The 60,948-nt window shown below is 38.1% G+C and overlaps 3 protein-coding genes and 1 non-coding gene across 4 annotated transcripts; all 4 read right to left on the reverse strand.

The window, feature by feature from the left end:
- Positions 1–6,141: 6,141 nt before the first annotated feature.
- LOC149097693 (peroxidasin homolog) lies at positions 6,142–14,096 on the reverse strand. The gene is made up of 8 exons (XM_089279989.1): positions 13,993–14,096; positions 13,316–13,361; positions 11,189–11,795; positions 10,300–10,543; positions 9,650–9,834; positions 8,669–8,961; positions 7,492–8,057; positions 6,142–6,970 (listed from the first exon to the last, which is right to left on the reverse strand). Exons 2-8 carry the CDS (start codon positions 13,327–13,329, stop codon positions 6,903–6,905), a joined length of 1,977 nt encoding a protein of 658 aa, XP_089136115.1. The 5' UTR covers positions 13,330–13,361; positions 13,993–14,096; the 3' UTR covers positions 6,142–6,902.
- Positions 14,097–16,271: 2,175 nt separating this feature from the next.
- On the reverse strand, positions 16,272–16,344 carry Trnat-agu (transfer RNA threonine (anticodon AGU)). The gene has a single exon. It is a non-coding gene; the product is annotated as a tRNA-Thr (tRNA).
- Positions 16,345–33,222: 16,878 nt separating this feature from the next.
- LOC149097695 (peroxidasin homolog) lies at positions 33,223–41,240 on the reverse strand. Its single transcript, XM_089279477.1, has 8 exons — positions 41,085–41,240; positions 40,417–40,462; positions 38,270–38,876; positions 37,381–37,624; positions 36,731–36,915; positions 35,750–36,042; positions 34,573–35,138; positions 33,223–34,051 (listed from the first exon to the last, which is right to left on the reverse strand). Exons 2-8 carry the CDS (start codon positions 40,428–40,430, stop codon positions 33,984–33,986), a joined length of 1,977 nt encoding a protein of 658 aa, XP_089135603.1. The 5' UTR covers positions 40,431–40,462; positions 41,085–41,240; the 3' UTR covers positions 33,223–33,983.
- Positions 41,241–48,271: 7,031 nt separating this feature from the next.
- LOC149097696 (peroxidasin homolog) lies at positions 48,272–56,268 on the reverse strand. Its single transcript, XM_089279476.1, has 8 exons — positions 56,147–56,268; positions 55,487–55,525; positions 53,323–53,929; positions 52,435–52,678; positions 51,785–51,969; positions 50,804–51,096; positions 49,627–50,192; positions 48,272–49,102 (listed from the first exon to the last, which is right to left on the reverse strand). The coding sequence occupies exons 2-8, from the start codon at positions 55,498–55,500 to the stop codon at positions 49,035–49,037; spliced, it is 1,977 nt and encodes a 658-aa protein (XP_089135602.1). The 5' UTR covers positions 55,501–55,525; positions 56,147–56,268; the 3' UTR covers positions 48,272–49,034.
- Between the last annotated feature and the right edge of the window lie 4,680 nt (positions 56,269–60,948).

The raw sequence follows: 60,948 nt of genomic DNA on the forward strand, positions 1-60,948 counted from the left end.
ACAGCTACAGGGTATTTTCACTTCCGAAACAATGAAACGGAGGACATGTTAGTGTACCAAAGCAATCCTGTGGGAGTTGAACTCTTTTCCTATGTAATCACTTTCATTGGGTTTATGTTACATAATTGGGGCACAGAAATCTGGACCAGCAAAGTGAGACTAGACATTTCCTCCTTTGATTTATTCAGCAGAAAGCAGCGTTGGTTTTGGTCGAATTAAAAAGAGAAGAGGGCACACAACACGCAGCCAAACTACAGCTTTCTGTTCGTACGAAAAGTCGTACACATTTCGTGAAGAAATGTCTGCAAGGTTTTTAAATGCCATGAACTCAGACTTCGAACTTTAATAAACGACTTATCCGCTACAGTCCACAATAAGCTGCCTCGACACTCGAAAGACCGTAATATTGCATAACACTTGAAAAAAAGGACATGGATAAACATGGAGATGACATCATTCGCCCCTTAAGAGTTTTTTTTTTTTCGTGGGGGGGGGGGGACGGATTGGGGTCCCCAGAAACAACAGTAGAAGACCATCCTATTGCACGATGATGTTACACCATAAACTGCCACTTGGAAGTCCTGCCGCTTATAAGCTACTCCGGTTATAGGCTCGTCTACCCGCAAACAAATTATTACTGTCGATTATAAGCCCCCCCCCCCCCCCCCCCGCCGATATAAGCCCTCCTCTAGTTTTAAATAAAATGATCTCGATTTATTATGATGTTCTAAAGCTTAACCGGTATAAGAAATGCGTATTTTGATCAACACGGTAGCTCCTTGCGAAACAGTTTTTTATTTTTTTTTTTTATTTCACTTATAAGCCCCCTCGGATATAAGCCCCCCCGTTTTTAAGCCCATTGAAAACCCCTTTCGATGTTGTATAAGCCATGCCTTATAAGCCACTGTTAACGGTAATTAAATCAATTATTGCTATAACATTAGTCCAGAAAAATTACTCACTCAGTGACTCTTCCCTGTCTTGCTAGAAACCACCATTGAAGTTCTCATAATCAAAGCTACTAGAATTGTTAAAATCAAACCCTTGATAAAATTAGGCTTGATATCACATTTCTTAAGGTGAAAAAAATTCTATTTATCAATATACTTTTTGCTGAGCATTGTGATCAAAAAGACTTGATGGATTTACCCGAATCACAACTGTTAAGAGTCCACTGAACGCTGCTATGTGTACTTCCAGAGGCTTTTACTTCGCAATAAATAACTCTTGCACGTCTTGCGTGCCTATGTTTGTACGTGCTAGAACTTTAGTAAAACGCCATTTTAGACACTTTCGTGTGACTAACTTCCATCCTCTGATTCAAGAATGTTAAATGTGGATTTGGCGTCACTTGATAGAAATTCAGTCAGTGACTATAGTTATTTACCTGTAAAGTACTGTGTACTTAACACATTCAGTTTTTTGCGTGAGAACTCATCACAGTCGTAACGATCAAAACAGCTCAAAACTTCAACCTTAAAATAAACCTTGTATAGATTATTTGCAAATTAATGATAGTCGTAAAGTTTATGCTGTGTCACAGAACATATAAACTCCTTAAAATCTTTTTGACCACCATGGTAATAGGTATAACAGGAAACATGACCGTTTCAATTATCACGTATTTGGCTTTTCAGCCAAATTCGTGATAATTGAAGGCTTTTAAAAGAATGCCTCTTTGATTTCTTTGTTTGTTTTAAATCGTTTGGTTTCGCGCAGAAATTTGACTAAGACATGTTATTGGTTTTGCGTTTGGTTGTCGGGCTCTTATCGGTGACTCCGACTTTTGAAAGCGTAAACGGCGTGGATGACATCACTTTCAGTGAAGAAGAGATCCTTACAACGCTTTTGGAGTTCCAGGAGAAAGTCTTAATGATAATGAAAAGATCCATCGGTTTAACAGAGCAAGTCACTTTCATCATCCACAAATCAAGGCCGATCTAAAATCTGGACAACAACAGGCGCGTATCTTGGAATGGCTACGAGAGAACTTACTGACCAAATGGGGTAAGAGAGGTAACATGATAATCATTGTCTGCAGAAGCGCCTAGAAGCATACATTTACATTTACACGTTATCTCGGTGAACGAATGAATAAACGAACAGACGAGCGAACGAACCGTGCACGCAAATATTGTGCTGTGCAAATATTGCAGTCAGGTACTTGTTCTCTTTAACGTATTGTAAAGTAAATTCAATCGTAACATATACCGCTTTTTATAAACAAAGTTTATTCGTCAGTAAAACAAACCACAACAAAACCTTATCCGATGAGTCACCAAACAGAGGCGGATAAAAGGGAGGGGTTGAGCGGATTGCAATCCCCACCCCCCTTTGAGTGGCTTTTTATTTTTTTATTCTATAAATAGTAGATGAAAATTGTTTTATACATAGTTATTTTACTGATTGTCAAATTAGGTAAAGATAACGTACATTTCACGACTGCATTGTTATTTTTGTTTTTCTGGTTGAGAAATAAGGTAAACTCCAGATTATAGTTTAAGGAGTACTGAAAACAATTTAGTTCTTCGACAACCTCACACTGATTATCTGAAGAGAAGTTTTTTGTATTGTGGAGGTCAGTTTTGGAACAACTTACCTCTCGAACTAAGACAAGCAACTTCATTAACCTAATTCAAGACTTAACTAAGTCGCCACAGTTTTAACTAAATTTTTTCTACACGGTCTCCTTGAAAAGCAGTTTCTTATTATTTTTTTTGGAAGTTTTAGTTTTTGATTGTAGTTAGCATGAAACATGTAGCTAGTTGATTATCATAAATAAACTGATGGAAATACCGTGTACAATTAAAGTTATCGTACCGTATCGTATCATCGTATCGTAAGGTGCACACCCCCCCCACCCCCCCCCCCCTTCACACACACACACACACACACACAGACACATTTCAGAAATTCCTGGATCCACCCGCCCTGCACCAATATTGCGTAATGATGTAATTAGTGCCGATAAGAGCTGACTTGAAGAGCCCAATCTTTGGGTGAGATCCGCAGTGTATAAAACTGGTCCGTTTGAAAACTTGGTCCGGCGGTGACTAAATTTTTCTTAAAAATAACCTCCAAGCTATGTTCATTGCAGACAACAGTGAGCGTGTTTCCATTACGTTTGTCTGAGTCATGGGGGACGATTTATTTGGGTTAAATTCGTCAAAATGCCATTGCAAAAATTGAAATTCAGTTTACCCTGCATGCTATTTAACTGAACCAATCCGAGCGCGTGTTTGTTATTGTCGCTGTTCGTCCTTCGTTCGTCCTGCGCGCGTTATAATGAATCTTTATTATAACAACTTGCAATGACCAGGGGCTATTAAATTCAGGCCTCTGTTAAGGACGGTGCTTACCAAATACAAAGGTTTTTGCGCCAGATTAGGAACACGCGGAAAACTGGCTTAGATCCGTTCAAGGGCTATTGGAATCCACAAAGAAAAATTGGGGTAGCCACGCATATTTTCGAGACAAGATATTATCAAGGTAAGAGAGTGAATCCCATATAGACCCTCTAGCTAACGTAATCCCTCCTAAGTTATTTTTAGACGTTGTACCCAGTTCTTCCGCGGATATTACTCGCGTGTTGCGTGGATTTTTTCGTGGAGGATCTGTTTATGTATTTTCGTTTCGTTTCAAAGCAAAGGAAAACCTCCAACGCTGTGGGGATGTCTTCTTTGATATTTTTATTACAAGCAAGGGAGCTTTGGCAGTCGGTATGTTTTTTAAATACATTTCGAAACTTTAATAGGAGTTTGAATAAGAGACGGATGTCCCCGGCACAAACAATAACAACTGAATGAACGGCAGAGAAATGTTTAGACAAACGAGTGCAAAGCAAACAAACGCCCAAACACAAGCTAGGCAACCCAACAAACATATCGTCGAAAGTGCAGGAAGACGCTCGCTGCCCAAGTAGCAAAAAGAAGTTTAAGCAGCAAAGGCAACGCCAAAGGCAACGTCGATTAAAAAACGACGTAATATTCAACCTACGAATCTTGCGAGTATTAAGATTCATTCAGTGTACCTATGCTGTCGGAAATATCCCAAACAGAATATGTAAGAACGCGTCAAAATTCGAAACAGGATTTGAAAAATTGGCCGTTGTATAGTTCACGTTCTCTCGAATATGCAGAATGTGGCTATTTCACGTTGTTGTTTTGTGACCTCTTGTAAACAATGGCAAAGAAATGAACAAAGAATTATGACGCACACTTACACAGCCATTGTACTCGTTGCCGTTGCCGTTAAAGTTTGCTTAATTAAACTCCCTAAAACCGAATAAAGGGCCAAATATTGAGCAGCCAAACGAACACAAAACAAACGAAGGCCCGGCCGAACGAAAAGACGGCTGAGAGCGCAGAAAACATCTCTGCTATGAACAGAAATCAAAACATACAATGATGTTCCCACCATTTCGTCTGAGGTAGTTTCGAGAAAGTCGCTTCGGCTGTCCACGCATAGCGCGAGTAACATCCTCGGAAGAACTGAGTATCATGACTAAAAATAACTTGAGAGGGATTACCTTTGGTATAAGGCCTATATGGGGGATGCACTCTCTTAACTTGATAATCTCTTGTTCGAGATAATTAGCCTTGAGTCTCAACAAAAATGCTGACATCAGCATTTTTGTGCAAAATTTCTTCACATTCCTTAGAATTCGCCTTTACATGCAGGAAAGCGAACACATTTATAAAGATCTTAAAACTGCATGGTAAATGGTAACATTTTGGTATGTTTTTAATAACAAAATCGTTGCAACAACGCTTTTAGCGTCTCTGACAACCTTCCTCTGGTTCAGCTAAAATACAGTCTAAATACCTTTGGTTCACAACGAGAAATTAATGACGGTTGAATAGGCTTGCAACTTTTATTTCATAATATAAAATATAGCGGTAACAACGCGTTTTTTAAAGTTATTGAATTTTTTTGAAACCTTTTACGGTGCCCGTTACATTTGTTACATTTTTTTTCCCGTCACCTCCCCAGTAAGTAAAACATTTGCGTATCTCGCACTTACTTTGCGCGCGTACGACGCCATCTACAGGTACATGTTTACAGTTGGATTTCCGTATAATTTTCGACAGATAACAGCTCGTTTTCTGTTAGTGGTTAGCTATATGCTGCTATTCTGGTATTCCTGGTTTAAGTACATTAAACTTGATTTCGTCACAGTAGGAAAATTTTGCTTTCATCAGTCGTATACTTGGTAGCGTAGTTGACTGCCGCAATTAAGAATTTTACGGAACCACGACGGCAACGGCAAAGGGAAAGCCACTGAACAAAAGAATTGAGCAGTACAATGGCTGTGCACGTGCGTTATGATTCTTTGTACATTTCTCTGCCGTCTGCATTTCTCTGCAAGACAGCAACGTGAAATGACCAAATTTTGTGTTGTCTGGAGAACGTGAACCACGACGGCCAATTGTTTTAAATTCTTATTTCAAATTTATCGCTGTGTTTCGGATTTAGTTTTGCGATAGTTTTGACGGTGATAAACAAAGTAAATGACTTTAGAGTATCGCGAGATTCGTAGGTAAAATATAAATTCATTTATCAATCGACGTTGCCCTCGGCGTCGCCGTCGTGGTTTAGTAAACTCCCTAATGTCAACCGCAGCGCGCGCGTGGCGCTTAAAATAAACCATGCCTTGCGTGAAGCGCAGAACGTGTGCGCGCTAACAAAAGTAGGCACCGTTTTTAAGTTATTTGGTAGACGTAGATCAAGACTGAACAATGATTTTTTTTTTAAGTTTCTATTTGGACTGCAACGTTTTCTGACTATCATACTCGATCTCACATCGCCATGCATATAAAACGAAGCATTAATAAGATAATAGTCACTTTGTTCTCATTTTAGATCAGTCGTCTCTGGAGTCATTGAAGTAAACTATTTCTTCCCCTTTGTCGAAAATATTTCTTTTTAAAGGGGATAAAATACCCAAAGGAACGAATCATCTCCTTACACCATGCAGGAATATCAATTGATATTGATAGGAACTTTAGAAGGAGAAACTCGCAATTGACTTCGCTTGGAGGTGGGGGGACGGGCAGGGGGGGCGGGGACAGGGTTGAAGGGGAGTGGGGTATGAATTGCATAGTAGCTCATGCATGTTCAAACATAGAAGAGCTCTCAACATAAAGTTGCTAAAGTTTATTGCCACTTTCATAGAGCTATTTTACATGCTTCGTTATTAGATTAACATTCAAAAACTAAGTATTGAAAATGACAAAAAATTCTTCGGCACCGACTTTCCTTTATAACATAGAGGTTAAAATTACTGAAATTGACTGAACTTGGAGCATGAACATTAAGATAGAACCTACAGTTACTCGAGTTTCACGCTTGAAGCGATTGAATTTGGAGCATATATATAATCACTGAATTAGGAGTGGCTCTAAAGGACGACATTTGTACTCAACTTTTTTCATTGTTGACCAAAGATGTCCGAATGTTCTGACTGTATAAATAGATTTTTCAAGACTGTCTAAGATGACCAGAAACGTCAGAAAGTCTATCCGAGGACGTACGAAGTTTATCGAGTTTTTCAAGAGGCCTGGCATCACATCATATATTTTTTCAAATGGATTGTCCACCATCAACCGATGCTGGAACACATCAACTTTTACCCTTTATGTTATAAACAATTTATCGTGCGTTTCCTAAAAATGGAACGATCGATTGATATTACAATTAATGACTGCTTATACTTATTGACTAACAAGGCAATTTAATCCTTTATCAATTATAATATTGGTTATATAACTAGCTATTCGACGGCCACGTAGGTTGTAACTCAGGCGTGTTACATTCATTATTAACATCAACTACATCGTTTTTGACTAACTAAAACAAAACCTTGCATGGCACAAATTCAAGAATGGATCCCTGGGAATACTTCAAGCAGCGACATTTCCGCCAAAACCACCACTCCGGGAAAGTTTGGGAGCACCGTAATATTTGGGACCTAGCAATCAAGACATAACAAATCAATATTTCACTTAGTACTTGTTCTGCACTGTAAACTATCGCCGGCTTTCCGAGAATTTTAATATTTTATGTTATTGGTGATTGACAGCGCGGAAAGGGAGCAGAAGGAAATATTACAGCTACCCTTTTCTTTTCGCGAGCCTTAAGTCTGTGTCAGCGAGCTCATGTCCCACACATTTCGATTATCGCCCGTTACATCTGGAGGAGGGAAAGAAGAGAGATGCGGGCTATTCTTTTGAATCTTTGAATGTTCTACTTCTAAATTACTGTCGACCATTTATAAGACGCTGCACATTACATCCGAGATTGTAAACGCCTAGGTTTCATAAGACGGTGCAAACTTTGCCACGGTAACTTTTAAGACAAGTCTGATGGAATGTTTACTCTCGGAGTAAGTTGTAGAAACATTTTCAAAATATTGTAAGAAAAAAAAAGGAGTTCTTTACTATCTTAATAGAATGTCCGGAATACAAATAGCAAATAGCAAAAAGTACTTACTCTCTTTAAAAACTTCCAAGTCGACATAAGGCAAATCGCTGCAGGACACATCATCATTTGGAGTATCCCTAAGCCTTCGCATGAAAACCTTGGGCTGAATAGTGAAAACGCCGTCTGAGTTGTCACATATCACTCGAGCTAGATTACAGTTTCTTATCTCGTCCAGTTGTTTTATGGGAAATCCTGTGAGAGGGTCGTCATTCTCATACCAGAAGCGATCACCACGGCGCGTGTTGTTAAACTGTGTGAGAAGCAGACAGGTGGCGGTTCGTCCCAACGCACTGCCTGCTAGAATGTTTTCACTCAATATTCCCGCAAATATATCGATGTCCTCGACAGTTCGGTAAGTACCTTCCAGTCTTACCCGCTGAGCAAATGGTATATCTGTAAGATCATTGAAGTTTGTACCTGTAGCTGCAGGACCACCACAAAGTGTTGAAAACTGGATATACCCTGGTAAGCCATGATCTCGTCCACGCTGCATGTTTATAGCAGCAAGGTCACCACGAAAGCCATCACCTGGTCCTGGTATTATCAGGTTTTCCAACACTGCCAAAGCAATGTTCCTACGAGAAGGAAAAATCACTAAATTATTGTCAAATGCGATTTTTTGGACAATCGTTTTCAACTGTTTGGATAATGTTGTGCATGCAAGTCGGAACTTGCTATTAAGATCATTATATTTAAACAAATCTACTCATGAATTTGGTGTCCTTTCAACAGCTGCTGTTATCAAAATAACTTAATTTACAGTTAAGGCCCTGAAAAATCGATGCACGTTAACGACAGAGAAGGAACATTCTGACAGCGAAGTTACTATACTGACCAAGTTGTAAGATACAAAACTATTCATTAGGAAACTTACACAGGAAGCGCAGAAACAAAGTCAACACCCTCACAAATGAAAAGTTCACGCACACGCGCGCGCATACAAAATTTGTCATGTTATAAGACGCTCATTGACCGAGTGAGGTCAACGTTTAATAGTTTGGAGGAATAGTGTCTTTTAGTCAGAAGATCTCTTTGAGAAGTACTGTATTGCATTTAAATCACCCTCACTTTTAATTTAAGTTACAGTTCAAGGGCTGCTGAAAGACAATCGAGAAATGAAGGTTTTGCTTTGCGATTGTCAATCAGTTTATTTTGTCTTACAAACCAAGGCTGAACAAACACATACCGATCAAAATCGAGGGCTCTTTCCAAAGCCAATCCAAGATATATGCCTGTATAGGGATTGACTCCTAACTCTAGTTCGTAGAGCACTGCTGGGTCAAAAAACGTGACTACAGATTCATTCAGGCGGTTCCCTCCACGAACTCCATCCGCCAATGTAAAGGTTTCCCGAATCAGAGTGTGGCCTATTCTTAAGGCAGCCGTAGAGAATACGTTGAACATTGAAGCCTTTGTGAAAGGATCGTAACCGCCAAAGAGTGTTCCAGGTGCCTCCAACGCAACTCCTGCTTCTTTCCTCTGAAACAGAAAACGGTCGTTTGTTCTTAATATCCATTCACTTGGAGAAAAGCCACGCTTGCATGCAGTAGTTCGTGCGCGGCTTGGGCAAGTCTAGTTTGATCTCAGAATCTCTTAGATTGTACGGTGTACTGCTGATGCTAAATAGGTTTCGCAGGTGTGTACGCCGTTGTTAATATCCATTCACTTGGAGCGTCCCGGATCAAAATAAAATTCAGCAATTGATTCATGCTTTGGCGTGTCTCGCTGAGATATGGTGCAGGGGCGAAGTTTTGCCGAAAGCACGAAACAAGCTTACGAAATGCCCGAAGGAGACCAGTCTAATGCAGTCACGGCTGAGTACTTTTTACATGTTACACTGACTGGAAGTGCATAACTTGCTGATTTACGTATTTTACACATTTTTAAACTTAAATATCTCAGGGACGAATACAGATATTTGCAAACGGTAAACGGCGTTTTTTATCTTTCGTGGAATTCTATGTGATTAAGCTCAAAATTCAAGGGGTAAAATTTGATCATAGTACCACTTTAAGTTTGTGGATCAGTCCTTTTTGTGATCAAGTAACCCTTTGAACGGAACTTCCTTATAATTCAGAAGTTACAAATAAATATATATCTAGGATTTTTTGCCATTGAGAAAAGAAAGGACGAATTGTTACATTATGTTCTTCCATCTGGGTCTTACCAAAGTTAGACTGGGAATGAGTGTTGGCAACCATTCATTATATGTAATGTGTTGCATACAGGCACCAACGATTCGGCGTCCCTCTTGATACAGTTTCTCGTCATCATACCATGGATTTAATAAGTGTAGGATATTGACAATACGGTTGTGTTCACGAGCCCACAGAGCGTGCATTGCCATTAAAGCTGTCAAACAAGAGAACAGAATGGTTATTTAAATAAAGTTAAGTAAAAATTCATTTTTGCATTACTACGCCACCCGATTGGCTTACAAAACTTGCGCCACTTTTTCATTTAATCAGAAGTGAAACCAAAACCAATCGTCACTCGCTCGCTCATGTTTTCCCGCGCGCTTCGCGTCAGCTACATGCATGTACTTCGAGTTTTGATTGGTCCACTATATTGTCTGTGTCATTTGTGATTGGCTAAAATGATAACTTTGATTTTGGTTTTACGTAACTCATCTGCAAACCGCTTCAAGCCAAATTCAAATAAACTAGTTCATTTGTCATTTATGACTTCAAATACAGTGATTGAGAATTTATGTATACCTGCCGGTGAGTACTACAAGGTATTTGTGTTTAATTGTTCAGTTTTATTATGAACCTCAACTTTATCGCTAAGTTCAGTTACGTCTTTTATTTCTCCCACCTTGATTTTCATTCACCCGAGGATCACCAGCTCTGAAACAAGGTTCAGCTGTAACATTTTCGGATCTACAGAAGCCTGCTTCACCGCCCGCAGATTCAGCCGCCGGTAGAACTGGTAATTGATAAATGTCAGGAAAGGCTTCAACCAGAAGTTCTCCCCCTGTGAATTTGCGAAGGCTGTTCGCGTTTTCGAGATCTGAGCCGTACACATTTGATGAATCAAGGTAAGAGGTTATCTCGTTTATCTGTAGTAGAAAAATTTAGTTTATTTAGGTTAGAGACAACTATTCATTTTGCTAAGCACGCTAAACTGTTTATAATCCAAGGAAACTGCAGAATTACATAGAATACAACGATTTCCACTAATCCCTAAGTCTTAACAGGGGAGATAACTAATAACATGGCAAGCTTACCTAAAATGATCTATTTTTTTTCTTTATCAGAACTTTGTTACTACTTACTTTTTGAAGGAAGATATATTCACACAGTAGCTTTATCAAATAGATGATAGTATAGCTATCCCTTTTCACGTTGTCCTTAAAGATAACTAGCTACTGAGTAACATAATATTATTTCAAGTATTATTTAATGCGGTCATTAAAATTTTGCGAGAAGCTAGTGTAGTTAACGTTTGCTGAAGTCTTTCTTTGTCTAGCCACTTTGTTCTATGAATGTTTGTTTTTTTTTCTTATTCGACTCTGTGAAACCAAAGTGGCCTGCATGACATGTGCATTATGTGAAGTCATGATTAAGTAACTGATCTATTAGGCACATATGATAAGAAAGTTGACCATATATGAACTGCGTGTAATTTAGAAAAAGAAACTGACCAATGTGTGATCTCAGAAGATTAGAAACTGTCCTATGTATCATCAAGGATAACAACTGACCTGGTTGCCATTATCGTCCCGTTCTGACCTGGAGAGAGGAGTACATTTTGCGCTTGGATCACTCAATAGATTATTCCCGCTGGTGATGTTGACTCCAAAGCAGTCAGGCTTATCAAACAGGCTGGGACAAGCGTCCTGGCTCCCGCCACAATCGTTCTGTGGGTCCACCCCTACAGTAAACTCAGTTAGCGTGAGGTCATGGTCCAAAAATTGACCCCACGTCATTACCAAGTGGGTAAAATCGGCTTGGGCTCCAACACTGTCAAACACTTTCTTGCTAACTTGTCTTGCGTTTGGAAGGGGAAATGCTTCGCCGGAGGGTGCTTGGAAGGTCGAGAATTGCCGAGGTTGGAAGTCTGGCTCATACGCATCGGGAAGGAGACGACGATGCGGTGTAAAGGTGGCTCCGGTTGTAATGTTGCAGAGATTGTTGCATGTGCCATCAAACGTGCGATACTTGCCGTGTTTAAGACATAATAATCTTTTGGCGAGTGAAACCTCGCAGTTTGTGAGGCTCAGCGTATCCAGCAGTAGTTGCCCAGAAGAAGAAACTTGCGCTTGAGGCGTTTCATACCAGCCAATGACAAGTAGCATTCCAAAGAGAAAGCTGCAATAGAGAAAAGAGAGACAAATTGAAAGTTAAACATCACAGTGTATTTATGGGCTCCATGACAAATTATCATCGGCTCATATAATATATGCCTTTTAAGATTAGTTATATTTTTCTATTATTACTACTACTACTACTACTACTACTACTATTATTATTATTATTATTATTATTATTATGACGTCTTAAATGTTACCATGTCTTATAATATATGACAAAATAACGATAATAAGTGGTAACTATCGTTATTAAAAACTGGATCGTGGAACAATGTAATTCAAGAGTTTTCTTTGGCTTAGCGGCCATCGTGGTATATGAGCAGTAATAACCCGCTCTACAAATATGGGAAGTATACGCGTAAATGTTTGGGGCGTTTTATTTCTTATTTTAGTTTAATTTTTCCACAGTTTAGGGCCATTTAAAAACATCATTCCATCAGCGCTTGTTGGTAACGTGATGATTATAGCCATCTCGACGTTGGTTACACACCTTGTTGGTTATCTACCATCTCATATCAAAGGCTTGGTCGTGGAGTAAGTGTTAATTATATTACCGAAAGGATGGACGGATGGGAGGAAGGAAGACAATAAAGAAGGAAAGACTGAGTAAATAAAAATGTCAATGGATCATAATTCGGTAGATGGACGAACTTAATGTCCCACGGCAACTAAACTTTGACCACCTGTATTTATCCAATTTTGGAATTTTCTTGTCCGTATTACCAAAATGTAACTTTCATACAGTTATTTTGAAAGTTTTACGACTTCATAGTAGCATTTCTGCGTTCCGTGTCTAGTGGTAGGGTCTTTGAACAAAACAAAAAGGTGGCGAATCCAAGATGGGACCTGCATGAATAACATGCCGTAGTAATCATGTCATATGACGTCATCATCTCATACTGCTTTTGCTAAGAAAAAATTGTACGGACGAACGATATATCCCGTAAGTTTTATTATTGTTGAATATTCCTGAAGTAACGGAAGAAAGGGGGAGATGAGGGGAAGGGAGGCGGAGATCCCGGTCGCAGAAAGTCAAAGAAAGTTCGCTTTGAAATTAATGGTGCTTACAGCTCTAGGAGTGACAGTTACTCTGTAAGAGGGGGCTATTTAACTAGTTGCTTTACATTTGTGCTTAGTTTATTGGAGCACTAGTTTTGTGTTTTCTGCGTATAATGTCAACACGCATGTTTGGATTAAGCAAAAGCATCTAAACCTATCGAGGCATAACCGAAAGGACTTTTGTGATATTTCTTCAAACGATGAAAGTATGGGATTTTAGTCCTGTTCTGCATTTTGAGCACTATATACCGACATGGTGACCCATCGTATACTGTATACTCTTTATTTCAAGGCAAAACAACTTCGTATACTATTTTCATTTAAACACACAAGGAACCTTGGGGCATGGAGCTGTGAGATGTTGGCTAGTTCGACTCAAAAACGTCTAAGTTGAACGTTAGCGATACTGCGCGGTATCACCAAGATAACATCGATTTATTCATCGTAACTTAAACATACCTTGTGGTGTACATTTTGCTTTTGGCTAATGGCTCTCACTTTTCACCTGTTGAATCATAGAGAGTATTACATCAATACTGGCAAACTAATTCATAATACCTGCATTCTATATTGCCATGAGTGGGTCACTGAAACAGTATGTGACATTAACCACGCGAAATACAGGCTAAAACCATCGACACAAATTCGGCAAACTGCTAGTTTTAGCCCGAGTTTGCTATGATTTAAGTCTAAATTAAAAAGACTAAGGCACTTTTTCGTTTCATTAACAATCATTTACCCCTGACATTACTCAAAGAAGTAAAAGGAACAAAGTTGTCATTTGTTAGAGCCCCTTAAAGGTGGCCAGAGAAAACAAAATAGCCTTTGCTTGCAAGGGCCACTGTTTGAAGTTAGCGAATTGAGAACTCAAAAACAAGAGCTACAAATGTGCAAGTAAAGTTACAAAGTAAGATAAAACATGAATAAATGAATCAAGGGGAAGATTAAAACTTCCATGAATTCTCATGCCCTTTAAAGGAAACATTCTGGCGAACCAAAAAATATATATATATATGTTTCGCGCTACAAGCCTCTTTAGTCGCACTTATTACTTTTTCCTTGCTTCTACAACAGAAATTTAAACTTTAACATCAGACTAAGAAAATTTATCGTGTATATATGTAATCGTACAATACCTGTTACTTGGAGAGGAGAACTCAAGAGAGAACAGAACGATTCCGTCAAGAAGCTCAGATCTTCAGCGGAGAACGTCGCTTGCTGTGGTGAAATGAGTTGATCGTGTTCCCTTTTATTTGAGACGGTGTGCAAAGTATTGACAGTCCTTAGTCATCAAATAACAAAAGCACTTTACACTTTAAAGCCGATATCTAAAGTTGCCCGTGGTCCGTGCAGAACTATTTTCAGATTTTCACGCAAGCGGGTAACATGTAGCTGAAAGCAATATCACCCTGATTTGTTTGCTTTTTGTGACGGAATCACTTTAATATTCTTTGTATCATGACAAAATGGAAATCGACACAGCAATTATGATATTGCTGAAACCGCAATGCCAATGGTTATGTGGACTTTGAAGTTCTCTAATCAAGAACAAAAGAAAGTGTTTTGTGTTATAACTTAGAATGATGTTATGAGCGCGTGATGAGGGCGTTTGCCACAAAAAGTCAAAACCTCAAAAACCTGTGAAAAGAAAGAATTGTCCGTGCGTTTATTTTTGTATTTATTTGTTGTTATTGGTTTTCTTTTCTTTTCTTTTCTTTTCAAAGCTGGTTCTGACTCGAAGGAGTGAGTTACGTAACAACATCCACTTTGGGTTTAATTTACGCGTGTCTTCGTATGTTGATGTTGTGCGCATGCTTAATCCTGAATCCGGTCGGTGATATCAGTTCAAGTATATATCTCTTTGTACGTAATTGACACATTATGAGAGCAGTTTTGTTTTCAGAAGGCAATATAACAATTCTTTTTATTATTTTTTTTTTCATATAAAAAAATACACTTAACGTAAAAAAAAATAAACAAACATCTGTAGCAAAGTAAATACCATGAAATAAAATCACGGCACTCTGAGGACTACACTAGATAAACAAATCAATTAATTCTAGGCGCTACTGAAGAGAGATTTTAAAAACATGAGAACATTGACACAATGTAGGTACCTTAATTAGCCCTATTGAGACGTTGGTGGTGACAAAATTCCTGGAACAAAATCTTTTGATATAAGGCATTTCCATTTGTCATTAAAGAGCTTAGCAGTTTTGTTTTTTTTATTGCGATGTATCTTTCAGTCATTATGTTTTCTCGAAGTTGTATCTTAAACAGTGCAATAACAAACTAACAGATTAGTTTTTGAAAGCTATGTGGTTGGTCTGTTACGTAACTGAGTTTCCCTTTCGGCACGTGTCACGCGACCAGAATGAACCAGCTAAACTGTTAAGGGTTTTAAGCGGAAACGCAGGTTTGTTTTTGTAGATATTGTCGTATGAACACTCCGATTAAAAGGACATTGCTATAACATCGTTATTCGATCTGGGTTGATTCCAAACTTGCACAGGATGTTCAAACAAGGGGTAAAACCATTCTGCTTATTTCAACTATCGATGTAATTATACGTCATAGAGCGGATTTCAATTGAGTGTGGAAAGTAATTAGACAATTACTTTAGTTTTGGTTTTGTTTTTACTACCGTTTGAGATTGGTTGAATAGTCTAATTGGTAAGTAATTGTTTTGGTTTTACGACACTCATTTGAAAACCGCTCTAGCTCAAATATTCACTGAATCATGTTGACGTCATTAACCCACGTCGGAGACTGATGGACTAACATATGTTGGTGTAGTTCCTCGATCTGTGTACTAGTGCCTACTTGGCAAGATTTTCTTCCTGAAAGTAAAAGCTACCCATGTCTCAAAATAAATTGCCGAAAATCTAAATGGTGGAAGTCAGTTTTTGCGTGTGTATACTAAAGTTTATCGTCGTAGTTTATTTCATCTTTTTTGAAAATTATTATTTCATATTCGGGTTTTAGATATCACTTTTATTATACGTTATTTTCCGTATTTGCATGTAGTAGTAAGACTTTCAAAAGGCCAGAGCGAGAATACCTCAGATTGTTGGGAGTTGGTCCTGAAATGCAAACATATCTTCCACTTTACATTGTTTATTTATTTTTTCAATTAGTAAAGGCACGCCGGTATCCTTCAGCTTTTAGCTTCACTGACATCCCACTATTTGTTCAGGCATGAGTGAATAATGTAAGACGCCGTAATTACACGTATTCTTCTAGAAGCTTGACAGAAATTTATAATGTCACGACATTGTACAAAATGTCGAATAACTTAACGAACAAGCAGGACTTGCTGGGCAATAGTTATCTAGTAAGAAGATATGATTGATCATCGCACACAACTTATGCACACAACTTAAGCAGTCGTGAAATTAAAGCCTGAAAAAAATTCAGGCCTGAACGGGATTCGAACCCATGACCTCTGCGATACTGGTGCAGTGCTCTACCAACTGAGCTATCAAGCCAACAGGGAGCTGGCCACTTTGTGAGTTTGTAATATACCTGTAAAAGGTGAAGAATACAAGTAAATACATGAGAGTTCATATATTTGAACTGCGGAGAATGATCATGATATGAAGATATGATTGATCATCGTAGTTATGCACACAACTTAAGCAGTTGTGAATTGAAACTTGAAAAATTTCCCAACTGCTTAAGTCGTGTGCATCAGCAAGTTTTATTGTATTCATTGCTACGATACGCGCCTGTTGTTGTTCAGGTTTTGAGATCGGCCTTGATTTGTGATTGATGAAAGTGGCTTGCTCTGTTAAATTGATGGATCTTTTTATCATCATTAAGACTTTTTCTTGGACCTCTAAAAGCGTTATAAGAATCTCTTCGTCACTGAAATTGATGTCATCCACGCCGTTTACGCTTTCAAAAGTCGGAATCGCTAATAACAGCCCAACAACCAAACACAAAACCAATAATGTCTCTTAGTCAAATTTCTGCGCCAAACTAAACAATTGAACAAACAAAAAAATCAAAAAGGCTCGTGATATTTGAAACGGTCATGTTTCACTCGATACATATTACAAGAGTGGTGAAAGCAAATTTAAGGAGTTTGTATAATCCGCGACAGCATAAATTTTAGGACAATCATTAAACTACAGATAAAATCTTTAGGTATATTTAGGTAGGATTTTTAAGCCGTTTTGATCGTTACAACTGTAGTGAGTTCTAACAAAAAACTTAATATGATACTTACGCAGTACTTTACAGGTAAATAACTATAATCAACTGAATTTCTATCAAATGAGACCAAGTCCACATTTATTTTACGTCTCCTATCCTTTAGAATTACGCAATGGAGTCGAGAGCTATTCTGATACCGATATTTCTGTTATTTGGACTTGAGTTGTTACAAACATTGCCGATTTTGTGTTGAGATGGTTGTAGTGAGTATTTCGCGTAGTTAATGTCACGGCATACTGTTTCAGTGACCCACTGATGGCAATATAGAATACAGGTATTATGAATTAGTTTGCTAGTACTGATATAATACTCTCTATGATTTAACAGGTGTAAAATGAGAGGTATTGACCAAAAGCAAAATGTACACCACAAGAAATTTACGATGAATAAATTGATATCATCTGTATGATACCGTGCAGTCTGTAAGTTTAACTTAAACTTTAAAATTTTTTTGAGTCGAACTTAATGAATTAACTGACAGCTCGCAGCTCCTTAGCTGTCTTAGTGAAAAGAGTAGACCTGGAAAATTGTTTTGCTTTGAAATAAATAATACGGTCGATGATATTGGTTCAAGAATGTATCTGTATGTAAACTGACACATTATGAGTAAAATCCGGTTTTCAAGAGGGAATACAAAAAATTATTATTATTATTTTTTAAACTATGTGGTTAGTCTATTACGTCACAGAGTTCCCTTTTCTCACGTGCCACGCGACCAGATTGAACCCGGCTAAGCTAAACTAACAATAATAGAGGTTTTAAACGGAAATTCAGGTTTGCTTTTGTAGACATTGTTGCATGAACACTCTGATCTAAAGGACATTGCATAACCGTTGTAAATTTAACGTGATTTGGCTTCTTTCAAAACTTGCACAACGTGAATGTTCAAACAAGAAAGGGGCAAGAAATTTCCATTTTATTTTCAGTTATCGTTGTAATCATACCTCATTTAGTGTCCCACGTCAGAGAATAATAGAGTAACTAGTTAGTGGTATTGATGCAGTTCTTCGATTTGTATACTAGTGCCTACTTGGATTAAGATCTTCTACTGAAAGTAAAAGCTACGCTAAACACTTATGTCTTGAAATAAAATTGCTAAAAATGTAAATCATGGATGTCAGTTTTTTGGGGAATATAATTAAAGTTTATTTTCGTATTTTATAAAATTCTTTTTGAATATAAGTTTTAAACATTTGGGTACTAGATCACTTTTATGATAGAGTATTTTTCGTATTTGCTTGTAGTAGTTTGCCTTTAAAAAGGCCAGAGGGAATATACCGAAGATGGTGGGAGTTGGTCCAGCAATGGGAACTTAAGGCCGAAGAAGTGATGTTTTTTCTTTGTATTTATTTACTTTTCAATTTGTAAAGTCACGCTATCCTTAGCTTCAGGCTTCACTGGAATCTCAGAATCTCAACTTATTTTCTTCTAGAAGTTTGGCAGAAATTTACAACGTCACGACATTGTACACAGTGTTGAATAACGTTAACGCATAAGTTGGGTAAAGTTGGTGAAACGTTACTGTGTGGTTCTAGGTGCTTGTACAGACAATGGTTCTCCCGTTACCACTCTTACCCCATTTGGTCAGCAAGTTTTCTCGTAGTCATTTCTAAGATACGTGTCTGTTGTTGTCCAGACCTTTAGATTAGATTTTTAGATTTTGTATTTATCTGCCCGCACCAGGATTCGATCAGACTTCCAATTGCCCTACTGAAACCTTACCACTTCGCCACCCTGGAATAAAGAATACTTCATGAAGAAAAACATCCAGGAGGGAGAGGTCAACTTCGCCTGCGTTGCCATGCGATTGCGCGCCCGATGATCTTGGCCATTATGACGTCACTCGTGAGCCGGCCCGTGAAGTTTCAATGGCCGCTAAAGAATGACACCAGACAAGTTTTTCATCCGATGATTACTCAAAGAATTTGAAAGAAAGCGATAAACAGACCACAGGAATAAGATAACCTGTTAAAATTGTGTCCAAAAATACTTTGGTGTTCAAAAACTAGAAGTCAGAAGGCACAAAAACATGCAAAATTTTGAGGTCGCTCAATTAAAAACGGGATCGAAAAGTGGAGCTTTGCACCCGTTACTTGGGCGATATCTGGAGAACCCAACAATGAACAACACGAACACAAAAACATGATCTTGATATGGTTTAAAACGTTCGAATAGTGATGAAAGCGAATCATTTAACATGTGCATAAAAATGATCAGTGGGTTTAAACCCATTATTTTGTAGACGATAGCGTGGAGGACCCGCTGATCGATACTCGAAACCCTCGAAATATGAGAATATGCTCCCTTGCAAAGGCATTTGAACTATCAAGTCATATGCTGGGTTGGAAAGTAAATAATGTACCAAGGAATTATTTTTCTGCGCTAAATTATCCACAAAACCGTCAAAGATAACATTTTCTTTTGCGAGGCCAACCAGCTCCGAGCAGACGTGTGGATATTTTAGATGGTAAAATGATATAAAATCATTCTACAGGAGACCTAGATGAAACGGATGATATTCAGAATAACACGGACCAGACCTCTTCCCAGAAAGGTGCTTCATTTCATGACAAAATATTCGTGAAATATAAGATCGGAGCATGATCTGTTTCCTCGGGCGTCCGCATGCAGTGCAAAGCTGTTTCTTCTTCTGAACTTCTGACAAGAGAGGTGTCCTAAACTGGTGCTTTGGGTTCTATTTATTTTTCATTTCTCAGTATAGACTGTATAGACAGTAAAAGACAACTGCGTAGGATGTCATATAGAAAGACCTAAAAAATACAGAATCTGGTTCCAAGCAGCAAGTGAATTAAAGAGGAAAGGATATATGAACAGGGATACTTCCTATGCTAAGTCATTAGCAATAACAGTTAACTTAACAAGGAGAAACTTGTTAAGCCAAAATGACTTTTTGCCAAAACAAAGAGTTCAGTAGAAGGTTATGACAAAGCTAGAAAGATCAATATCAGGTGATCTCTTATTGTAACCAAACCCCTTGTTTTCTAATAGTATCTGTCTTGACAAACTGTAATAGCTTTACTACCTCTAAGTTTGAAATGATAATCAATTCTTTTCTTTATACTTTATGCTTTTAATTTTCATCATAAATCTTATGTGAACAAAGATAGCTCTAATTATTTTACACTAAGCTTAAACTGAACTACAAAGAAAATTTAATATTCTCAAGAAGAGTGTCACAGAGAGGTTGTACTTGTAAACATGAACGTCAAGCCTGATTTCTCCCCAGCTCCTTCCATCCCAGGTTCCCCCTGTTGCTTTTTGCATTGATGAGTTTATTTTTGGCTTCAAGAAAATGATAAGTGTACATTTCCAGCAAATAACACACAGGATTGGGTTTTAAATGTTTAATTGACAGTACATTGACAATAAATAGATAGCTTTCCATGGTGGTTGCATGTACTGCCAGAAATGGGACCTGCTTGAATGGTCTTGCAAAGGTAGTGGAGGATGATAACTTAAGGTTTAAAAAGATCAAGCTAATAAGACTCCTCATAATATTCACCAGTCAAAAATTGCAGTAAATGTTTATATGACCTCCCTTCCCTCTTTGGTTTTCATATCGCCCCTAACTCTTTTCAACAGAAAATGTAAACTAAAAGACAAATTTCCTAATGAGATCCAGCACCACGAACTCAAGTATGTATTTACCATTAAAAAATGCAATTCTCACAATAAAATGATCCAACCCCCATCCACCTTTTAAGTCCCGTCCAAGCAGATACAATGCGGTAATGTACATGGAGCTAATATCATAATTTATAAAACATTAAATAGCTCATTTCCAGTATCAATGTATTGAACCGAGGTCTTCAGATCTTCACATAAAGAATTTTTTTCAGCACCCTCACCTGCACAAAAAAGAAAAATAAAATTTTCTGAAGCATGTCAAACAAACTACAACAATCACTTTGCATAAAGCATTTTTGGATCCTTACTTAAAGAAAATTTACAATATTGTTTAGGAGTTAAAATAAATCAGACTTCAAATACCTAAATTGTTGATCAACAGTGCCAATTTTGTAAACATAATAAGATTCAGCAACAGGAACTCAAGGTGACCGAGTTTGGTACTCAAGTTTTGTGAAATAAGCATACATAATTGCAGCCGACAGTGAGGCCCCTTATTTGATCTTAGGTAACCAAGAAAGCCCTCGCCCCAGTGACCCTAAACAAGCTAACTTTCACTGTTTTGTTGAGAAAGTGAAACACAAGCCACCTTTAGCAACATAACCAAGGTAATCCTGGTAGGCATGATAACCTTTTTTCGTCAAAATACTATGACTAGCCTACCTGGGGCAACTCATGGTATGAAGAAATAAAAATTAACTCACAAAACCCCACAGTGATCAAATGACTGAAAGGAAGCCAAAGGAAGAAGGATAACTGAGCACTGGAGTATAAAAAAAGGCTTAAGTAATCCTGGAAGGACCACTTCATGTCATATATTAAACACTTGATAAAGTTGCCTCAGAAGGGTCTGATAGGGTTGCCCTCAGTATCCGAGACCATATAAATGGGGCCTTGTACTCTCTCCTCCGCAGAGGCTCCCTATGGGAAATTGAATATACTCCGAACTACCAGTCTGTGGTCAAAGCAGCACGAAAGTGGCCTATGAAGAAGAGAAAAGTCTTACAACACTAGACTGCAAACCATGGGTAAAATGTAGACTGCAGGGCTTTTTAGGAATATCATATTCCCATTTTCATTTATAAAGAGATCGAGCTAACCATACACCGGCTAACCTGTGCCGTATATTTCAGGCTAAACAAAGCACAAGCTCTATATAAAGGAAATGGGAATACAATATTCTTAAAAAGTCTGCAGTCTGCATGTTATCCTCTGTCTGCATTTTAACCACCGTTGTGCAGTAGGCAGGCTTTGTCTTATTTAAATAATTAAGCTTAAGTTCTTGTTTGTGAAAGTTCTCATTTCCTTCATTGTGGATAATATTTCTGTTTGCTAGGCCCATTGCAGAACATGTGAAAAGGTTTCAGTTTTGTGAAAGAACACTCCGAGCACGAGATCGCAGATATTTCATACTCAAATGGACTGATCATTTTTACTGCTAATTCTTCAAAATCATCTTCAGATACAATGTTTTCCTATACATATAAGCTATTCTGTGACCAAGTTACACGTTTCTTTACGTTACTGATCACGTAAAAAGGGCAATTTTACAGGGCGAATAGTCAAAATTTTGCCCCACATATTCCCAACGGAGAGCGATGACTGTAACACTTTAAATACACTTTCTGCAAGATTTTTCGGTTATAATTAAAATCTACTTACCTCTAAAGAAAGAAAAATTATAATCACTCCTTGAGATCCAAATACAATACCATTTGAAGCTGGAATGATAGGAGAAATCTGCCTCAAAACGTTGTATCAGCGAGAGGCGACGACGCCATTTTCGAAAATTTTGTGCATTGGCGCGCTTCTTTCGCGGTGACGTCATAATGGCCATGATCATAGGGTCAGCCAAATCTGACGTGTTCACCTCTCCCTCCTGAAAACATCTATAAATCAGTTAGCTAGGTTGAAACCGCTGATTGATTGATTGATGATTACCGCGGGCTTAAGTGATTCGCACATCGAGCTAGAGCGAGTGAGTACGGATTTAAAATGGCTGATGTTTTCTGTTGGAAATTACTTAACATGCTAACCAAATGACTTGTTTTACTGGCATGTTATCTATTCATGGATATTTTAGATGCTGGACGGTTTTTTACTTTCCCGTTCTTTGCTTGCAGTGCGCCCAGGAAATCGAGTGAATAATGTAAGATGGCGTAAATACACGTATTCTTTTAGAAGCTTGGCAGGAATTTATAATGTTGGTATGTTGCATGACACAGGATAAATTTGACAATAATTATTAAATGACAGGTAATCTTTAGGTATAATTGGGTAAAACTTTTGAGCTGTTTTGATCGTTACGACTGTAATGAGGTCTATCAAAAAACTGAATGTGTTAACTCCACAGTACTTTACAGGTAAATAACTTAGCTAAAACTTATTTTATATCAAATGAGACCAAATCCACATTTATTTTACGTCTCCTATCCTTTAGAATTACCCAACTGAGTCGAGGTCTCTTCTGATATCGATTATTTCTGTCCTTAGGACTTGAGGTATTACAAACATTGCCGATTTTCTGTTTCTGGTTGTAGCCAGTATTTCGCGTGGTTAACGTCATATACTCTTTGTGCGTAATTGAAGTTCGGTTTTCAAAAGGCAATATAACAAATTTTTTTATGTATTGTTACTTTATTTTTTGATTCATATAAAACATACACTTACAGCAAAATAAAACATACAGTAAAGTAGATACCATATAAAAATAAAATTACAGCACTTTGAGGATTAGAATAAATAAACAAATAAATTAACACTAGGCGCTACTGATGAGAAATTTTAAAATCATGACCACATTGACACAAAGTAGGTAAATTAATTTGTTCTATTGATACATTGGTGGTGCCAAAATTTCTGAAACAAAACATTTTAATGTAAGGCATTTCCATTTGTCATTAAAGAGCTTTGCGGTTTCGTTTTTCATTGCGATGTATCTTTCAGTCATTATGTTTTCTCGAAGTAATAACAAACCAACAAATTAGTTTTGAAAACTATGTGGTTGGTCTGTTACGTAACAGAGTTTTCCCTTTCTGCACGTGTCACGCGATCAGAATGAACCAGCTAAACTACTGGAGGTTTTAAGCGGAAACGGAGGTTTGTTTTTGTAGATATTGTGGGATGAAAACTCCGATGAAAAGGACAGTGCTACAGCGCTCTTATGCGATTTGGGTTGATTCAAAACTTGCACAGGATATTCAAACAAGGAGTAAAAACATTCTGCTTATTTCAATTATCGATGTCATTATACCTCATCATGACTCAAATATTAATTTGAATCATGTTGACGTCATTAACCCACGTCAGAGACTGATGGGCTAACATGTATTGGTGTAGTTCCTCAATCTGTGCACTAGTGCTTACTTGGCAAGATTTTCTTCCTGAAAGTAAAAGCTACATACATCTATGTCTCAAAATGAATTGCTGAAAATCTAAATATAATAGTGGGAGTCAGTTTTTGCGTACGTATGTTAAAGTTTATCGCCGTAGTTTATTTCATTCTCTTTGAAAATAATTATTTTATATTCAGGCATTAAATATCACTTTTATGATACACTATTTTCCGTATTTGCATGTAGTAATAAGCCTTTTAAAAGGCCAGAGCAAGTATATGGAATATCGGTGGAAGTTGGTCCTACAATGTACACATAAGGCCGAAGAAGCCGGATGTTTTACTTTCAATTTGTAAAGGCACGGTATCCTTTAGCTTTTAGCTTCATTAACATCTCACAATTTTTTCAGGCATCAGTGAATAATGTAAGACACCGTGGCAGAAATTTATCCTGTAACGACATTGTGCATTGTCGAATAACGGTAACGCATGACTAGTTGACCAATAGTTATCTAGTAACGAGCACACAATCGTCAAACAAATAGGTTGGTGTAATAACTTTTGTGGTCATCATGGTGGAGTATGTGTAGATGGTTAAATAAGGACTGGTAAACGTGCACAAATGAAAATTATCGTATGTTCCTCTTTTAGACATGCATCAGACCACTTTTTCCACAGGATCTCACCCAACAATTGAACTCTTCATATCTGCTCTTATCGGCACTAATTACATTATTACGTAATATTGGTGAGTCACAGGCGATAAGCTTTTGATATTTCAATTAAATATAAAATGAGAAGATAGCTTAGTATTGATCAGAATATCTGCCGTAGAATGTTTTACTGACGAATAAACTTTGTTTTCAAAAACAGTCTATATTACGACCATAGTAACAATACAATAGGTTATAGACAACAAGTTCGTTCGTCCATGAGTTCGTTTATTCATTCCTTCGCTGAGATAAGGTTAAAAGTTAATGTGTGGTTCTAGGCGCTTCTCCAAACAATGATTCTCCTGTTACCACTTTTGCCCCCTTTTGGTCAACATATTTTCTCGTAGTCATTTCGAAGATACGCACCTGTTGTTGTCAGTCCAGATTTTACATCAGCCTTGATTTGTGGATGATGAGAGAGGCTTGCTCAGATAAATTGATGGATCTTTTTATTATCATTAAGACTTTCTCTTGTACCTCCAAAAGCGTTGTAAGGATCTCTTCCTTACTGAAATTAGTGTCATCCACGCCGTTTACGCTTTCAAAAGTCGGAATTACCGATAAGATCGATCCCGACAACCAAACACAAAACCAATAACTTTTAGTCAAATTTCTGCGCAAACCAAACAATTGGACAAACAAAAAATCAAAAAGGCTTTTTAAGCCAACTTGTGATATTTAAAACGGTCATGTTTCACTTGATACATATTACAAGGGTGGTCAAAAAAAATTTTAAGGAGTTTGTATATTCCGTGACACAGCATAAATTTTACAACAATCATTAAATTACAGATAATCTTTAGGTATATTTAGGTGGAACTTTTGAGCTGTTTTGATCGTTACGTCTGTAATGAGTTCTAACAAAAAACTGAATGTGTTGCGTACGCAACTTACTCTACAGGTAAATAACTATAATCAACTGAATTTCTATCAAATGAGACCAAATCCACACTTTTTTACGTCTCCCATCTTTTAGAATTACCCAATGGGAGTCGAGGACTATTCTGATATCGATATTTCTGCTATTTGGACTTGAGTTATTACAAACATTGCCGATTTTGTGTTGAGATGGTTGTAGTGAGTATTTCGCGTAGTTAATGTCACATCTCATTTCAGTGACCACTGATGGAAATATAGAATACAGGTATTATGAATTAGTTTGCCAGTATTGATATAATACTCTCTATGATTCAACAGGTGAAAAGTGACAGCCATTAGCCAAGAGCAAAATGTACACCACGAGGTATACGTAAGTTACGATGTGGAATAAATTGATATCATCGGTGATATTGATTCAAGAATATATCTCTCTGTGCGTAATTGACACACTCAGTGAGTGAACTCCGGTTTTAAAGGCAATATAACAAATTACTTTTTGTAAACTACGTGGTTGGTTTATTACGTCAAAGAGTTTAGTTCCCTTTTCTCGCGTGCCACGCGACCAGATTGAGCCCGGCCAAGCTTAACTAACAATAACAGATCGCAAAGCACGTGCATATATACTAGAGGGTTTGTTCTCGTTTATACATGTATCTGACGTAATATTAGTTACGACCGGTCAGTAAAAAACACGGACTGCAGTTAGGCCGCAGTCCGCGTTTTATACTGAGTCCGTGTTTTATACCTGGTCCGTAATGCTTAGTCCGCGTTTTATACCTAAGTCCATATTTTATACCCAGTCCGTGGTCCACAGCCCGCAGTCCGAAGTCTACAGTCCGCAGTCTATAGTCCTGACCGTGTAAATCGACACAAACGATGCTTGTTACGTCGGTATGATAGACGACGTGCTTTTATTACTAAACCTAGGACAATTATTCTGTTTACGAGCACGACTTTGAATCGCCTTGGCTTTATATATTTAGGGGAACAGCTACAGCGTATTTTCACTTCCGAAACAATGAAACGGAGGACATGTTAGTGTACCAAAGCAATCCTGTGGGAGTTGAACTCTTTTCCTATGTAATCACTTTCATTGGGTTTATGTTACATAATTGGGGCACAGAAATCTGGACCAGCAAAGTGAGACTAGACATTTCCTCCTTTGATTTATTCAGTAGAAAGCAGCGTTGGTTTTGGTCGAATTAAAAAGAGAATAGGGCACATAACACGCAGCCAAACTACAGCTTTCTGTTCGTACGAAAAGTCGTACACATTTCGTGAAGACATGTCTGCAAGGTTTTTAAATGCCATGAACGCAGACTTCGAACTTTAAATAAACGACTTATCCGCTACAGTCCACAATAAGCTGCCTCGACACTCGAAAGACCGCAATATTGCATAACACTTGAAAAAAAGCACATGGATAAACATGGAGATGACATCATTCACCCCTTAAGAGTTCTTTTTTTTTCGTGGGGGGGGGGGGGGGGAGACAGATTGGGGTCCCCAGAAACAACAGTAGAAGACCATCCTATTGCACGATGATGTTATACCATAAACTGTCACTTGTAAGTCCTGCCGCTTATAAGCTACTCTGGTTATAGGCTCGTCTACCCGCAAACAAATTATTACTGTCGATTATAGCCCCCCCCCCCCGGATATAAGTCCCCCTCAAGTTTTAAATAAAATGATCTCGATTCAATATTTTGATCAACACGGTAGCTCCTTGCGAAACATTTTTTTTTTATTTCACTTATAAGTCCCCTCGGATATAAGCCCCTCCGTTTTTAAGCCCATTCAAAACCCCTTTCGATGTTGTATAAGCCCATGCCTTATAAGCCACTGTTTACGGTAATTAAATCAATTATTGCTATAAAATTAGTCCAGAAAAATTACCCACTCAATGACTCTTCCCTGTCTTGCTAGAAACCACCATTGAAGTTCTCATAAACAAAGCTACTAGAATTGTTAAAATCAAACCCTTGATAAAATTAGGCTCGATATCACATTTCTTAAGGTGAAAAAAATTCTATTTATCTATATACTTTTTGCTGAGCATTGCGATCAAAAAGACTTGATGGATTAACCCGAATCACAACTGTTAAGAGTCCACTGAACGCTGCTATGTGTACTTCCAGCCGGCTTTTACTTCGCAATAACTCTTGCACGTCTTGCGTGCCTATGTTTGTACGTGTTAGGACTTTAGTAAAACGCCATTTTAGACACTTTCGTGTGACTAACTTCCATCCTCTGATTCAAGAATGTTAAATGTGGATTTGGCCTCATTTGATAGAAATTCAGTCAGTGACTATAGTTATTTACCTGTAAAGTACTGTGTACTTAACACATTCGGTTTTTTTCGTGAGAACTCATCACAGTCGTAACGATCAAAACAGCTCAAAACTTCAACCTTGATATAAACCATGTCTAGATTATTTGCAAATTAATGATAGTCGTAAAGTTTATGCTGTGTCACAGAACATATAAACTCCTTAAAATCTTTTTGACCACCATGGTAATAGGTATAACAGGAAACATGACCGTTTCAATTATCACGTATTTGGCTTTTCAGCCAAATTCGTGATAATTGAAAGCTTGATAATTGAAAGCGCAGAAATTTGACTAAGACATGTTATTGGTTTTGCGTTTGGTTGTCGGGCTCTTATCGGTGATTCCGACTTTTGAAAACGTAAACGGCGTTGATGACATCACTTTCAGTGAAGAAGAGATCCTTACAACGCTTTTGGAGTTCCAGGAGAAAGTCTTAATGATAATGAAAAGATCCATCGGTTTAACAGAGCAAGCCACTTTCATCATCCACAAATCAAGGCCGATCTAAAATCTGGACAACAACAGGCGCGTATCTTGGAATGGCTACGAGAGAACTTACTGACCAAATGGGGTAAGAGAGGTAACATGATAATCATTGTCTGCAGAAGCGCCTAGAAGCATACATTTACATTTACACGTTATCTCGGTGAACGAATGAATAAGCGAACTGACGAGCGAACGAACCGTGCACGCAAATATTGCGCTGTGCAAATATTGCAGTCAGGTACTTGTTCTCTTTAACGTATTGTAAAGTAAATTCAATCGTAACATATACTTAACAAATGGTAAACGCCATAGCGTGTACTATTGAGTTATGGATGCACGTGGGAGGTTGCTAAGCACGAAAGAAGCGTAAGAGTCGCACGAGGCGATAGCCTCGTGCGACTCTAGTTTCTTGAGTGCTTAGCAAACCTCCCAAGTGCATCCATAACTCAATAGTGCACGCTATGGCGTTCACCATTTGTTTTATGACATAACATTGAGACATAGGAACAACAGAAGTCCTTTTATTGAGCTACCTCACAAAAAAATGTTCGTGTAGTCTTACATGACAAGAGAAAACGAGCGCGCGAAAATTCATTCATGACAACCGACTGCACACCAGTAAATCGATAAAGTTTCATCTTCACACAACTGTGAAGACAGTTTCGCATTTCTGGGAGAAGGGCGTCGGCCATTACTTTGGAAACGACGTCTGTCAAAAGGTTTGCTTTGTAAACATTAGCACACACGTCAGCAGCGTACACCCATGGGCAAATAGTAGACGCTAAATTAGCCAATCAGAGCGCGCGCTTTGCTTTAGTTATGTTATAATGCTTTTTATAAACAAAGTTTATTCGTCAGTAAAACAAACCAAAACAAAACCTTATCCGATGAGTCACCAAACAGAGGCGGATAAAAGGGAGGGGTTGAGGGGATTGCAATCCCCACCCCCCGTTGAGTAGCTTTTTATCTTTTATTCTATAAATAGTAGATTAAAATTGTTTTATACATAGTTATTTTACTGATTGTCAAATTAGGTAAAGATAACGTACATTTCACGACTGCATTGTTATTTTTGTTTTTCTGGTTGAGAAATAAGGTAAAATCCAGATTATAGTTTAAGGAATATTGAAAACAATTTAGTTCTTCGACAACCTCACACTGATTATCTGAAGAGAAGTTTTTTGTACAATGGAGCTCAGTTTTGGAACAACTTACCTCTCGAACTAAGACAAGCAACTTCATTAACCTAATTCAAGACTTAACTAAGTCGCCACAGTTTTAACTAAATTTTTTCTACACGGTCTCCTTGAAAAGCAGTTTCTTATTATTTTTTTGGAAGTTTTAGTTTTTGATTGTAGTTAGCATGAAACATGTAGCTAGTTGATTATCATAAATAAACTGATGGAAATACTGTGTATAATTAAAGTTATCGTACCGTATCGTATCATCGTATCGTAAGGTGTACACCCCCCCCCCCTTCACACACACACACACACACACACACACACATTTCAGAAATTCCTGGATCCACCCGCCCTGCACCAATATTGCGTAATGATGTAATTAGTGCCGATAAGAGCTGACTTGAAGAGCCCAATCTTTGGGTGAGATCCGCAGTGTATAAAACTGGTCCGTTTGAAAACTTGGTCCGGCGGTGATTAAATTTTTGTTAACAATAAGCTCCAAGCTATGTTCATTGCAGACAACAGTGAGTGTGTTTCCATTACGTTTGTCTGAGTCATGGGGGACGATTTATTTGGGTCAAATTCGTCAAAATGCCATTGCAAAAAATTGAAATTCAGTTTACCCTGCATGCTATTTAACTGAACCAATCCGAGCGCGTGTTATGTTATTGTCGCTGTTCGTCCTTCGTTCGTCCTGCGCGCGTTATAATGAAACTTTATTATAACAACTTGCAATGACCAGGGGCTATTAAATTCAGGCCTCTGTTAAGGACGGTGCTTACCAAATGCAAAGGTTTTTGCGCCAAATTAGGAACACGCGGAAAACTTAGATCCGTTCAAGGGCTATTGGAATCCACAAAGAAAAATTGGGTTAGCCACGCATATTTTCGAGACAAGAGATTATCAAGGTAAGAGAGTGAATCCCATATAGACCCTCTAGCTAACGTAATCCCTCCTAAGTTATTTTTTAGACGTTGTACCCAGTTCTTCCGCGGATATTACTCGCGTGTTGCGTGGATTTTTTCGTGGAGGATCTGTTTATGTATTTACGTTTCGTTTCAAAGCAAAGGAAAACCTCCAATGCTGTGGGGATGTCTTCTTTGATATTTTTATTACAAGCAAGGGAGCTCTGGCTGTCGGTATGTTTTAATACATTTCGAAACTTTAATAGGAGTTTGAATAAGAGACGGATGTCCCCGGCACAAACAATAACAACTGAATGAACGGCAGAGAAATGTTTAGACAAACGAGTGCAAAGCAAACAAACGCCCAAACACAAGCTAGGCAACCCAACAAACAGATCGTCGAAAGTGCAGGAAGACGCTCGCTGCCCAAGTAGCAAAAAGAAGTTTAAGCAGCAAAGGCAACGCCAAAGGCAACGTCGATTAAAAAACGACGTAATATTCAACCTACGAATCTTGCGAGTATTAAGATTCATTCAGTGTACCTATGCTGTCGGAAATATCCCAAACAGAATATGTAAGAACGCGTCAAAATTCGAAACAGGATTTGAAAAATTGGCCGTTGTATAGTTCACGTTCTCTCGAATATGCAGAATGTGGCTATTTCACGTTGTTATTTTGTGACCTCTTGTAAACAACGGCAAAGAAATGAACAAAGAATTATGACGCACACTTACACAGCCATTGTACTCGTTGCCGTTGCCGTTAAAGTTTGCTTAATTAAACTCCCTAAAACCGAATAAAGGGCCAAATAATGAGCAGCCAAACGAACACAAAACAAACGAAGGCCCGGCCGAACGAAAAGACGGCTGAGAGCGCAGAAAACATCTCTGCTATGAAAAGAAATCAAAACATATACAATGATGTTCCCACCATTTCGTCTGAGGTAGTTTCGAGAAAGTCGCTTCGGCTGTCCACGCATAGCGCGAGTAACATCCTCGGAAGAACTGAGTATCATGACTAAAAATAACTTGAGAGGGATTACCTTTGGTATCAGGCCCATATGAGGGATGCACTCTCTTAACTTGATAATCTCTTGTTCGAGATAATTAGCCTTGAGTCTCAACAAAAATGCTGACATCAGCATTTTTGTGTAAAATTTCTTCACATTCCTTAGAATTCGCCTTTACATGCAGGAAAGCGAACACATTTATAAAGATCTTAAAACTGCATGGTAAATGGTAACATTTTGGTATGTTTTTAATAACAAAATCGTTGCAACAACGCTTTTAGCGTCTCTGACAGCCTTCCTCTGGTTCAGCTAAAATACAGTCTAAATACCTTTGGTTCACAACGAGAAATTAATGACGGTTGAATAGGCTTGCAACTTTTATTTCATAATATAAAATATAGCGGTAACAACGCGTTTTTTAAAGTTATTGAATTTTTTTGAAACCTTTTACGGTGCCCGTTACATTTCTTACATTTTTTTCCCGTCACCTCCCCAGTAAGTAAAACATTTGCGTATCTCGCACTTCCTTTGCGCGCGTACGACGCCATCTACAGGTACATGTTTACAGTTGGATTTCCGTATAATTTTCGACAGATAACAGCTCGTTTTCAGCTGGAAGACGTTAACTGTTAGTGGTTAGCTATATGCTGCTATTCTGGTATTCCTGGTTTAAGTACATGTTCATTAAACTTGATTTGGTCACAGTAGGAAAATTTTGCTTTCATCAGTCGTATACTTGGTAGCGTAGTTGACTGCGTCAATTAAGGATTTTACGGAACCACAACGGCAACGGCAAAGGGAAAGCCACTGAACAAAAGAATTGAGCAGTACAATGGCTGTGCACGTGCGTTATGATTCTTTGTACATTTCTCTGCCGTCTGCATTTCTCTGCAAGACAGCAACGTGAAATGACCAAATTTTGTGTTGTCTGGAGAACGTGAACCACGACGGCCAATTGTTTTAAATTCTTATTTCAAATTTATCGCTGTGTTTCGGATTTAGTTTTGCGATAGTTTTGACGGTGATAAACAAAGTAAATGACTTTAGAGTATCGCGAGATTCGTAGGTAAAATATAAATTCATTTATCAATCGACGTTGCCCTCGGCGTCGCCGTCGTGGTTTAGTAAACTCCCTAATGTCAACCGCAGCGCGCGCGTGGCGCTTAAAATAAACCATGCCTTGCGTGAAGCGCAGAACGTGTGCGCGCTAACAAAAGTAGGCACCGTTATTAAGTTATTTGGTAGACGTAGATCAAGACTGAACAATGATTTTTTTTAAGTTTCTATTTGGACTGCAACGTTTTCTGACTATCATACTCGATCTCACATCGCCATGCATATAAAACGAAGCATTAATAAGATAATAGTCACTTTGTTCTCATTTTAGATCAGTCGTCTCTGGAGTCATTGAAGTAAACTATTTCTTCCCCTTTGTCGAAAATATTTCTTTTTAAAGGGGATAAAATACCCAAAGGAACGAATCATCTCCTTACACCATGCAGGAATATCAATTGATATTGATAGGAACTTTAGAAGGAGAAACTCGCAATTGACTTCGCTTGGGGGTAGGGCGGGAGGGGCGGGGGCAGGGTTGAAGGGGAGTGGGGTATGAATTGCATAGTAGCTCATGCATGTTCAAACATAGAAGAGCTCTCAACATAAAGTTGCTAAAGTTTATTGCCACTTTCATAGAGCTATTTTACATGCTTCGTTATTAGATTAACATTCAAAAACTAAGTATTGAAAATGACAAAAAATTCTTCGGCACCGACTTTCCTTTATAACATAGAGGTTAAAATTACTGAAATTGACTGAACTTGGAGCATGAACATTAAGATAGAACCTACAGTTACTCGAGTTTCACGCTTGAAGCGATTGAATTTGGAGCATATATATAATCACTGAATTAGGAGTGGCTCTAAAGGACGACATTTGTACTCAACTTTTTTCATTGTTGACCAAAGATGTCCGAATGTTCTGACTGTATAAATAGATTTTTCAAGACTGTCTAAGATGACCAGAAACGTCAGAAAGTCTATCCGAGGACGTACGAAGTTTATCGAGTTTTTCAAGAGGCCTGGCATCACATCATATATTTTTTCAAATGGATTGTCCACCATCAACCGATGCTGGAACACATCAACTTTTGCCCTTTATGTTATAAACAATTTATCGTGCGTTTCCTAAAAATGGAATGATCGATTGATATTACAATTAATGACTGCTTATACTTATTGACTAACAAGGCAATTTAATCCTTTATCAATTATAATATTGGTTATATAACTAGCTATTCGACGGCCACGTAGGTTGTAACTCAGGCGTGTTACATTCATTATTAACATCAACTACATCGTTTTTGACTAACTAAAACAAAACCTTGCATGGCACAAATTCAAGAATGGATCCCTGGGAATACTTCAAGCAGCGACATTTCCGCCAAAACCACCACTCCGGGAAAGTTTGGGAGCACCGTAATATTTGGGACCTAGCAATCAAGACATAACAAATCAATATTTCACTTAGTACTTGTTCTGCACTGTAAACTATCGCCGGCTTTCCGAGAATTTTAATATTTTATGTTATTGGTGATTGACAGCGCGGAAAGGGAGCAGAAGGAAATATTACAGCTACCCTTTTCTTTTCGCGAGCCTTAAGTCTGTGTCAGCGAGCTCATGTCCCACACATTTCGATTATCGCCCGTTACATCTGGAGGAGGGAAAGAAGAGAGATGCGGGCTATTCTTTTGAATCTTTGAATGTTCTACTTCTAAATTACTGTCGACCATTTATAAGACGCTGCACATTACATCCGAGATTGTAAACGCCTAGGTTTCATAAGACGGTGCAAACTTTGCCACGGTAACTTTTAAGACAAGTCTGATGGAATGTTTACTCTCGGAGTAATTTGTAGAAACATTTTCAAAATATTGTAAGAAAAAAAAAGGAGTTCTTTACTATCTTAATAGAATGTCCGGAATACAAATAGCAAATAGCAAAAAGTACTTACTCTCTTTAAAAACTTCCAAGTCGACATAAGGCAAATCGCTGCAGGACACATCATCATTTGGAGTATCCCTAAGCCTTCGCATGAAAACCTTGGGCTGAATAGTGAAAACGCCGTCTGAGTTGTCACATATCACTCGAGCTAGATTACAGTTTCTTATCTCGTCCAGTTGTTTTATGGGAAATCCGGTGAGAGGGTCGTCATTCTCATACCAGAAGCGATCACCACGGCGCGTGTTGTTAAACTGTGTGAGAAGCAGACAGGTGGCGGTTCGTCCCAACGCACTGCCTGCTAGAATGTTTTCACTCAATATTCCCGCAAATATATCGATGTCCTCGACAGTTCGGTAAGTACCTTCCAGTCTTACCCGCTGAGCAAATGGTATATCTGTAAGATCATTGAAGTTTGTACCTGTAGCTGCAGGACCACCACAAAGTGTTGAAAACTGGATATACCCTGGTAAGCCATGATCTCGTCCACGCTGCATGTTTATAGCAGCAAGGTCACCACGAAAGCCATCACCTGGGCCTGGTATTATCAGGTTTTCCAACACTGCCAAAGCAATGTTCCTACGAGAAGGAAAAATCACTAAATTATTGTCAAATGCGATTTTTTGGACAATCGTTTTCAACTGTTTGAAGAATGTTGTGCATGCAAGTCGGAACTTGCAATTAAGATCATTATATTTAAACAAATCTACTCATGAATTTGGTGTCCTTTCAACAGCTGCTGTTATCAAAATAACTTAATTCACAGGTAAGGCCCTGAAAAATCGATGCACGTTAACGACAGAGAAGGAACATTCTGACAGCGAAGTTACTATACTGACCAAGTTGTAAGATACAAAACTATTCATTAGGAAACTTACACAGGAAGCGCAGAAACAAAGTCAACACCCTCACAAATGAAAAGTTCACGCACACGCGCGCGCATACAAAATTTGTCATGTTATAAGACGCTCATTGACCGAGTGAGGTCAACGTTTAATAGTTTGGAGGAATAGTGTCTTTTAGTCAGAAGATCTCTTTGAGAAGTACTGTATTGCATTTAAATCACCCTCACTTTTAATTTAAGTTACAGTTCAAGGGCTGCTGAAAGACAATCGAGAAATGAAGGTTTTGCTTTGCGATTGTCAATCAGTTTATTTTGTCTTACAAACCAAGGCTGAACAAACACATACCGATCAAAATCGAGAGCTCTTTCCAAAGCCAATCCAAGATATATGCCTGTATAGGGATTGACTCCTAACTCTAGTTCGTAGAGCACTGCTGGGTCAAAAAACGTGACTACAGATTCATTCAGGCGGTTCCCTCCACGAACTCCATCCGCCAATGTAAAGGTTTCCCGAATCAGAGTGTGGCCTATTCTTAAGGCAGCCGTAGAGAATACGTTGAACATTGAAGCCTTTGTGAAAGGATCGTAACCGCCAAAGAGTGTTCCAGGTGCCTCCAACGCAACTCCTGCTTCTTTCCTCTGAAACAGAAAACGGTCGTTTGTTCTTAATATCCATTCACTTGGAGAAAAGCCACGCTTGCATGTAGTAGTTCGTGCGCGGCTTGGGCAAGTCTAGTTTGATCTCAGAATCTCTTAGATTGTACGGCGTACTGCTGATGCTAAATAGGTTTCGCAGGTGTGTACGCCGTTGTTAATATCCATTCACTTGGAGCGTCCCGGATCAAAATAAAATTCAGCAATTGATTCATGCTTTGGCGTGTCTCGCTGAGATATGGTGCAGGGGCGAAGTTTTGCCGAAAGCACGAAACAAGCTTACGAAATGCCCGAAGGAGACCAGTCTAATGCAGTCACGGCTGAGTACTTTTTACATGTTACACTGACTGGAAGTGCATAACTTGCTGATTTACGTATTTTACACATTTTTAAACTTAAATATCTCAGGGACGAATACAGATATTTGCAAACGGTAAACGGCGTTTTTTATCTTTCGTGGAATTCTATGTGATTAAGCTCAAAATTCAAGGGGTAAAATTTGATCATAGTACCACTTTAAGTTTGTGGATGAGTCCTTTTTGTGATCAAGTAACCCTTTGAACGGAACTTCCTTATAATTCAGAAGTTACAAATAAATATATATCTAGGATTTTTTCCCATTGAGAAAAGAAAGGACGAATTGTTACATTATGTTCTTCCATCTGGGTCTTACCAAAGCTAGACTGGGAATGAGTGTTGGCAACCATTCATTATATGTAATGTGTTGCATACAGGCACCAACGATTCGGCGTCCCTCTTGATACAGTTTCTCGTCATCATACCATGGATTTAATAAGTGTAGGATATTGACAATACGGTTGTGTTCACGAGCCCACAGAGCGTGCATTGCCATTAAAGCTGTCAAACAAGAGAACAGAATGGTTATTTAAATAAAGTTAAGTAAAAATTCATTTTTGCATTACTACGCCACCCGATTGGCTTACAAAACTTGCGCCACTTTTTCATTTAATCAGAAGTGAAACCAAAACCAATCGTCACTCGCTCGCTCATGTTTTCCCGCGCGCTTCGCGTCAGCTACATGCATGTACTTCGAGTTTTGATTGGTCCACTATATTGTCTGTGTCATTTGTGATTTGCTAAAATGATAACTTTGATTTTGGTTTTACGTAACTCATCTGCAAACCGCTTCAAGCCAAATTCAAATAAACTAGTTCATTTGTCATTTATGACTTCAAATACAGTGATTGAGAATTTATGTATACCTGCCGGTGAGTACTACAAGGTATTTGTTTTTAATTGTTCAGTTTTATTATGAACCTCAACTTTATCGCTAAGTTCAGTTACGTCTTTTATTTCTCCCACCTTGATTTTCATTCACCCGAGGATCACCAGCTCTGAAACAAGGTTCAGCTGTAACATTTTCGGATCTACAGAAGCCTGCTTCACCGCCCGCAGATTCAGCCGCCGGTAGAACTGGTAATTGATAAATGTCAGGAAAGGCTTCAACCAGAAGTTCTCCCCCTGTGAATTTGCGAAGGCTGTTCGCGTTTTCGAGATCTGAGCCGTACACATTTGATGAATCAAGGTAAGAGGTTATCTCGTTTATCTGTAGTAAAAAAATTTAGTTTATTTAGGTTAGAGACAACTATTCATTTTGCTAAGCACGCTAAACTGTTTATAATCCAAGGAAACTGCAGAATTACATAGAATACAACGATTTCCACTAATCCCTAAGTCTTAACAGGGGAGATAACCAATAACATGGCAAGCTTACCTAAAATGATCTATTTTTTTTCTTTATCAGAACTTTGTTACTACTTACTTTTTGAAGGAAGATATATTCACACAGTAGCTTTATCAAATAGATGATAGTATAGCTATCCCTTTTCACGTTGTCCTTAAAGATAACTAGCTACTGAGTAACATAATATTATTTCAAGTATTATTTAATGCGGTCATTAAAATTTTGCGGGAAGCTAGTGTAGTTAACGTTTGCTGAAGTCTTTCTTTGTCTAGCCACTTTGTTCTATGAATGTTTGTTTTTTTTGCTTATTCGACTCTGTGAAACCAAAGTGGCCTGCATGACATGTGCATTATGTGAAGTCATGATTAAGTAACTGATCTATTAGGCACATATGATAAGAAAGTTGACCATATATGAACTGCGTGTAATTTAGAAAAAGAGACTGACCAATGTGTGATCTCAGAAGATTAGAAACTGTCCTATGTATCATCAAGGATAACAACTGACCTGGTTGCCATTATCGTCCCGTTCTGACCTGGAGAGAGGAGTACATTTTGCGCTTGGATCACTCAATAGATTATTCCCGCTGGTGATGTTGACTCCAAAGCAGTCAGGCTTATCAAACAGGCTGGGACAAGCGTCCTGGCTCCCGCCACAATCGTTTTGTGGGTCCACCCCTACAGTAAACTCAGTTAGCGTGAGGTCATGGTCCAAAAATTGACCCCACGTCATTACCAAGTGGGTAAAATCGGCTTGGGCTTCAACACTGTCAAACACTTTCTTGCTAACTTGTCTTGCGTTTGGAAGGGGAAATGCTTCGCCGGAGGGTGCTTGGAAGGTCGAGAATTGCCGAGGTTGGAAGTCTGGCTCATACGCATCGGGAAGGAGACGACGATGCGGTGTAAAGGTGGCTCCGGTTGTAATGTTGCAGAGATTGTTGCATGTGCCATCAAACGTGCGATACTTGCCGTGTTTAAGACATAATAATCTTTTGGCGAGTGAAACCTCGCAGTTTGTGAGGCTCAGCGTATCCAGTAGTAGTTGCCCAGAAGAAGAAACTTGCGCTTGAGGCGTTTCATACCAGCCAATGACAAGTAGCATTCCAAAGAGAAAGCTGCAATAGAGAAAAGAGAGACAAATTGAAAGTTAAACATCACAGTGTATTTATGGGCTCCATGACAAATTATCATCGGCTCATATAATATATGCCTTTTAAGATTAGTTATATTTTTCTATTATTACTACTACTACTACTACTACTACTACTATTATTATTATTATTATTATTATTATTATTATTATTATTATGACGTCTTAAATGTTACCATGTCTTATAATATATGACAAAATAACGATAATAAGTGGTAACTATCGTTATTAAAAACTGGATCGTGGAACAATGTAATTCAAGAGTTTTCTTTGGCTTAGCGGCCATCGTGGTATATGAGCAGTAATAACCCGCTCTACAAATATGGGAAGTATACGCGTAAATGTTTGGGGCGCTTTATTTCTTATTTTAGTTTAATTTTTCCACAGTTTAGGGCCATTTAAAAACATCATTCCATCAGCGCTTGTTGGTAACGTGATGATTATAGCCATCTCGACGTTGGTTACACACCTTGTTGGTTATCTACCATCTCATATCAAAGGCTTGGTCGTGGAGTAAGTGTTAATTATATTACCGAAAGGATGGACGGATGGGAGGAAGGAAGACAATAAAGAAGGAAAGACTGAGTAAATAAAAATGTCAATGGATCATAATTCGGTAGATGGACGAACTTAATGTCCCACGGCAACTAAACTTTGACCACCTGTATTTATCCAATTTTGGAATTTTCTTGTCCGTATTACCAAAATGTAACGTTCATACAGTTATTTTGAAAGTTTTACGACTTCATAGTAGCATTTCTGCGTTCCGTGTCTAGTGGTAGGGTCTTTGAACAAAACAAAAAGGTGGCGAATCCAAGATGGGACCTGCATGAATAACATGCCGTAGTAATCATGTCATATGACGTCATCATCTCATACTGCTTTTGCTAAGAAAAAATTGTACGGACGAACGATATATCCCGTAAGTTTTATTATTGTTGAATATTCCTGAAGTAACGGAAGAAAGGGGGAGATGAGGGGAAGGGAGGCGGAGATCCCGGTCGCAGAAAGTCAAAGAAAGTTCGCTTTGAAATTAATGGTGCTTACAGCTCTAGGAGTGACAGTTACTCTGTAAGAGGGGGCTATTTAACTAGTTGCTTTACATTTGTGCTTAGTTTATTGGAGCACTAGTTTTGTGTTTTCTGCGTATAATGTCAAAACGCATGTTTGGATTAAGGAAAAGCATCTAAACCTATCGAGGCATAACCGAAAGGACTTTTGTGATATTTCTTCAAACGATGAAAGAAGAGGATTTTAGCCCTGCTCTGCATTTTGAGCACTATATACCGACATGGTGACCCATCGTATACTGTATACTCTTTATTTCAAGGCAAAACAACTTGGTATACTATTTTCATTTAAACACACAAGGAATCTTGGGGCATGGAGCTGTGAGATGTTGGCTAGTTCGACTCAAAAACGTTTCAAAGTCTAAGTTGAACGTTAGCGATACTGCGCGGTATCACCAAGATAACATCGATTTATTCATCGTAACTTAAACATACCTTGTGGTGTACATTTTGCTTTTGGCTAATGGCTCTCACTTTTCACCTGTTGAATCACAGAGAGTATTACATCAATACTGGCAAACTAATTCATACTACCTGTATTCTATAGTGCCATCAGTGGGTCACTGAAACAGTATGTGACATTAACAACACGAAATACAGGCTAAAACCATCGACACAAATTCGGCAAACTGGTAGTTTTAGCCTCAGTTTGCTATGATTTAGGTCCAAATTTAAAAGACTAAGGCACTTTTTCGTTTCATTAATAATTATTTACCCCTGACCTTACTCAAAGAAGTAAAAAGAACAAAGTTGTCATTTGTTAGAGCCCCTTTAAGGTGGCCAGAGACAACAAAATAGCCTTTGCTTGCAAGGGCCACTGTTTGAAGTTAGCGAATTGAGAACTCAAAAACAAGAGCTAAAAATGTGCAAGTAAAGTTACAAAGTAAGATAAAACATGAATAAATGAATCAAGGGGAAGATTAAAACTTTGATGAATTCTGATGCCCTTTAAAGGAAACATTCTTGGGAACCAAAAAAAAATATTTCGCTCTACAAGCCTCTTTAGTCGCACTTATTACTTTTTCCTTGCTTCTACAGCAGAAATTTAAATTTGAACATCAGACTAAGAAAATGTATCGTGCATATATGTAATCGTACAATACCTGTTACTTGGAGAGGAGAACTCAAGAGAGAACAGAACGATTCCGTCAAGAAGCTCAGATCTTCAGCGGAGAACGTTGCTTGCTGTGGTGAAATGAGTTGATCGTGTTCCCTTTTATTTGTTACGGTGTGCAAGGTATTGACAGTCATTAGTCATCAAATAACAAAAGCACTTTAAACTTTAAAGCCGATATCTAAAGTTGCCCGTGGTCCGTGCAGAACTATTTTCAGATTTTCACGCAAGCGGTAGCATGTAGCTGAAAGCAATATCACCCTGATTTGTTTGTTTTTTATACATGATGTGACAAAATCACTTTAATGATCTTTGTATCATTCATAACAAAATGGAAATCGATACAGCAGTTATGATATTGCTGAAACCGCAATACCAATGGTTATGTGGACTTTGAAGTTCTCATGGAACAAAAAGAAATTAATTGTTTTGTTATATAACTTAGAATGATGTTATGAGCGCGTGACGAGGGCGTTTGCCACAAAAGGTCAAAAACCCAACGGTGTGTGAAACGAAAGAATTATCCGTGCGTTTATTTGCATTTATTTGTTTTTATTGTTTTTTTTTTTCTTTTCTAGTCTTTTTTTTTTTCTTTGTGAAGCTTGTTCTGACTCGAAGGAGTGAGTTACGTAACAACATCCACTTTGGGTTTAAGTTACGCGTGTCTTTGTATGTTGATGTTGTGCGCATGCTTAATCCTGAATCCGGTCGGTGATATTGGTTCAAGAATACATCTCTTTGTACGTAATTGACACATTATGAGAGCAGTTTTGTTTTCAAAAGGCAATATAACAAATTAGTTTTTGAAAACTATGTGGTTGGTCTTTTACGTAACAGAGCTTCCCTTTCCGCACATGTCACGCGACTAGAGTGAACGAGCTAAACTATTGAGGGTTTTAAGCGGAAACTCAGGTTTGTTTTTGTAGATATTGTCGGATGAACACTCCGATTAAAAGGACATTGCTATAACACTGTTATTCGATCTGGGTTGATTCCAAACTTGCACAGGATGTTCAAATAAGTGGCAAAAATATTCTATTTTTTCAATTGTCGTTGTAATTATACGTCATAAATTAAATTTTAATTATGTTGACGTCGATCGTCATTAGCCCACGTCAGAGACTGATGGACTAACAAGTATTGGTGTAGTTCCTCGATCTGTGTACTACTGCCTACTTAGCAAGATTTTCGTCCTGAAAGTAAAAACTACATATGTCTCAAAATAAATAACCGAAAATCTAAATAATGGAAGTTAGTTTTTGCGTGTGTATACTATAGTTTATCGTCGAGGTTTATTTCATTCTTTTTGAAAATAATTATTTCATATTTGGGCATTAAGTATCACTTTTATTACACGGTATTTTACTTATTTACTTGTGGTAGTAAGCCTTTCAAAAGGCCAGAGCGAGAATACGTAAGATTGTTGGGAGTCGGTCCTGAAATGCAAACATATCTTCCACTTTTATATTATTTATTTACTTTTTCAATTTGTAAAGGCACGGTATCCTTTAGCGTTTAGCTTCATTGACATGTCACTATTTGTTCGGGCATGAGTGAATAATGTAAGACGCCGTAAATACACGTATTCTTCTAGAAGCTTGGCAGAAATTTATGATGTCACGACATTGTACAAAGCGTTCGATACCGTTCACGAAAGTTGGTCATTAGTAGTAAGCTGAACGTGCATACAATTTTCAAACAAATAGGTTAATTTGTGTAATAACGTTTATAGTCATCATAGTGGAGTAGGTATAGATGGTTAAATAAAGACTGGTTAAAGTGCACAAATGAAAATTATCTCATGTTCATCTTTCAGACATGCATTGGACGAATTTTTCCACACGATCTCACCCAACAATTGAGCTCTACATATCAGCTTTTATCCGCACTAATTACATTATTACGCAATATTGGTGAGTTTTACGATGTGCTTTTGATATTTCACTGAGAAGTAAACTGAGAAGATAGCTTAGTATTGATCAGAATATCTATGTTGTAGTTTGTTTTACTGACGAATACGCTTTGTTTATAAAAACAATATATGTTACGACTGAAGTAACAATACAATCTGTTAAAGAGAACAACTACCTGACTACAAATTTCGCACCTGTTTAACAAGATTGAGCTGGACTTGCATAACACGATAAAGGATTCAAGCTCACCAAAAAACTATTTCTCACTTGGGCCAAAGCTTCTATCTGTGTTCTTATTTAACTAGATAGAAACACGGACGGAAAATGTTTTCTCCTAATTACCTACCATGTCTTTCAGTTAAAGCTGCGTACCAGACAATAAACTTTTATCTCCTATTGTCTTCGTTCGTTCCTTTAATTCGTGTGTGCTTTTGAAGGAACCTGGAAAAAGCAATTTATGAAATACTCATCAGTTGTCCTTCTTTCTCTCTGTTTCCATCTGTTGCTTCACTTTCCCCGACGGTCTTACTCACGACCGGAAAACTTTTCGTGAACATGAACATCTAAAATTCGGAAACAATGAAAGCGTGTACACGCACTGGAGGAATGGGTGGATGAGAAAGAGGCAACATACTACGACAAAAACAACGTTTCTCCAATAATTATCACTGATTATTTTAATACAAAGGTGCACCATAAAAATAATACCCCAAACAGGGGTAAAGAGAGAAATAACTAGTCCACATTTCGTGAAGACATGTTTGCAAGGTTTTCAAATGCCATGAACTCAGACTTCGAAATTTAAATAAACGACTTATCCGCTACAGTCCACAATAAGCTGCCTCGACACTCGAAAGACCGCAATATTGCATAACACTTGAAAAAAAGCACATGGATAAACATGGAGATGACATCATTCGCCCCTGAAGAATTCTTTTTTTTTCGGAGGGGGGACAGATTGGTGTCTCCAGAAACAACAGTAGAAGACCATCCTACTGCGCGATGATGTTATACCATAAACTGCCACTTGTAAGTCCTGCCGCTTATAAGCTACTCCGATTATAGGCTCGTCTACCCGCAAACAAATTATTACTTTCGATTATAAGCCCCCCCGGATATAAGCCCCCCTCTAGTTTTAAATAATATAATCTCGATTTATTATTTTGATCAACACGGTAGCTCCTTGCGAAACATTTTTTTCTCCGTTTTTAAGCCCATTTAAAACTCCTTACGATGTTGTATAAGCCCATGCCTTATAAGCGACTCTTTACGGTAATTAAATCAATTATTGCTATAACATTAGTCCAGAAAAATTACCCACTCAGTGACTCTTCCCTGTCTTGCTAGAAACCACCATTGAAGTTCTCATAAACAAAGCTACTAGAATTGTTTAAATCAAACCCTTGATAAAATTAGGCTTGATATCACATTTCTTAAGGTGAAAAAAATCCTATTTATCTATATACTTTTTGCTGAGCATTGTGAACAAACAGACTTGATGGGTTAACCCGAATCACAACTGTTAAGAGTCCACTGAACGCTGCTATGTGTACTTCCAGAGGCTTTTACTTCGCAATAAATAACTCTTGCACGTCTTGCGTGCCTATGTTTGTACGTGTTAGAACTTTAGTAAAACGCCACTTTAGACACTTTCATGTGACTAACTTCCATCCTCTGATTCAAGAATGTTAAATGTGGATTTGGCCTCATTTGATAGAAATTCAGTCAGTGACTATAGGTATTTACCTGTAAAGTACTGTGTACTTAACACATTCAGTTTTTTTCGTGAGAACTCATCACAGTCGAAACGATCAAAACAGCTCAAAACTTCAACCTTAAAATAAACCTTGTACAACGCTTTTGGAGGTCCAGGAGAAAGTCTTAATGATAATGAAAAGATCCATCGGTTTAACAGAGCAAGCCACTCTCATCATCCACAAATCAAGGCCGATCTAAATCTGGACAACAACAGGCGCGTATCTTGGAATGGCTACGAGAGAACTTACTGACCAAATGGGGTAAGAGAGGTAACATGATAATCATTGTCTGCAGAGGCGCCTAGTAGCATACATTTACATTTACACGTTATCTCGGTGAACGAATGAATAAACGAACTGACGAGCGAACGAACCGCGCACGCAAATATTGTGCTGTGCAAATATTGCAGTCAGGTACTTGTTCTCTTTAACGTATTGTAAAGTAAATTCAATTGTAACATATACATAAACAAAGTTTATTCGTCAGTTAAACAAACCAGAACAAAACCTTATCGTATAAGTCACCAAACAGAGGCGAATACAAGGGAGGGGTTGAGGTGATCGCAATTTACAGAAAGCCCTTCTCTTACTATAAGCGACAAGGCCGTAGAACAAGTAGCTTCAGCTGAATCCCTTGAAGTCTATATTGACCAAAGTTTAAATTGGGAATGCCATATTGAAAATGTCTAAATAGATTGCTCCGGCCATTGATGCAATTAAGCGAATTCGGCATTATATCTCATTTAATATTTTTATCAAAGTTTATTTTTAGCCTTGTTGAGCCACACTTGGATTATTGTAATGTGGTGTGGGGAATCTTAAACGTAGGGCCTTGCGGAAAAGCTCCAAAGGCTTCAAAATCGCGCGGCTAGTATCTAAATCTCAGCGGAGCAATGATAGTAATTTGGATCATGCGTTCCGGGCATTAGGGTGACACAATCTCTGTTATCAAAGATTAGACAAGAAATCTATCATGACGTAAAAGAAATTGCATGATAAGACACCATATTATCTGCGATCAAGATTTGTTCATCGCGACAATGCGAGTGCTTATCGTTTGAGGAATACTGAAAACAAAATAATTCTTCCACAACCTCACACTGATCGTCTGAAGAGAAGTTTTTCGTACTGTGGAGCTCAGTTTTGGAACAACTTACCTATAGAACTAGGACAAGTAACTTCATTAACCGAGTTCGAGACTTAACTGAGTCGCCACAGTTTTAAGTAAATTTTTCCTACACGGCCTCCATGAAAAGCAGTTTCTTATTATTTGTTTGGAAGTTTTATTCTTTGACTGTAGTTAGCAAGATATAGGTAGCTAGTTGATTATCATAAATAAATTGATGGAAATACCGTGTGTATAAATAAAGTTATCGTACCGTATCGTATCGTAAGGTGTACAAACCCCCACCCACCCGCCACCCCCATTTGAGAAATTCCTGGATCCACCCCTGCACCAATATTGCGTAATGATGTAATTAGTGTCGAGCTGACATGAAGAGCTCAATCGTTGGGTGAGAGGTGTAAAAAAGTGGTCCGTTTGAAAAATTGGTCCGGTGATTGTTAACAATGGCCTCCAAACTGTGTTTATTGTAGACAACAGTGAACATGTTTGGATTACGTTTGTCTGAGTCATGGGGAACGATTTATTTTGGTCAAATTTGTCAAAATGCCGGAGCAAAAACTTCAAACTTCAGTTTACCCTGCATGGTGTTTCACCGAGCCAATCCGAGCGCGCGTTATAATGAAACTTTATTAGAACAACTTGCAATGACCAAGGTTCATTAAATTCAGGCCTCTGTTAAGGACGGTGCTTACTAAATACAAAGGTTTTTGCGCCAGATTAGGAAAATTAGATCTTTGCAAGCGCTATTGGAATCCACAAACAAAAATTGGGGTAACCTGCCGGCCAAGCATTTTTTCGAGATAATTAGCCTTGAAACTCAATAAAAATGCTGACATCAGCATTTCTGTGAAAAATGTATACACAGATTTCCTTAGAATTCGCCTTTACATACAGAAAAGCAAACACATTTTTAAAGATATTAAAACAGCATGGTAAATTGTAACATAAAAACCATTTTTGATATGTTTTCAATGACAAAATCGTTGCAACAACGCTTTTAGTGTCTCTGACAGCCTTCCTCTGTTTCAGCTAAAATACAGTCTAAATACCTTTTGCGCACAACCCGAAACTAATGACGTGTTTAATAGGCTTGCAACTTTCATTTCATAACATAAAATATAGGGGTAACCACGCGTTTTTTAAAGTTATTGATCTTTTTTGAAACCTTTTACGGTGCCCGTTACATTTTTTTTTTCTGTCACCTCCTCAGTAAGTAAAACATTTGCGTATCTCGCACTTGTTTTCCGCGAGCACGACGCCATCTGCAGGTACATGTTTACAGTTGGATTTTAGTATAATTTTCGACAGATAGCAGCTAGTTTTTCAGGTGGAAGACGTTAACTGTTGGTGGTTAGCTGTATGCTGCTATTCTGGTATTCCTGGTTTAAGTACATGTTCATTAAACTTGATTTGGTCACAGTAGGAAAATTTTGCTTTCATCAGTCGTATACTTGGTAGCGTAGTTGACTGCGTCAATTAAGGATTTTACGGAACCACAACGGCAACGGCAAAGGGAAAGCCACTGAACAAAAGAATTGAGCAGTACAATGGCTGTGCACGTGCGTTATAATTCTTGGTACATTTCTCTGCCGTCTGCATTTCTCTGCAAGACAGCAACGTGAGATGACCAAATTTTGTGCTGTCTGGAGAACATAAACCACGACGGCCAATTTTTTTAAATTCTTATTTCAAATTTATCGCTGTTCCGGATTTAGTTTTGCGATAGTTTTGACAGTGATAAACAAAGTAAATGACTTTAGAGTATCGTAAGATTCGTAGGTAATAAAATATAAATTCATTTATTAATCGACGTTGTCCTCGGCGTCGCCGTCGTGGTTTCGTAAACTCCCTAATGTCAACCGCAGCGCGCGTGGCGCTTAAAATAAACCATGCCTTGCGTGATGCGCAGAACGTTTGCGCACTAACAAAAGTAGGCACTGTTTTTGAGTTATTTGGTAGACGTAGATCAAGACTGAACAATGAATTTTTTTACGTTTCTATTTGGACTGCAACGTTTTCTGACTATCATACTCGATCTCACATCGCCATGCATAAAAAACGAAGCATTGATAAGATAATAAAGAGTCACTTTGTTCTCATTTTAGATCAGTCGTCTCTGGAGTCATTGAAGTAAACTATTTCTTCCCCTTTGTCGAAAATATTTCTTTTTAAAGGGGATACCCAAAGGAACGAATCATCTCCTTACACCATGCAGGAATATCAATCGATATTGATAGGAACTTTAGAAGGAGAAACTCGCAATTCACTTCGCTTGGAGGTGGGGGGGGCGGGCAGGGGGGGCGGCGACGAGAGTGGAGAGGAATGGGGCATAACTTGCATAGTAACTCATGCATGTTCAAACATAGAAGAACTCTCAATATAAAGTGCTAAAGTTTATTTCCAATTTCATAGAGCTATTTTACATGCTTCGTTATTAGATTAACATTCAAAAACTAAGTATTGAAATTAAATAGCAAAAAAATCTTGGGTAGCGACTATCCTTTATAACATAGAGGGTAAAATTACTGAAATTAACTGAACTTGGAGCCTGAACATTACAATAGAACCTAAAGTTACTCGAGTTTCACTCTTGCAGCGATCGAAATTGGAGCATGTATATAATCACTGAATTAGGAGTGGCTCTAAAGGACGACATTTGTACTCAACTTTTTTCATTGTTGACCTAATATGTCCAAATGTTCTGAGGTGTAAATAGATTTTTCAAGACTGTCTAAGATGACCAGAAACGTCAGAGAGTCTATCCGAGGACGTACGAAGTTTATCGAGTTTTTCAAGAGGTCCGGCATCACATCATATATTTTTTCAAATGGATTGTCCACCATCAACCGATGCTGGAACACATCAACTTTTGCCCTTTATGTTACAAACAATTTATCGTACGTTCCCTAAAAAGGGAAGGATCGATTGATATTACAATTAATGACTGCTTATACTTATTGCCTAACAGGGCAATTTAATCCTTTATCAATTATAATATTGGTTATATAACTAGCTATTCGACGGCCACGTAGGTTGTAACTCAGGCGTGTTACATTCATTATTAACATCAACTACATCGTTTTTGACTAACTAAAACAAAACCTTGCATGGCACAAATTCAAGAATGGATCCCTGGGAATACTTCAAGCAGCGACATTTCCGCCAAAACCACCACTCCGGGAAAGTTTGGGAGCACCGTAATATTTGGGACCTAGCAATCAAGACATAACAAATCAATATTTCACTTAGTACTTGTTCTGCACTGTAAACTATCGCCGGCTTTCCGAGAATTTTAATATTTTATGTTATTGGTGATTGACAGCGCGGAAAGGGAGCAGAAGGAAATATTACAGCTACCCTTTTCTTTTCGCGAGCCTTAAGTCTGTGTCAGCGAGCTCATGTCCCACACATTTCGATTATCGCCCGTTACATCTGGAGGAGGGAAAGAAGAGAGATGCGGGCTATTCTTTTGAATCTTTGAATGTTCTACTTCTAAATTACTGTCGACCATTTATAAGACGCTGCACATTACATCCGAGATTGTAAACGCCTAGGTTTCATAAGACGGTGCAAACTTTGCCACGGTAACTTTTAAGACAAGTTTGATGGAATGTTTACTCCCAAAGTAATTTGCAGAAACATTTTCAAAATATTGTAAGAAAAAAAAAAAAAGAATTCTTTACCATCTTAATAGAATGTCCGGAATACAAATAGCAAATAGCAACAAGTACTTACTCTCTTTAAAAACTTCCAAGTCGACATAAGGCAAATCGCTGCAGGACACATCATCATTTGGAGTATCCCTAAGCCTTCGCATGAAAACCTTGGGCTGAATAGTGAAAACGCCGTCTGAGTTGTCACATATCACTCGAGCTAGATTACAGTTTCTTATCTCGTCCAGTTGTTTTATGGGAAATCCGGTGAGAGGGTCGTCATTCTCATACCAGAAGCGATCACCACGGCGCGTGTTGTTAAACTGTGTGAGAAGCAGACAGGTGGCGGTTCGTCCCAACGCACTGCCTGCTAGAATGTTTTCACTCAATATTCCCGCAAATATATCGATGTCCTCGACAGTTCGGTAAGTACCTTCCAGTCTTATCCGCTGAGCAAATGGTATATCTGTAAGATCATTGAAGTTTGTACCTGTAGCTGCAGGACCACCACAAAGTGTTGAAAACTGGATATACCCTGGTAAGCCATGATCTCGTCCACGCTGCATGTTTATAGCAGCAAGGTCACCACGAAAGCCATCACCTGGGCCTGGTATTATCAGGTTTTCCAACACTGCCAAAGCAATGTTCCTACGAGAAGGAAAAATCACTAAATTATTGTCAAATGCGATTTTTTGGACAATCGTTTTCAACTGTTTGGAGAATGTTGTGCATGCAAGTCGGAACTTGCTATTAAGATCATTATATTTAAACAAATCTACTCATGAATTTGGTGTCCTTTCAACAGCTGCTGTTATCAAAATAACTTAATTTACAGGTAAGGCCCTGAAAAATCGATGCACGTTAACGACAGAGAAGGAACATTCTGACAGCGAAGTTACTATACTGACCAAGTTGTAAGATACAAAACTATTCATTAGGAAACTTACACAGGAAGCGCAGAAACAAAGTCAACACCCTCACAAATGAAAAGTTCACGCACACGCGCGCGCATACAAAATTTGTCATGTTATAAGACGCTCATTGACCGAGTGAGGTCAACGTTTAATAGTTTGGAGGAATAGTGTCTTTTAGTCAGAAGATCTCTTTGAGAAGTACTGTATTGCATTTAAATCACCCTCACTTTTAATTTAAGTTACAGTTCAAGGGCTGCTGAAAGACAATCGAGAAATGAAGGTTTTGCTTTGCGATTGTCAATCAGTTTATTTTGTCTTACAAACCAAGGCTGAACAAACACATACCGATCAAAATCGAGGGCTCTTTCCAAAGCCAATCCAAGATATATGCCTGTATAGGGATTGACTCCTAACTCTAGTTCGTAGAGCACTGCTGGGTCAAAAAACGTGACTACAGATTCATTCAGGCGGTTCCCTCCACGAACTCCATCCGCCAATGTAAAGGTTTCCCGAATCAGAGTGTGGCCTATTCTTAAGGCAGCCGTAGAGAATACGTTGAACATTGAAGCCTTTGTGAAAGGATCGTAACCGCCAAAGAGTGTTCCAGGTGCCTCCAACGCAACTCCTGCTTCTTTCCTCTGAAACAGAAAACGGTCGTTTGTTCTTAATATCCATTCACTTGGAGAAAAGCCACGCTTGCATGTAGTAGTTCGTGAGCGGCTTGGGCAAGTCTAGTTTGATCTTAGAATCTCTTAGATTGTACGGTGTACTGCTGATGCTAAATAGGTTTCGCAGGTGTGTACGCCGTTGTTAATATCCATTCACTTGGAGCGTCCCGGATCAAAATAAAATTCAGCAATTGATTCATGCTTTGGCGTGTCTCGCTGAGATATGGTGCAGGGGCGAAGTTTTGCCGAAAGCACGAAACAAGCTTACGAAATGCCCGAAGGAGACCAGTCTAATGCAGTCACGGCTGAGTACTTTTTACATGTTACACTGACTGGAAGTGCATAACTTGCTGATTTACGTATTTTACACATTTTTAAACTTAAATATCTCAGGGACGAATACAGATATTTGCAAACGGTAAACGGCGTTTTTTATCTTTCGTGGAATTCTATGTGATTAAGCTCAAAATTCAAGGGGTAAAATTTGATCATAGTACCACTTTAAGTTTGTGGATGAGTCCTTTTTGTGATCAAGTAACCCTTTGAACGGAACTTCCTTATAATTCAGAAGTTACAAATAAATATATATCTAGGATTTTTTCCCATTGAGAAAAGAAAGGACGAATTGTTACATTATGTTCTTCCATCTGGGTCTTACCAAAGCTAGACTGGGAATGAGTGTTGGCAACCATTCATTATATGTAATGTGTTGCATACAGGCACCAACGATTCGGCGTCCCTCTTGATACAGTTTCTCGTCATCATACCATGGATTTAATAAGTGTAGGATATTGACAATACGGTTGTGTTCACGAGCCCACAGAGCGTGCATTGCCATTAAAGCTGTCAAACAAGAGAACAGAATGGTTATTTAAGTAAAGTTAAGTAAAAATTCATTTTTGCATTACTACGCCACCCGATTGGCTTACAAAACTTGCGCCACTTTTTCATTTAATCAGAAGTGAAACCAAAACCAATCGTCACTCGCTCGCTCATGTTTTCCCGCGCGCTTCGCGTCAGCTACATGCATGTACTTCGAGTTTTGATTGGTCCACTATATTGTCTGTGTCATTTGTGATTGGCTAAAATGATAACTTTGATTTTGGTTTTACGTAACTCATCTGCAAACCGCTTCAAGCCAAATTCAAATAAACTAGTTCATTTGTCATTTATGACTTCAAATACAGTGATTGAAAATTTATGTATACCTGCCGGTGAGTACTACAAGGTATTTGTTTTTAATTGTTCAGTTTTATTATGAACCTCAACTTTATCGCTAAGTTCAGTTACGTCTTTTATTTCTCCCACCTTGATTTTCATTCACCCGAGGATCACCAGCTCTGAAACAAGGTTCAGCTGTAACATTTTCGGATCTACAGAAGCCTGCTTCACCGCCCGCAGATTCAGCCGCCGGTAGAACTGGTAATTGATAAATGTCAGGAAAGGCTTCAACCAGAAGTTCTCCCCCTGTGAATTTGCGAAGGCTGTTCGCGTTTTCGAGATCTGAGCCGTACACATTTGATGAATCAAGGTAAGAGGTTATCTCGTTTACCTGTAGTAGAAAAATTTAGTTTATTTAGGTTAGAGACAACTATTCATTTTGCTAAGCACGCTAAACTGTTTATAATCCAAGGAAACTGCAGAATTACATAGAATACAACGATTTCCACTAATCCCTAAGTCTTAACAGGGGAGATAACTAATAACATGGCAAGCTTACCTAAAATGATCTATTTTTTTTCTTTATCAGAACTTTGTTACTACTTACTTTTTGAAGGAAGATATATTCACACAGTAGCTTTATCAAATAGATGATAGTATAGCTATCCCTTTTCACGTTGTCCTTAAAGATAACTAGCTACTGAGTAACATAATATTATTTCAAGTATTATTTAATGCGGTCATTAAAATTTTGCGAGAAGCTAGTGTAATTAACGTTTGCTGAAGTCTTTCTTTGTCTAGCCACTTTGTTCTATGAATGTTTTTTTTTTTTCTTATTCGACTCTGTGAAACCAAAGTGGCCTGCATGACATGTGCATTATGTGAAGTCATGATTAAGTAACTGATTTATTAGGCACATATGATAAGAAAGTTGACCATATATGAACTGCGTGTAATTTAGAAAAAGAAACTGACCAATGTATGATCTCAGAAGATTAGAAACTGTCCTATGTATCATCAAGGATAACAACTGACCTGGTTGCCATTATCGTCCCGTTCTGACCTGGAGAGAGGAGTACATTTTGCGCTTGGATCACTCAATAGATTATTCCCGCTGGTGATGTTGACTCCAAAGCAGTCAGGCTTATCAAACAGGCTGGGACAAGCGTCCTGGCTCCCGCCACAATCGTTTTGTGGGTCCACCCCTACAGTAAACTCAGTTAGCGTGAGGTCATGGTCCAAAAATTGACCCCACGTCATTACCAAGTGGGTAAAATCGGCTTGGGCTCCAACACTGTCAAACACTTTCTTGCTAGCTTGTCTTGCATTTGGAAGGGGAAATCGTTCACCGGAGGATGCTTGGAAGGTCGAGAATTGCCGAGGTTGGAAGTCTGGCTCATACGCATCGGGAAGGAGACGACGATGCGGTGTAAAGGTGGCTCCGGTTGTAATGTTGCAGAGATTGTTGCATGTGCCATCAAACGTGCGATACTTGCCGTGTTTAAGACATAATAATCTTTTGGCGAGTGAAACCTCGCAGTTTGTGAGGCTCAGCGTATCCAGTAGTAGTTGCCCAGAAGAAGAAACTTGCGCTTGAGGCGTTTCATACCAGCCAGTGACAAGTAGCATTCCAAAGAGAAAGCTGCAATAGAGAAAAGAGAGACAAATTGAAAGTTAAACATCACAGTGTATTTATGGGCTCCATGACAAATTATCATCGGCTCATATAATATATGCCTTTTAAGATTAGTTATATTTTTCTATTATTACTACTACTACTACTACTACTACTACTACTACTATTATTATTATTATTATTATTATTATTATTATTATTATTATTATTATTATTATGACGTCTTAAATGTTACCATGTCTTATAATATATGACAAAATAACGATAATAAGTGGTAACTACCGTTATTAAAAACTGGATCGTGGAACAATGTAATTCAAGAGTTTTCTTTGGCTTAGCGCCATCGTGGTATATGAGCAGTAATAACCCGCTCTACAAATATGGGAAGTATACGCGTAAATGTTTGGGGCGCTTTATTTCTTATTTTAGTTTAATTTTTCCACAGTTTAGGGCCATTTAAAAACATCATTCCATCAGCGCTTGTTGGTAACGTGATGATTATAGCCATCTCGACGTTGGTTACACACCTTGTTGGTTATCTACCATCTCATATCAAAGGCTTGGTCGTGGAGTAAGTGTTAATTATATTACCGAAAGGATGGACGGATGGGAGGAAGGAAGACAATAAAGAAGGAAAGACTGAGTAAATAAAAATGTCAATGGATCATAATTCGGTAGATGGACGAACTTAATGTCCCACGGCAACTAAACTTTGACCACCTGTATTTATCCAATTTTGGAATTTTCTTGTCCGTATTACCAAAATGTAACGTTCATACAGTTATTTTGAAAGTTTTACGACTTCATAGTAGCATTTCTGCGTTCCGTGTCTAGTGGTAGGGTCTTTGAACAAAACAAAAAGGTGGCGAATCCAAGATGGGACCTGCATGAATAACATGCCGTAGTAATCATGTCATATGACGTCATCATCTCATACTGCTTTTGCTAAGAAAAAATTGTACGGACGAACGATATATCCTGTAAGTTTTATTATTGTTGAATATTCCTGAAGTAACAGAAGAAAGGGGGAGGTGAGGGAAAGGGAGGCGGAGATCCCGGTCGCGGAAAGTCAAAGAAAGTTCGCTTTGAAATTAATGGTGCTTACAGCTCTAGGAGTGACAGTTACTCTGTAAGAGGGGGCTATTTAACTAGTTGCTTTACATTTGTGCTTAGTTTAATGGAGCACTAGTTTTGTGTTTTCGGCGTATAATGTCAACACGCATGTTTGGATTAAGGAAAAGCATCTAAACCTATCGAGGCATTACCGAAGGGACTTTGGTGATATTTCTTCAAACGATGAAAGAAGGGGATATTAGCCCTGCTCTGCATTTTGAGCACTGTATACCGACATGGTGACCCATCGTATACTGTATACTCTTTATTTCAAAACAAAATAACTTCGGATACTATTTTCATTCAAACACATAAGGAACCTTGGGGCATGGAGCCGTGAGCTGTTTGCTAGTCCGACTCAACAACGTTTCAAAGTCTAAGTTAAACGTTAGCGATACTGCGCGGTACCACCAAGATAACATCAATTTATTCATGGTAACTTTAACATACCTTGTGGTGTACATTTTGCTCTTGGCTAATCGCTCTCACCTGTTGAATCATACAGAGTATTACATCAATACTGGCAAACTAATTCATAATACCTGCATTCTATATTGCTATCAGCGGGTCACTGAAACAGTATGTGACATTAACCACAAGAAATACAGGCTAAAACCATCGACACAAATTCGGCAAACTGGTAGTTTTAGCCCGAGTTTGCTATGATTTAGGTCCAAATTTAAAAGACTAAGGCACTTTTTTCGTTTCATTAACAATCATTTACCCCTGACATCACTCAAAGAAGTAAAAAGAACAAAGTTGTCATTTGTTAGAGCTCCTTTAAGGTGGCCAGAGAAAACAAAATAGGCTTTGCTTGCAAGGGCCTCTGTTCGAAGTTAGCGAATTAAGGACTCAAAAGCAAGGGCTACAAATATACAAGTAAAGTTACAAAGAAAAATAAAGCATAAATAAATGAATCAAGAGGAAGAATAAAATTTTCATGCATTCTGATGCCCTTTAAAAGAAAGATTCTGGCGAACCAAAAAAAAATATTTCGCTCTACAAGCCTCTTTAGTCGTTATTACTTTTTCCTTGCTTCTACGACAGAAATTTTTAAGCTTAACATCAGACTAAGAAAATGTATCGTGCATATATGTAATCGTACAATACCTGTTGCTTGGAGAGGAGAACTCAAGAGAGAACAGAACGATTCCTTCAAGAAGCTCAGTTCTTCACGGAGAACGTCGGGCTTGCTCTGGTGAAATGAGTTGATCGTGTCCCCTTATATGCCCAACGGTGGACAAAGTATTGACAGTAATTACTCATCAAATAACAAAAGCACTTTAAACTTTAAAGCCGATATCTAAACTTGCCTGTGGTCCTTGCAGAACTATTTTCAGATCACGCAGGCGGTCACATGCAGCTGAAAGCAATATCACCCTGATTTGTTTGTTTTTTGACGAAATCACTTTAATGTTCTTTGTATTATTCATAACAAAATGGAAATCGATACAGCAATTATGATATTGCTGAAACCGCAATACCAGTGGTTATGTGGACTTTGAAGTTCTCTAATCAAGAACAAAAGAAATTAAGTGTTTTGTTATATAACTTAGAATGATGTTATGAGCGCGTGATGAGGGCGTTTGCCACAAAAGGTCAAAAAGCCAAAAAACCTGTGAAACGAAAGAATTGTCCGTGCGTTTATTTGTATTTACTTGCTGTTATTGTTTTTTTTCTTTTCTTTTCTTTTCTTTTCTTTTCTTTTCTTTTCTTTTCTTTTCTTTTCTTTTCTTTTCTTTTGTTCTCTTTTGTTTTCGAAGCTTGTTGTGACTCGGAGTTAGTTGCGTAACAACATCCACTTTGGGTTTAATTTACGCATGTCTTTGTATGTTGATATCGTGCGCATGCTTAATCCTGAATCCGGTCGGTGATATTGGTTCAAGAATATATCTCTTTGTACGTAATTGACAGATTATGAGAGCAGTTTTGTTTTCAAAAGGCAATATAACAAATTAGTTTTTTGAAAGCTATGTGGTTGGTCTTTCACGTAACGGAGCTTCCCTTTCCCCACGAGTCACGCGACCAGAACGAACCAACTAAACTGTTGAGGGTTTTAAGCGGAAACTCAGGTTTGTTTTTGTAGATATTGTCGGATGAATACTCCGATTAAAAGGACATTGCTATAACACTGTTATTCGATCTGGGTTGATTCCAAACTTGCACAGGATGTTCAAATAAGTGGCAAAAATATTCTATTTTTTTAATTTTCGTTGTAATTATACCTCATAAAATTTTAATCATGTTGACGTCGATTGTCATTGACCCACGTCGGAGACTGATGGACTAACAAGTATTGGTGTAGTTCCTCGATCTGTGTACTAGTGCCTACTTAGCAAGATTTTCTTCCTGAATGCAAAAACTACATATGTCTCAAAATAAATAACCGAAAATCCAAATAATGGAAGTCAGTTTTTGCGTGAGTATACTAAAGTTTATCGTCGAAGTTTATTTCATTCTTTTTGAAAATAATTATTTCATATTTGGACATTAAGTATCACTTTTATTACACGGTATTTTACGTATTTACTTGTGGAAGTAAGCCTTTCAAAGGGCCAGAGCGAGAATACGTAAGATTGTTGGGAGTTGGTCCTGAAATGCAAACATATCTTCCACTTTTATATTATTTATTTACTTTTTCAATTTGTAAAGGCACGGTATCCTTTAGCTTTTAGCTTCATTGACAAGTCACTATTTGTTCAGGCATGAGTGAATAATGTAAGACGCCGTAAATACACGTATTCTTCTAGAAGCTTGGCAGAAATTTATAATGTCACGACATTGTACAAAGCGTTCAATACCGTTCATCTATTTAACTAGATAGAAACACGGACGGAAAATGTTTTTTCCTAGTTACCTACCATGTCTTTCAGTTAAAGCTGCGTACCAGAAAATAAGCTTTTATCTCCTATTGTCTCCGTTCGCTCCTTCAATTCGTGTGTGCTTTTGAAGGAACCTGGAAAACGCAATTTATGAAATGCTCATCAGTTGTCCTTCTTTCTCCCTGTTCCCATCTGTTGCTTCACTTTCTCCGACGGTCTTACTCGTTACCGGAAAACTTTTCGTGAACATGAACATCTAAAATTAGGAAACAATGAAAGCGCGTATACGCACTGGAGGAAGGGGTGGATGAGAAAGAGGCAACATACTCCGACAAAAACAACGTTTCTCCAATAATTATCATTGATTATTTTAATATAAAGGTGCGCCATAAAAATAATACCCCAAACAGGCGTAAAGAGAGAAATAACTAGTCAGGCTTGGTTCTCACTTGCTTCAGCCAAAGTTCTGTTTTATTTCAGGCCAATGTTACTAATTAGTTTATGGCCTGACGAATTTTTTAACTGGTCCGATACTTAAACCCGTTCTCCAAGGTGGGGAAGCCAGAGCAATATCAGTGTAATATTTACTCAGAACTATGCTCTTCTCTAAAGGTAATAGTCAAGATTAAACAAACAAAAAAACAAACAATCCTGACTAGAGTCAGCAAGATACCGTAACAACTTTAACATCAGTACACAAAGCCTGCTTGGCTGATGCTTATCGTGAAATAATTTTTCCGTAATTCACTGTGCATTTATGACTTCTTGTTGTCGGCTTGCCCTATATGTGAAAAGCAAGCAAAGAGAGACTCCACCTTAACCAATAAAAGCACCGAAAGCAGAATTGTTAATTTTCTCTTTAATTCGTTCGGTGTTAGTATAAACCAGCCGTAGCTTTAATTTCCCACGTTTAATAAAGACACTGCTTTGGATAAAACTTGTGCCGGGTATTCGGCGGCTTAAAAGATAATATTAGTTACTCTTGCGAAGACACCGTCATTTTGTTCTGACAGTAAATCAAGCAAACCGAAACGTGACGTCATCGATATTGGAACCAATTCGAGCTTTTTAATGATTTCTGGAAAGTTGTGTAAGTTTAGAGGTTTTAAATAATGTGACGTCTCCTTCGTCATAAAATAACATATGCGTATTAAAATGAAAATACAAACAACACGAAAAAAGTCATTGTTTGCACGTATGCATCTTAAGAGAACGAAAAAGGTCTATTAATAAAGAATAGTGCGTGAGAGACAAAACTACACATCGGCCTACTGGCTTGAAGTCCAAGCAACTGTGATAAAGACCGCCTTTATGATGATAGATTTGACGCCTAGTTAGAACTGAAGTATAAAGCTTTCACTGCAGTCTAATGAGTGAGTGATGACTGAGTGAATATTATGTATGATGAATATAGCAAAGCAGCTAATTTTCCTTCCCATTAAGAAAATGTCGCAATAGTTCATGAACAGTGACCTGACACATGGAGACGATATACGCTTAAGATTCCCTGCTCAGCTTTTCGGTTGACTGAGAAAGTTGACAAGTCAAATGTGAACAAGTAAACGGAAATTCTACCAAATAAAAGAAACAAACGTTTTAAAAACAAACTCCATGCAGACAGCCTTTCTTTGGATCCTTTCAATTCCTTTTTTTTTTTTTAAGACGGGCGAGAAAAACAAGAGAAAACTAGCATTAATTAAGCTAACTCTGCAACAAATTGCTGATACATAGGTTATTTTTATGTACTAAATACACGTAATACTGACGTCAATTCATTAATCAGTGAAAAATGGTGCCGTAACACTGCATACGATGAAATATATGGAGAGCTACATTTTATTTTTTTTTTTTAACATTTGGACGACTAAAAGTCACGAAAAATGGTATTTGGAATTCTTGTGAAATCTTGGTTCGTCAATTCAAGCAGTTACTTCGTAATCCGTCAAAATTTTACAGTTTGTAGTTGTTCCGAGAAGCCTTTTGTGATATTGTCTTTCTGTCAAGCTAAGATCAATCAATGCGGCTATCGTGTTTAAGGGTTGTTAAGCCCAGTAGAGGCGTAGAACCGTTTGCCTTCTGGGTCAAGTATTTATTTCCGCAGATATCTGCAGAGTCACTGATCGTCTTGTCTTCCTGTTTGTTGGCTGTTTCGTTGCGTGTTCCGTGCACGCGTAAGAGTGATACATGTAAGAGATACACCAAAAACGCAAACAAACAACAACTTGTCGTGATCGATTCATGTATCTGCCCACCTGATTTCCCCATAAGGGATAATAAAAGGGTGGATGCCTCGAGGCAAGCAAAGAAAATTGAGCATTATCATCAGCAAATCGGCATTTAAGTATTGTTGAAGAATCACTTAACGAGGCATAAAGAAATCAAAACAAAATTTATTGGGCATTAATGAACTCTTTTTAAAAATAACTTCAATAACTCCGGTATATATCAGTTCTGTAAATACCATCAATATATCGCGAGTTCTGTGCTTACCTGTCACAAAATCTAATATCACTGGTAATCAAAACAAAATTATCAAAAACACCTGATTGGTTATTAGCGAGCCCTATATTAGAAAACCGATGAGACAGTAGACGTGCTATGCATGAGTGATCCTCATTGGATAGTGATGCGTCATGTGCACGTCAGCTCCAGGACTAACGCACTTGAATGGCTTCCTTTTCTCTTACCAGTCAAAAGCGAACAAAAACTTTGTGACGAGTTCTATTCCCCATTATGTTTAATCCCTTACCATTTTCGTACGATTTCTTTGTAGACGTAGTTTTGGTTAAGATCAAAACTTCCTTTTGCTAACATGCTCTCAATATAACACTTGAATTAGTCGGATATTCCGGGAAGCCGTCAGGATTTGACGCAAATACAAAATATTATCAACCTCAGTTGCTTGTTTTGTTTTTGAAGTGTCTTAGTGTAACTGCAATACCTTACAAAAGTTATGAACATTTATGCTGAAAAACGTTTTATAAAATGATTGACCCAGCAAAGATTCTTACGTTGTTCTCGGTATTGGTGCTGCGATAAATCAAACATTCAACCACTAGTTTTTAAAAGGTGCTTTGTAACTTTGTTCAC

This window comes from Orbicella faveolata, unplaced genomic scaffold (assembly GCF_042242905.1).
Source record: "Orbicella faveolata isolate gen_17 unplaced genomic scaffold, um_ofav_v1 contig_47, whole genome shotgun sequence".
Classification (NCBI taxonomy): domain Eukaryota; kingdom Metazoa; phylum Cnidaria; class Anthozoa; order Scleractinia; family Merulinidae; genus Orbicella; species Orbicella faveolata.

Excerpts from the sequence above, each read along its gene's own strand:
- LOC149097693 (XM_089279989.1), bottom strand. Across the intron at positions 8,962-9,649 it reads TCATTCCCAGTCTAACTTTG|AGGAAAGAAGCAGGAGTTGC; the intron begins GTAAGACCCAGA and ends TTTCTGTTTCAG. Across the intron at positions 6,971-7,491 it reads CTTGGAAGTTTTTAAAGAGA|GTCCCAAATATTACGGTGCT; the intron begins GTAAGTACTTTT and ends CTTGATTGCTAG.
- LOC149097695 (XM_089279477.1), bottom strand. Across the intron at positions 35,139-35,749 it reads AGAGCTCTCGATTTTGATCG|GAACATTGCTTTGGCAGTGT; the intron begins GTATGTGTTTGT and ends TCCTTCTCGTAG. Across the intron at positions 34,052-34,572 it reads CTTGGAAGTTTTTAAAGAGA|GTCCCAAATATTACGGTGCT; the intron begins GTAAGTACTTTT and ends CTTGATTGCTAG.
- LOC149097696 (XM_089279476.1), bottom strand. Across the intron at positions 51,970-52,434 it reads TCGGGTGAATGAAAATCAAG|CTTTAATGGCAATGCACGCT; the intron begins GTGGGAGAAATA and ends CTTGTTTGACAG. Across the intron at positions 49,103-49,626 it reads CTTGGAAGTTTTTAAAGAGA|GTCCCAAATATTACGGTGCT; the intron begins GTAAGTACTTGT and ends CTTGATTGCTAG.